At 38.9% G+C, this 68,640-nt stretch overlaps 1 pseudogene; it reads left to right on the forward strand.

The window, feature by feature from the left end:
• Positions 1-36,419: 36,419 nt before the first annotated feature.
• Positions 36,420-38,059, forward strand: LOC102867893 (annotated as a pseudogene).
• Positions 38,060-68,640: the final 30,581 nt, after the last annotated feature.

The following is a 68,640-nucleotide window of genomic DNA, read 5'->3' on the forward strand; positions in this document are numbered from 1 at the left end:
ACAACATTGTGGGTGACGGGATAATATCCATATGCTTACAAGGAAGTCCAGTGAATACCTCTATCATTCAGATATATGCACCAACAACCAGAGCCAAAGAAGAGGAAATAGATGATTTCCACCAACTTTTATAGTTGGAGATCGATCGAACATGAACTCAAGATGCATTGATAATAATGGGTGACTGGAATGCAAAAGTTGGCAACAGAGAAGAAGAATCAGTAGTTGGAAAATAAGGACTTGGTGATGGAAATGAAGCTGGACATAGAATGAATTTTGCACAACCAATGACTTATTCATTGCAAGTATGTTTCATAAGAAACATAAATGCAGGTTATCATGTGGATTTCACCAGATGGTATGCATAGGAATCAGATTGATTACATCTATGGAAAGAACCGCTGGAGCAGCTCAGAATCAGCTGTGAAAAATAGTCCAAGAGCTAATTGTGGAACAGACCACTCATATGCAAGTTCAAGCTAAAGCTGAGGAAAATGAAGCCAAATCCACAGGAAGCAAAATATGACTTAGAGTCTATCCCACCTGAATTTCAGAACGATCTCAGGAACAGGTTTGGGGCCTTGAACACTAATGAACGAAGACCAAATGAGTTGTGGGAGGATCATCATCCAGGTATCATCCAGGAAGAGTGCAAACGGTCATTACAAAGACCGAAGAGAGAAAAAAAGACCAAAATGGATGTCAGAAGGAACTCTGAATATTGCATGGGAGCGCAGAGAAGCCAAAGCACAAGGAAGAATTCAAGATACTAAAGAGCTGAATAGAATAGAATATTCCAAAAGGCAGTGCGGGATGAAAAAGTAAAATATTGCAATGAAATGTGCAAGGAGCTGGAGTTGGACTATCAAAAGGACCAAACTAGCTCAGCATTTCTTAAGCTCAAGTAACTGAAGAACAAATTCAAACCTTGAGTTGCTATAATCAAGGGTGCTTTAGGGAGAATATTAAATGATTCAGGAAGTATTAAAAGAAGATGGAAAGAATATACTGAGTCACTGTATCAAAAGGAATTGGCAGACACAGAAGAATTTAGTGAAACAACATATGAGCAAGAACCTATGGTGATGAAAGAAGTTCAGGCTGCTTTGAAGGAAATGGCAAAAAATAAGTCTCCAGGAATAGATGGTATAACAATTGACATATTTCAGCTAACAGATGTTGCCCTGGATGTGCTCACCAAGTTGTGCCAAGAAATCTGGAGAACAACCACTTGGCCAACTGACTGGAAGAGATCTATATTTGTTCCTATCCCAAAGAAAGGTGACCCAACAGAGTGTGGAAACTATAGAACAATCTTATTGATTTCACATGCAAGCAAGATTCTAGTGAAGATTATCCATCAGCCGAGAACTGCCAGAAGTCCAGGCTGGGTTTAGAATGGGTCATGGTACTAGCAATATTGTAGCTGATGTTAGATGGATCTTTGCTGAAAGCAGGGAATACAAGAGGAATGTCTGTGTTTCATTGACTATGCAAAGACATTTGACTGTGTGGATCATAACAAACTGTGGCTGACTGAGAAGAATGGGAATCCCAGAACACTTGATTGTGTAAAACTTATACTTGGACCAAGAGGCAGTCATCAGAACAGAGCAAGGAAACACTGCATGGTTCAAAATTGGGAAGGGTGTATGCCAGGAATATGTGTTCTATCTCCATACCTTTTCAACCTGTATGCAGAACAGATTATCCAGGAGGCTGGGCTCTTTGAGGAGAAGTGTGGCGTCTGGATTGGTGGAAGATCTATTAACAATCTGCATTATGCAGATGACAGTGAGGATGCTTTCAGATGCTTGCTGAAACTGAGGAGGACCTGAAGTGCTTGCTGCTGAGGGTCAAGGACTGCAGCCTTCAATATGAATTGAGGCTCAATGTCAAGAAGACAAAGATTCTCACCACTGGACCAATTGGCAGCATCAGGATGGTTGGTGAAGAGATTGAGATTGTTAACAACTTTAGTATGCTTGGCTCCAAAGTCATCACTCTTGACACCAACAGCCAAGAAATTAAAAGATGTATTGCGATGGGAAAGTCTGCTGTTAGGGACCTCTCCAAAGTACTGGAGAGTAATGGTGTCACTCTGGAGACTAAGGTGTGTCTGATACAGGCCATGGTCTTTTCAATCATTTGTTATGCACCAGAGAGTTGGACAATGACTAGGAGAATTGAGGTGTGGTGCTGGAGAAGAGTATTGAGTGTACAATGGACTGCTAAGAAAACAAATAGATTCATCCTGGAGAGGGTTAAACCAGGCTGCTCCTTAGTGGCAAGGATTCTGGGGCTTTGTCTGACATACTCTGGACATGTTGTAAGGAGGGACAGATCCTTGAAGAGGGACATCATACTTGGGAGCATGGAGAGACAGTGCAGGAGGGAAGACCCTTTATGAGGTGGATTGATTCAGTGACGGGGGTGATCAGGATAGGTGTGTTGGAGGCAGTGTGATTAACACAGGATAAAGCAGGCTTTAGGGCTGTTGTACATAGAGTTGCTATTACCAGCAAGTGACTCAATGGAACGTAACAACAACAACAGTTGATAACTCATTAATTGAAAAGATTAGCAGTGGCATTGAAGTTATTACTGGGGAAACAAATGACAGAAGCAGCTACTTCTTCTAGGAAAAGGTGAAAGGGAAAATATTGGAGCTGCTAAAACTTAGAAGCATGAAGAGGTCTCATTGAACTGAAATTAAGACCTCTCAAAAGAGCCTTGAACACTTCGGTTTGCACCTTCCAGTAGAACAATAAAGCTGGTTATGAAATGTCATTAAAACTACAAATTGTTCTTGTAGAAAGAACTGCTACTGAGAGGATGAAAAAGCAATACAGAAGATGCTGTCAGAACAATAAGTAATCAGCAACAGGAAACAATCAAGAAGTGTTGCTAGGGTGATGCTCATATGAACAAAAGAAGCAAAGTCCCTTTTTGCTCCTACTTTGCCATCTTATTCAAATATCCCATATAGTCTGAGTTCTAAGAGAGATCCTGGCAATGTAGACACAAGATTTACATACACCACTCCTCGGGTCACAAAACAAAGTCTAAAGCTTGGAACTGAGAGACAATATCTTAATCACAGGTCATCCTATCTGTGTTGTGATTGGAGACTTAGATTTTATGAAACAATAATTGATGTTAAATTAGTGTAAATGTTACAATTTTAAATTAAGGAATTTGAAGGGTTTTTTAACTGGTTTTGTAAATCTTTAATAATTGTTTCCTAGACCTATATGCTAAGATGTTAGTATGCATTTGTATATACTTAAACAACAATTTTGGATTGCAAACAATTAAACACTTTATTGTTAACTAAAGTTTTGTTTGAACCATAGGTGCCTCAGAAAAAGACCTGGAGACCTACTTCTGAGCATACATAGCCTTGAGCACCCCATGGAGTGCTGTTTTATTTTGTAACAAATGAGGTTGCAATAACTCAGAATCAACTCAATGACAACTGGTTTATGTATCGCATTATTAGGTGTTCTCATGTTGGCTATGATGTATAATATATAAATAAGTCAACATTAAAATGTTGCTGCTAATTAGTCTGACATATGCATGTACTGAATGAAAGTACAAAGGTTTTACTAATAGAGAAAAATAACTAGAGACCATCAGAGATCATAGATGATGTAGCATTTGAATTGGTGTTCAAACAATGCAGAACTGCATCTTAGGCCACATAGGCTAGAAGATTGACATAACATTGGTGTGGAACCAGCCAGTTAGGCTATGAAGTGGAGAGCCTGCAAGGTGCCAGGACTGCAAAACTGAGATTCCAGAGAGAGGAGTTGGACTTTGATTTTACAATAAAGTCAGAGACCATCTGGGATTTTTTTTAGAGCGAGCGCAAAATCCAAATATGCTGTCATCAATTCTTATCTTTCCACAGAGGAGGGTGAGCCTTATCTTTCCACAGAGGAGGGGAGACATTGATGTCCTCTCCAACATCACAAAGCAATTCAAATTGTTGAGTCACCACACCTTTCTCCTGATTTGTTGCCTTCAAGGGGACATAATTTCTGTTTCTGTTTTGCATGATACTCAGGGGGAAAATGGTGGAGGGAGGGGGTGAAGAAACTGGGAAAGATACAGTGGGAACCTGAAAAATTTGGGTGATATGGGCATAGATCTTTGGTGACTGGTTTTATAAAATGCAATATATGGGAATGATCATATGAAGCATACTGTGAATGAATTAAATACAATGTATACAAATCTTGTATGCAAACCCACATAAAATTAATACAAACACATTTTATATATATATATATATATAATGCAAAAATTGGTTTTAGCTTGAATATCAGTCAAATAACTCATTTGCATATCCCTCTGGCAGGGAGGACTGAGAGGATGGCCAGGCCATGGGAGGGAATAGTCTACCTCTCCCCAGATTTTGTGCTTGCTAAAATGAGGATTGAAGGGATTCTTGGTCCTACTGAGATCTGGAGTTATGAGCCTTCTCTGAGGTGTCATTAACACTCTATTTGAAAAGGCCACACAGTGCCTGCCCTGTAAATTATCTCTTATTTCTTTTAAAAAAAATGTGTGTGAAAGGGGAATGTGTAGGAGTAGAAGAATAGAAAAAGGAAACAGCAAGGATGAGTAAATAGATAAAATAAATGGGTTTGGTGCATGTCTTTTGACCATTTTGCTTCCGTCTATTGATTTGGTCTTTCCCCTCCCTACCCTGGGAATAATCAATTTTTCAGTAGATGGGCAGAATACAATAATTTCAAGCAAATTCTTCAAAGAGGTTGTCATTAATTTTTCTGTGGCTTGCCTTTGTTCCCTGGAAGTATGCTAGTAACAGTGTTTTGTTTTCTCCAAACATTGCCAGGGGTATACTCTGGGGACTTTCTGGAGCTGAAGAGTGAGGGACAGGGCATGTGAAGCCTGGGAGGGGGTGAGAGAGCTGGTGCAGACTAATGAAGGTACTGTGTTTGCTCATCTTTACAGAGTCACTTATTACTGCTAATTGGGAGGGACAGTTCAAATAAGCACAGAGAAGCAGTTGTCACACGATCGTGACATGATTTTAAAAAACTGCCCTAGTGCCTGAACTCCTGCTTCAGGCTGGCTGAATGCCATGGCCCAAGGTCTGTGCAGAGAACAAGCTTTGTCTGGGGCCCCACAGAAGTCAGCAGTCTTGAGAAACCTGGGCTTGGCAAGTCCTCACAGGGAGCCACAGACAGACATGCAGCTGCCTAGGACACTTAGAAAGTCAACAGCTGACGGAAGGACTCTGAACTGTAAATGGACTTGAAGATGTGTTCAGAATTAATTTGTAGAAAATAGTTGGAGGTTGTGTGTGAGTTTTTAAGGACTTTATGTGTTTTAAAGAACATTCATTTGTGTGTCATAATATTATCATGCATCTCTTAAAGCTTCGTAACTCTATTTTAGGATTATGTTCTTTTTAAAATAGCATATTAATTTATGCACCAGCCTATTACTAGGTATTGAAAAAAATACATTGTGTCTGCTACAAATTATGGCTAACATTTTAAAATTATTTTGTTATACTGATGTCCACCATTGGTCACCAGTATAACAAAGGCTACTAAAATACACCTGGTGACTTTGATATCCATGAGGAAAAAAATCACAACTGTATCAATTAACACATTGTATTATTGGATGAACTGTTGGGCATCACAAGTTATTGTTAGCCTTGGACACAGAGTTTCAAACGAAATTAGATCCCTACTGTAGTTATACCCCTGATCACATAGAAGGTGAAGATATTGAGAGCAAAAAAGCAATAAACAGGAGCATATTAGCAAGAAGTGGGTCGTAGGAACCCCTAAATCCTACCTATAAAGTTTGGGCTGTAATTTACTCATTTCCACTTTGCTGCCTGACCCTACCTTTTTCTGGCCTCAGACAGTAAATCTGCCTGAGAGCCACTAATAAACTTTTTGGTTTCACTTCACCTGGTTCTCTGCACCTTTTTAACTTTACATCCTGGTGCCAAAAGCCTGAGAGAAGTAAGTGCCTCTTAGTGGCTGCTCCTCCACTGAGAACCAGGCCTTGAATCAGGCCCTCTCCAGACCTTGCTGCTGCTCCTCCCAGCACCTGTTTGTGGTAAGTGATCTTCGACCCTTTCCTCACCTGTTTTCCCTATACTGTTCTCCAGGAACCCTGCCTGTGGTGCACCCTAAGGCTTCCTGTACCTGGCTGAACAAGTTTTAGCCCCTGAGCTCTGTGGGTCTGAGGGGACCCCACAGGCCTCCATCAGCTGATCTCCTCCTTGCTCTATGTGGACTAAGTGTTGGGACACCAGACTTCTTCCACACTTTGCCCTGGGATGAGGCAAAAATGGTTTCTCAATTCTCCAAATTTGACCCCAATGCACTGCTTGGGTGCTTACTTTTTCATTGGCCTAAGGCTCAAGACAAGTTAAATGCCTCTAATCTTTTTCTGTACTGTTTCTTGGCCCCAATACCAATTGGATGATGGGCTGCCCTGGCCTTTGGGTGGCACCTTAGACTATACTTATAGCACTAGACAATTTTTGCCACCGTCTCAGTAAAGACTCAGAGATACCTTATGTTCAAGCTTTTTAGTTTCTTCACTCTCGCCTGGAACTGTGTTCAAACTGTTCCACTGTTCAAGTTCTTCTAGCCCCAAAAAAGCCCTCCTTATTCTCTGCCTTCTACTGAACTTCTCTTAGCTCTCTCTTCCTTCTCTTCCTCTTCTAATTTGCCTGAAGATCTAAGTTTTCCACCTTTAGCAGCTCCTGTCCGCCCCTTCTGCTGCCACCTCCCTAACTCCAACCAGGAGTTACATCCTTAGCAGTGCTGGCCCCTCCTTCTCTGATTAGCTCTCATACTCACTCCCATGACCCCTCTCCACTCAGCTCTAATGCTCCCAACCTCCACTTGCCTGATGCAACTACCAACCTCCTTTGCCCTTTCTGTGAATTGGCCGGAGCAGAGGGTGTGGTTCGCGTTCATGTTCTTTTCCCCCTGTCTGATCCCTCTGCTAAAGAAAAACACCTTGGTTCCTTTTCTGTAAATCCTACCCAATATCATAAGGAATTTTGCTACCTCACTCAACCTTATGATCTAACTTAGCATGACCTTCATGTCATTCTCACTTCTAATGAAAAAGACCACATTTTTAAAAAACAAAATTTTATGATTTCCAGTCACTTTTCTCTCTGCCTCCACCAATTCACTCTTCTCCTTGAAAAGAAAAAGAAAAACTCTTTCATTGTTATGCAATCCCAGCCTCTCATGCACATGCAGACTATGTACACCTTACTGACCAAACTATAACAGTAGGTGATGCTGCTGTCCCAGATATTAAACTATCAACAGGGCCAAGATGATAACACACTGGCGTGATCGTATGGTCCAATGTCTCTTAATGGGCATGAAGATTGCCACACAAAAAAGTTATTAATTACAAGAAGCTTCAGGAAACTACTCAAGGCCCTAATGAAAATTCAGCTGTATTTTTAAACCATCTAACTGAAACCCTAACATAATATACTCACTTAGACCCTTTCACCACCCCTGGCTCTACAGTTCTAATTACTCACCTTATCACACAGTCAACTCCAGATATTTGGGGGAAACTAAAGAAGACTAAAAATGGCCCTCAAACCCCAATCACTGATCTGGTAAAAATGGCTTTTAAAGTTTTTAATTCCCGGGAGGACAGGGCTGAAGCAGCTAAACAAACCTGCATGCATCAGCAGGTGACACTCCAAACCCAAGCCATACATAGTGGGAGCCCTTTGGCTGGCACAACAGGGTAAGAAGGGTCCTGGGCACAACACCACTCCACCAGGAGCCTGCTTCAAGTGTGGCCTAGATGGCCACTGGGCCAAGATGTGTCCACAGCTGTGACAACCAATCAAGCCATGCCTAGCCTGCAAAAATCCAAGTCACTGGAGAAGAAATTGCCCAACTGTGGCATGGTCACCTGTTATGCATGGCCACAAAGAGCTACCATCCACCTATGAGGTAGTCCTGCCTTTGGAACTCCTGGGTCTCGTGGAGGAAGATTGAGATGCCCAGCCTCAGGGACCCCTATCACCCTCGCCAAGCCTTGGTAACCATTGTCATAGTGGGTAAGTCTGTATCTTTTTTAATAGACATGGGAGCTACCTTCTCCATCCTCTCCACCTTTTCTGGTGTCACTACTCCTTCCCAAGTAGAGGTAATGGGGATTGACAGCAAACTGGCTTTTCCATATCTAACTCCTTCTTTGCCCTGTATACTTGACAATGCGTCTTTCACACAGTTTTTCCTAGTTATGACTTCCTACACTGTCCCCCTGTTAGGTCAAGATATCTTGCAATCATTCCAAGCAACCATCTCTATACCTCATATTTTGCCTCCCTCTACAAATGTCTCCCTCCTACTTACTCTCATCTCTTACCTGTCTATCACTCAGGCCTATCCAAACTGCTCTCCACTTCTAGCAGTACCCCTTTCTTCAGCCTTCAACTATACCATACAAACCATAATTCATCTTCCAGGAAGTACCTTACACCCTGTTTCCTTGTTCCATCCTAATACAGATGCCAGCCATGCTCATTGCTATACCTCATTCTCCTCTTCCTCAGGTACCTGTAACACTACCATGGCAGTGTCAGGAAATACATATGCTTCCCCTGGAGGATTCTTCTGGTGCAACTTCACTCTCTATAAACAAATTAATACATCATTCTCGTTCCCCTGTGTTCCAACTATATTAGTACCTCAACTCATGATGTATGGACATGAAAAATTATCAGTCCTCCTTGACTAACTCTACAGTTAACACTCTAAATGAGCAGTATACCTTCATGTACTGATAGGGCTATCCCTAGCATACTCTCTTGTTACTGCAGGTGTAGGTGGTGGTGGACTAGGCCATTCCCTAATCACCTCAGCAAATTTAAAACAACTACAAATAGCTGTAGATGCCTCAGCCAATTCTTTGGCCTCTCTGCAGCAATAATCACTTCTCTTGCTCAAGTAGTCTTGTAGAACATAAGAGCTCTGGACTTGCTCACAGCTGATAAGGGTGGCATCTATATATTTCTTAATAAACAATGCTGCTGTTATATCAATGAAAGTGGTGTAGTAGAGGAAAACCTAGATACTTTACACAAATTCAGAGAAGAGCTAAAAAACGGAAGGGGCCTGACAAATACACAACCAGGGTGGTGGCAAACTCCAGTATTTGCCTGGCTAGCCCCAGTTCTTGGTCCTCTTTTGATAGTTTGCTCAGCATTAATGGTTGCTCCATGTTTTTATAAGTTTTTACAGAACTGCATCCAGCAAATCTCCTGAGTCATGGTAACTCAAATGCTGCTCCACCCATATTCCCAGCTCCTGAGTGAACCTCCTTCCAGGCCACCAGCCAACCCCATTCACCAACTCTGTTCAGTAGGAAGTAGCCAGAGAGACTACATCGCCCTTATATAACCAAAAAGGCTGGAATTAAAGTCCACCTGGGAGCTGGGCAACATTCCATGTTGACCACAACTCCTGGGAGACATTCCAATCTGCCTGGTGTAAGACGTCTATGGCCAATCAGAAAAGAGCACAACCACCAACCACATCTTGCATGACTGAGAAGCTCCATATCTGGAAACTAACAAAGAGGACCCAATCAACATCCTCCATGGAGAACTGAGCACTGGGCTGATCGACCCATCCCTAGACCCTACCTATAAAGTCTGGCCTGTAATTTACTCATTTGCAACTTTGCTGCCTAACCCTGCCTTTCTATGGCCTCAGATAGTAAATCTGCCTGAAAGCCATTAATAAACTTCTTTTGTTTCACTTCACCCAGTTCTTCCTACCTTTTTTACCTTACAAAGGCAATGCTAACCACAGGCATGTGGTAGAGGTCTTGCTTTTGAGGTGGTTTAATAAGGCTCAATGCAGTTGCAGTAAACATCAAACTCTTATTTGAATTTTAATTTCACCTTGAAAAAATATGGTGAAGATATTCTGGTGACACAATATTTATTACCTAAGAAAATTTTGTCATTATTTTTGTTACTGTGTACCATTGAGTTGGAACCTACACAAGAGCTGATCCTCCACTGGATTTTCAGAGGCAATAAATCACAGAGGAGATTGCCGATCTTTCTCCCACAAAGAAGCTGGTGGATTTGAACTGCAAACTTTTGTACTGGCAGTCTTCCATCTTACCACTGAGTTACCAAAAATTCTGGTGGCTTGTTGTCGTTAGTCCCTGTTGAATTGAGTATGATCCTATGAACTACAGATCTGAACCCTGTCTCATCTTACCTATGTTGTCCTTATCATCTCTGACACACTTAAGCCCTTTTCTTCTGTCACTGTGTCAATCTATCTAAATAAAAAAATGTCCTATTTAGTGGTAAGGAATTGATGACTTTTATCTGGTGCCTTTTATCATGAGGCATATTTGTTATTCAAAACCACCATACCTCTCCTTTTTTATGATTCAGCTTTGGTTTGTTTTGATAAAATTTTTATTTTATACTGATTTACTTACAAAGTTCATATACAATGTTTTAATGTTTTTCACATTGGATCTTTCCCCTTTATCCACTCTTCCATCCACCCATCAAATTGCGTGCCCTAATGATTAAGTCCTCCCCCCTCCTTGATCCATGATGCATCCTCATCCCTCTGCTCCTCTCCACACCTTGGGTCCTCATACACATTGTACAAAAATGGTCTTATATATAGTATTTGTCCTTATGGGACTAAGTTAGGTCACTAAGCATAATGCTTTCCAGTCTCTTCCAAATTAGGTAGCAATTTACAAAATCATTGCTCCTGTGAGCTCGGTAGTATTCCATTGTGTGAATGTACCATAACTTCTCAATGCATTCCATTGTGGTTGGACATTTGGGTTGTTTCCATATTCCTGTGATGATGAATAATGCTGCTATCAACACGGATACTGGAAAGAATATGATTCCGTGTTTGTTTTTTAAAACCACCATTGCTTATTCAAAAAACAAATGTTTAAATTGTTGTTATGGTTGTTACGTGCTGTTGAGTCACTTGCAACTCATAGCGACCCTATGTACAACAGCCCTGTGTTGCAGGCTGAGGGTAAAGTATTTTAATAATTATTAATAATGAGACAGACAACCATGAATGAGATAAAACAGAGAACATAAAAGACTGGGGACCAGCAGTTCTAGTGACTGAAGGCCTGGATTCCAGCTTCGCTGTATCTTTATTGAAAAGCATCAGGAAATAAATCACAAAGAGAATTCAATGCAAATGAAACCAAACTCTTTCTATTGAAAACTTTCCACTTGACTCAGGAAGGAGGAGTCAGCAAATACAATGCAAGAATCTGGTAAACCCTTAAGTATTACCTTGGTGAGATGAAATCAGTTAAGTGGAGAAATGCCAGTCTTTTTAACAATGGTTCTGGCAAAATTGGAAAAGTATCTACAGAAGATTCAAACAAGATCCACACCTCACTCCATATACAAAAACCAACTCAAGGTAGATCATGGACCTGGGACTAAAACCAAGGACTATAATCTTCCTTAATGAAAAGCTTGAAGAATGCTAGAATTCCTAATCCACAACATAAACAGTCTTCTAGGTATCCTGAAAAACCTACAACCAGGAGAAGATAAAATAGATGAATGGGACCTTCTAAGAATCAAAACCCTATGCACATCCAAAAACTTCTCCAACAGGGTAAAAAGGGAAACCACAGACTGGGGAAAAATATTTGGAAATTACATTTCAGATAAGGGACTTATATCCAGAAATTATAAAACACTTGAGCACCACAACAAGACAAAGGTAAATAATCCAATTGAAAAATGGGCACAGGATATGAACAGACACCTCACCAAAGAAGACATTCAGATGGCTAACAAGCACATGAAGAAATGTTCAAAATCCCTAGCTCTAAGAGAGATGCAAATTAAAACAACCATGAGATATCATCTCACCCAAGTCAGAATAGCAAAATTTAACAAAACAGCAAGCAACAAATGCTGGCGAGGTTGTGGAGAAACTGGAACCCTTATTCGCCGTTGGTGGGAGTGTAAATGGTGCAACCACTGCAGAAGGTGGTTTGGCGCTTTCTCAAAAAGTTACAAATAGAGATACCATTTGACCCAGCAATTCCACTATTGGGAATATATCCCAAAGAGACCACAACTGACATCCAACCTGATATATGCACACCCATGTTTATTGTGGCTTTGTTCACAATAACAAGGAGTTGGAAACAATATAAGTGCCCATCAACAAATGAATGGATAGAGAAGCTGTACTACACTGCATTGAGAAACAAGGAACTCGTGCAATATTATTCAAAATGGGTGACCCTGGAGGACATTATGCTGCGTGAAGTATATCAGTCACAAAAGGACAAATACTGCATGGTCCCACTGTTGTAAAACAGGACTGACCTCGGGGTTGGGGGAAGACTGAGAAAGACAGGGATAAATAATGTATACTGCATTGAAACAGTTAAAGGAGAAAATTGTTTAAAAGGGATATGTGATTAGGTATTTTTGTCATGACGAGAGTCCAGAACAAATGTTGCATAGTGGAGTGGCCCTAGGAGGATGGATTCTAAAACAATGAAAGAATTTTTCTTTTACTTTTCCAAGAGGGTAATGTATTGGGCAGAGGGAAGTTTGTGAGGGGAGAACAGTGCAACAATGAATGAATAAAAATCCAAAAAAAAAAAGAAGAAGAAGAAGATGGAAAGAGTATACAGAGTTATTATACCAAAAGGAATTGGCCGACACAGAAAATTGTAGTGAAATAACATATGAGCAAGAGCCTACGGTCATGAAGGAAGAAGTTCAGACTGCTTTGGAAGAATTGGCTAAGAAAAAGGCCCCAGGAATTGATGGTATACCAATTGACATATTTCAATTAAGAGAGGGTGCACTAGATGTGCTTACCAAGTTGTGCCAAGAAATCTGGAGAACAACCACTTGGCTAACTGACTGGAAGAGATCTATATATTTGTTCCCATTCCAAAAAAGGTGATCCCACAGAGTGTGGAAATTATTGAACAATATCATTAATATCACAGCAAGCAAGATTTTGCTGAAGATTACCCAGAAATGACTGGAATAGCACATCAACAGAGAACTACCAGAAGTGCAGGCTGGATTTAGATGGGGCCATGGTACTAGGGATATTGTAGCTAATGTTAGATGGATCTTGGCTGAAAGCAAGGAGTATCAAAAGGATGTCTATCTTTGTTTCATTGATTATGCAAAGACATTTGACTGTGTGGATCTTAACAAACTGTGGCTAACTCAGAGAAGAATGGGAATCCCAGGACACTTGACTGTGCTAATGCGAAACTTATGCTTGGACCAATAGGCAGTTGTCAGAACAGAGCAGGGAAACACTGCATGGTTCAAAATTGGGAAGGATGTACGCCAGGGCTGTATCCTGTCTCCATACCTTTTCCATCTTTATACAGAACAGGTTATCCAGGAAGCTGCACTCTATGAGGAGAAATGTGGCACCAGGATTGGAGTAAGAATCATCAACAATCTACGTTATGTAGATGACACAACCTTGCTTGCTGAAACTGAAGGGGACCTGAAGCCCTTGCTGTGGAAGGTCGGGGACTGCAGTCTTCAGTATGGATTGAGACTCAATATCAAGAAAACAAAGATTCTCACCACTGGGCTGGTTGGCAGTGTCATAATGGATGGTGAAGAGATTGTTTACAGTTTTGGTTTGCTTGGATCCACAGTCAATACTCTTGGCACCAGCAGTCAGGAAATTAAAAGACGTATTGCAATTGGAAAGTCTGTGGTTAGAGACCTCTCAAAAGTGCTGAAATGCAAAGATGTCAGTCTGGAGACTAAAGTGAACCTGATACATGCCATGGTCTTTGCAGTCACTTGCTATGCATCAGAAAGCTAGACAATGACTAGGTATGATAGAAGGAGAATTGATGCCTTTGAGCTGTGGTGTTGGAGAAGAGTACTGAATATACCACTGACTGCTAGGAAAATGAACAGGTTTGTCCAGGGGAGGGTGAAGCCGGGTTGCTCCTTGGAGGCAAGGATTCTGAAGTTTCGTCTGACATACTTTGGACATGTTGCAAGGAGGGACCAGTCTTTGGAGAGGGATGTCATGCTTGGGAGGGTGGAGGGACAGCACTGGAGACGAAGACCCTCAATGAGATAGATGGATTGATGCAGTGACTGGGGTAATAATGGGGCCAGGTTTGTCAGAGATGATGAGATTGGCACAGGATAGGGCAGAGTTTATGGCTGTTGTATATAGGGTCACTATGAGTCACAGGGGCCTTGACAGCACATAACAACAACAATATCTTCCAAGAGATTCCAACATAAGAAAAATAATGCCTCCTTCACTTTTCCATGAATGTATTCTGTTCTCTTCTTCACATCTGAAGGCCATTCATTTTTGTCTTGGGACATCTGCAGGGGCTGCAGACATATGGTGGAGCAGGGAGCTGGTGAACATAGCAAGACCTGAGACTGTTTCATTCTTTGTGAAGCATGGCATTGTGGCTACAAAGAGGAGGAAAAAAAGCCTTTCTTTGGCATAGTGAATACCATTGGGCCAATTAAGAAGTCAGTTACAAAGCCAGTTGTAAAAGCTTTAAAAGTAATTTTTTTGGGAGGTGGAAAAGAAATTTATGTTGCTGAAGTGAAACTTTAATTTTGGGATCTGAAAGGAAAATTTGTTTGTCAGCTCTGTGGGATTTCTTTCTTAATGGGCCTAAGCAGAAAATGTCTCTTTTAAGACAGAAATATATATGTATGAATATATATGCAACAGTAAAAAAATTGTTTAACAAATAACTCACAGGAGGGTCACTGTGCATTCTCATTTGTCAGAAAGGATCATGAGAATACAATTTGGGAGCAAGTATCAGAAGCAGTGAGCTGGGTATTGCAGGGAGACAACAAGCTTCTTTTGAAAGCAAGGGAGGGTCTTCTTCTGCTTTCATGAGCAATATATGAAATTATCTTTGTGCTATGCCATAAGCTCGAACCTCTGGGCAGTGAAAATGGTTAAGTACTGGGCTATAATTGATAGGCTGGCAGTTCAAATCCACCAGTAATGCCTTGGAAGAAATGCTTGACATGTACTATTGAAGGATCACAGCCAGTGAAAGCCCTGTGGAGTATAGTTTGACATGCAAGAGGTGACTGTAAGAACTAACCTAAAGGCAATTGGTTTATGTCACAGGTTAGAATGTTAAGCTGTACATGCCTAAGATGAACACTATGCTACAACAACCCCAATACAAAAGGAAGTGCCTAGGAAGGTCATTACTATCTTCCCCCAACTTCCAAAAAAACCATTCCAATTCCTAGCTTGAAATGCTATCATTAGAATTTTTTGGCTGCAGCCATAAGCATGCAAACATCTTTGTTTGGAGCAGTTCTTGGAGTTGCTGATCCTCTCTAATAACCAAACCACTTGATGGATAAGGGGAAGGGAAAGCATGGAGATGCTATTTCGAGTTAAAAGTTGAAAAGGAATTCTTAATACTGGCATAACCTGTTACACACTTTTAATAAAAGTCTGTCCTGTTGAAGGATGATGGGACACACTTTGCTAGCAGTGCAACACACTATAAATAGCACCACTAGAGTTCTTTTTTCCTTCTTCTTCAAGGAAGGCATTGGATGGATGAGAAAGAAGAAGATGTGATAGAGGCAGACTGTTGGAATATACAACAATAATACAATAAAGGTTGTGGAGTAGAGAGATAATTATAGTGGGGACAGAAGGAAGCCATGGAAAAGGAAGTATTGTTTTTTTGAGTTAAAGGTTGAAAATTCAAGTTGGGCTTGCAGTAGGGACCATGCTATTGGCTAGAGCAACAGTTCATATTGTTCAAAATTGAAACTTTTTACTTGAAATTGTGAAGTTTCTTCTAGTTCCTAGAAAAAAGAATCATATACTTTTGAACTAAAAACCAGGTCTACAAATACTGGCTACTCAGGACAGAAGATTCAGAGGCATAATTCTCAGTTTTTCGCCTCTGATGATTAAAAGTTACTGTGATGCAATCACAAAAGGAATGGAAGGGAAGGCTACCAAAATAAAAAAGGATGAAAATGAGAGACCAAGAGACAGTTTCAAAGAAGCCTAGGTATGCCCGGGTGTTGTAAGGAATTTTTCCAATTTGCTCATTCATTTCTTCTTTCATGCAGCTCCTGTCCTAGGAACTTAGGAGTCCCTGGGTAGTGGACATGGTTAAATGCTTGGCTATTAACAAAAAAGGTTAGCAATTAGAACTCGCCAAAAGTTTCCTCAGAAAAAGATCCAGGAGATCTACTTGCAAAAGTTCATGGCCTTATTGAGCTCTAGAGGCTTAGTGGTAAGGAATTGTGCTGCCAGTGCAAATGCATATGACTTGAAATGGGCAAATGTTCATAACTTTGAAACCTTTATGAAATGTAGTTTTCCTTGGAAGTGCCTGGTTCTACCAAGTTTATTACGTATCTAAGTCTATAGGATGGGAACTGGTTTACTGTTTTGGTTCTATTCCTAGGTCCTGTAGCCTTTATTCTAGCAGGGAAGATGGACGAGTGATGGTTAAGGCTGTGAGTCAGTTTGACTGCCCATGATTCCCCGATTTAGTAATTATAATGTGGTCTTAATGAGCTTTGATATTATGTTGCAATTTGTGGCCAATTAGTTAAGGGGGCCTTTCTCAAGGGTGTGCCAGGTATCTAATAACTAAAGAAATCTGGTGGAGCTGACTTGCTGAGTATTCACCATACATCTGATTCATCACCTCTTTGGTTCCTTGGACCAGCAGCTTTCCTCTCTTGTAGACCTTGGAATTTTCAGGCATTGCAAAGACATGTGATAGATTTACTGGCATAGATAGATAGATGATAGATAGATAGATAGATAGATAGATAGATAGATAGATAGATAGATAGATGATAGATAGATATATAGATAGATAGATAGCATGTAGATAGACAGATACAGACAAATGCATGTTGGTTATATTTCTTCAGAGAATCCCATCTAAGACAGATGGTAAGTGCATATATATAATGATTAATTGAGTAGAGTAACACAAACCAAGAAAAAAGAAGTGGACAGATTTTAGTGAGTAGCAATAGAGGCTGAAATTCTTGGGAGCACTATTTTAAGTGCCACTCCTGGCTTCTCTCTGTTCATAACAAATTAGAGGGAACAAAAGTAAAGGTTAACAGAAATAATTACTTCAAAGAACTAATGAATCATATGAACTCAACCATCACAACTCCGAAATAGATGGTATACCAATTGACATATTTCAGCTAACAGATGCTGCCCTGGATGTTCTCACCAGGTTGTGCCAAGAAATCTGGAGAACAACCACTTGGCTAACAGACTGGAAGAGATCAATGTTTGTTCCCATCCCAAAGAAGAGTGACCCAACTGAGCGTGGAAACTATAAAACAATATCATTGATTTCACATGCAAGCAAGATTCTACTGAAGATTATCCAAAGACGACTGGAACATCAGCAGAGAACTGCCAGAAGTCCAGGCTGGGTTTAGAAGGGGTCGTGGTACTAGGGATATTGTAGCTGATGTTAGATGGATCTTAGCTGAAAGCAGGGAATACCAGAAGAATGTCTATCTGTGTTTCATTGATTATGCAAAGGCGTTTGACTGTGTGGATCATAACAAACTGTGGCGGACTCTGAGAAGAATGGGAATCCCAGAACATTTAATCGAGCTAACGCGAAACCTGTACTTGGACCAAGAGGCAGTCGTCAGAACAGAACAGGGCAACACTGCATGGTTCAAAACTGGGAAGGGTGTAAGCCAGGGATGTGTCCTATCTCCATACCTTTTCAACCTGTATGCAGAGCAGATTATCCGAGAGGCTGGGCTCTATGAGGAGAAGCATGGCATTAGGATTGGTGGATGATCTATCAACAATCTGACTTATGCAGATGACACAACCCTGCTCGCTGAAACTAAGGAGGACCTCATGCACTTACTGCAGAGGGTCAAGGACTGCAGCCTTCAGTATGGACTGAGGCTCAATGTCAAGAAGACAAAGATTCTCACCACTGGACCAATCGGTAGCATCAGGATGGATGGCAAAGAGATTGAGATTGTTCACAGCTTCAGTTTGCTCGGCTCCACGGTCAACACCCATGGCACCAGCAGCCAGGAAATAAAAAAAAAAAAAAAACTAATTGCAATGGGAAAGTCTGCTGTTAGGGATCTCTCTAAAGTACTCAAGAGCAACGGTTTCTCTCTGGAGACTAAGGTGTGCCTGATACAGGCCATGGTTTTTGCAATCACTTGTTATGCATCAGAGAGTTGGACAATGACTAGGGAGGATAGAAGGAGAATTGACGCCTTTGAGCTGTGGTGCTGGAGAAGAGTATTGAATGTACCATGGACTGCCAAGAAAACAAACAGATTCTTCCTAGAGAGGGTTAAATCAGGCTACTCCTTGGAGGCAAGGATTCTGGGGCTTCGTCTGACACACTTTGGACATGTTGTAAGGAGAGACAGGTCTTTAGAGAGAGACATCATTCTTGGTATGATAGAGGGACAGTGCAGGAGGTGAAGACCCTCTATGAGGTGTATTGATTCAGTGACTGGGGTAATCGGGATGGGTGTGTCAGAGGCAATGCGATTGGCACAGGATAGAGTAGGGTTTAGGGCTGTTGTACAAAGGGTCGCTATGAGTCGCAAACGACTCGATGGCACATAACAACAACAACATCACAACTCCAGAAATAGATGATATCTTAGAAATTGTCATTCTAAAATAGATCACAGTCGTATTTCCTGAACAATGTAGATGAAAAATATGGAATAAAATTCAAAACAAATATGATCAATTTTGCTGATTGATGGAAGACTATGGCCCTTCGTTATCCTCTGAGCCTCACGCAAAATTCAACCGTTGGGCTCAACTTTTACCATGAATGCACTGACTCCTTAGTGCAATCAACCATACAAGATCAAAAGGACATACTTTTCATAGAGATAGAGTGCAGAAGGTAGGAAGAGGTAGGGTAGAAGGATTAATACAAACAGAGAGGTAACAGGTTATAAACAGAGTGTGGTTATATTGTGGGTACTGTAACAATGTCATAAAACAAAATGTGTAATAATGGTTGTACAAAAACCCCATTTTTTTCCTCTAAACTTTCCCTAAAATTGCAATCTTTAAATTATTAATACCCTTAATATATAAAGAACCAAATATATAAGTAAAACCAAAATTTGACCTTGAGTCTATCCCCTCTCATTTAAAAAAACATCTCAAGAACAGGTTTGAGGAATTGAACACTAATGAATGAATACCAGATAAACTGTGGGAGAATATCAAGTATATAATGCATGAAGAATACAGAAAGTCATTACAAAGATAGAGTAGAAAGAAAAGTCTGATATGGATGTCAAAAGAGACTTTGAAAATTGCACTAAAATGGAAAGAAGACAAAGGGAAGAAATCAGGAAGTTAAGGAGCTGAACAGAAGATTTCAAAGGGCAACTTAGAAAACAAAGCAGAATATTAATATGAAATATGCAAGAAGTTGAAGTCAGAAAATCAAACGGAAAAAATTCGCTTGGCATTTCTCTAGCTTAAGGAACTGAAGAACAAATTCAAGATACATGTTGCAAAACCTAAAGATGCTATGGGCAGAATATTCAATGACTCAGGAAGCATCAAAAGAAGATAGAAGAAACATACAGAATCACTGTACCAAGATGAATTGTCTGACACAGAAGAATTTCATAAAACAAAATATGATCAAGAGGCAATGCTGATTAATGAGGAATTTCAACCTACTTTGAAGAAATTAACAAAAAATAAGGCCCCAAGAATTGGTGGAATACCAATTGACATATTTCAACAAAAAGATGCTGTCCTGGATGTGTTCACCAGATTGTGCCAAGAAATCTGGAGGAAACCTACCTGGCCAACTGACTGGAAGAGATTAATATTTATTCCCATTCCAAATAAAGGTGATACAAAGGAGAGTGAAAATTATTGAACAATATCACTAATGTTATACACAAGCAAAATCCTGCTGTAGATTATCTGAAAACAACTGGAAGAGTACATTAACAGAGAACTACCAGAAATGTAAGCTGGTTATAGAAGCGACCATTAGGCTGCAGGCATCATTGCTAATGTCAGATAGATCTTGGCCCGAAGAATGTCTATTTGGGTCCACCATTTCAGTCCATTTGCCTTCCAGGTCAGAAAGTGATATACCTCCCTTCCAACTCCAGCAAATGAGGAGGGATCTCCAGAGACGCCAGCTCGTCCTCCTTAGCCAGAACAACACCCACACCTTCCCTCTATCACACATCCACTATTTGGACCCTATTGCCTTCCAGATTAGGAAGTAAGGGAGTTCACCAGTAAGCAAAATCCTGTCAAGATTTCACCTGCAACTAGTACAAGAATGAAGTCAAGGACCTGCCAATGAACTGTCTCATGGAGTACAGAAAACAAGTACTGTGGCTTTGAACACCACTTACTAGCTTCATCACATGGAATTTCTTAAAGTCAAGTGGAAGAGGTTGGGTGGAGTCATTGTTTCTGGAGGGTAACAATCTCCTGCTTCAGAAAAACAAGAGGAGAGCATCAATATACAAGCCCTTCACAAAATAATACCATACATCGTGACATTATCTAGTTACAAAAAGCTAATATGCACTAAGAAAAGACTCACATGATGTAAAGAAAGAAGTCTGCCTCAGTCATCATGAGAAAACAAATTAGCCTTTCTCCTAAAAATGCAGAGTCAATGGATACACAAAATTAAGAAAACCTTAAGAAATATGCTGATTTGGAGTTAATTGAACGGCTCCAGAAGAAGATATAAGTGATGAAAGAAACAATGGGAGTCATTAAGGGAACAATATCCCAAAGACAGTGATCCATTAGCAATATATTGATGAGGAACAAACTGAACAGATATGGAAGAAAATGCAAAAGATGAAAGGAAGAATTGATAGTATAGATAAAGAGGTACACAAACTTTAAAAAAATCATCACAGGACAGAGAGGATGCTGGAAATAACAGAAAAGCATGAAAATGCAGCCCAGAATATTAAAACCAAATTGGCAGAAGTGTCCAATACTGGTGGGACAAAAAATTAGAACTGAAGAGATGGAACAGAGTCAGTGAGCTGGAAGACAAGAGCGACACTGGAAATCCAGTAGAAAAAGAACCAGAGATGAGACATAAAGAAAATGAAGAAAACATTAGAATCATGTGGGATAACATCGAAAGAAACAACATACATATGGTTGGAATTCCAGAACATAAGAGTGACAGGGAAGTCATGGAGAAAATTGTGGAAGAAGTACTAGAAGAAAGGTATTGTAAAGAATGGGGAAATCCACATTCAGGAAGCACAGCAAACACCAAATAGACTAGACCCCAAAAGAAAAACATCAAGACATATCATAGTCAAATTCTCCAAATTAAAAGGTAATTATAGAATACTGAAAGAAACACATGAAATACAAGAGTCACCTACAAAGGGGTACAATTAGATTGAGCTCTGATTTCTCAGCTGAAACCATATGAGCTAGAAGAGAATGGGATAGCATACACAGAAAATTGAAAGAAAACAACTGCCAGCCAAGGATCCTACACCCAGCAAAGCTTTAAATAAAAATATGAAGGAGAAAGTAGATTTTTTTTTTCAGGAAAAAAAATTCAGGACTATGTGAAAACAAGACAAAAAATACAAGAAATTTTAAATGCAGTGCATCACATAGAGACACCAAAGGAAAGTGGATAGATCATGGTAACCAGAAACAACAGAAAAAGAAACAAAAAAGACCAAAAAAGAAACAGCAAAATGGCAGTGGTAAAATCTGGCCTGATCATATTGAATGTGAATGTTCTAAATGTACCAATGAAGAGAAAAAGAGTAGCAGAAGGGGGGGGGTGTATAAAAACCAAACTCAACAAAGTGCATCAATATGCTGTCTACAAGAGACACATCTAAAACCTGAAGAGAAAGAGAAACTCAAAATCAAAGACTGGATAAAAGATTTACCAAGAAAATGGCAGCCACAAAAAAGCACAAGTGGCTATACTAATTTTTCATAAAATAGACTTCAGAGCTAAAACCCCTATGAAAGATAAGGAAGGGCATTGCATATTGATCAAAGGTAGAGTAGACCTAGAAGATATAACCTTGGTAAAAATTTAGGCACCAAATGATAGACCTGCAAAATACGTAAAACAATGGTTAACAGAATTGAAGAAAGAAATACAGAGCGCCACAATAGTGGTAGGAGACATCAACGCACCAACACCACCAAAGGATAGGTCAACTAAAAAGAAGCTTAGCAAAGTTGCTGAAGATCTAAACTATATAATCAGCCAACAAGAACTTGTGGATATACTGAGGGTACTGCACTGAACTAAAATTCAGTTGACTTTCTTCTCAAGTGCACATGGAACATTTCCCAGAATGGATCACATATTAGGACACAAAGCAAGCCTCAACAAATTAAACAAACAAACAGACATTAAAATAATACAAAATATCTTTTTAGACCATAATGCCATAAGACTATAAATTAAGCACAGGAGAGTAAAGCTTATAAAACCACCCATGTGGAAGCTAAATCACTCTCTGCCAGAATACTATTAGATTATGAAAGAAATGTTGTTGTTGTTGATTGCCTTCAATTCGAGCACTACTCATAGCAACCCTAAAGAATCAAATAAAAAAATTCCTTGAAACAAATGATTATACAACATACCAAAACCTCTGGGATACAGCTAACACAGTCCCCCAGGGGGCAGTTCATAGCAATAGGTACACACATAAAAAAGAAAAAAAAAGATATAACTCAACATCTTCATGAAATAGAAAAAGAGCAACAATCCAATCCTACAGCAATTAGATGAAAGGGAATTATAAGGATGAGAGCTGAAATCAACGAGATGGAGAACAGATAAACAATTGAAACCTTAAGACGAGGAGCTGATTTTTCGAAAGGGTCAATAAAATTGACAAACCACCAACAAATTTAATAAAAGAAAAAAAGAGAAGACACAGATAACTCAATTAAGCAATTATAGAGGTGATATCACAAGAGAACCAAGTAAAATTAAATAGATAATATTGAGATACTATGACAGGCTATATTTTTTTAGATGCCATCGAGTGTAGATGACTCATAGCAACCTTATGAACAAAAGACCTGAACAATTGTATAACTTTTATCATTTCTCCATGTTCATAGAGTTTACAGAGGCAAGCTATTTTGGAAGTAGATGACACTTTTATTTCAAGATTGTTGTAATCGGGGAACTCCACCAAACACTGTCCACCATGGATAACCATTATTACATTTGACACATCAGTGTCACAGTGTTTAACATCACAGAAACCTAGAGTTAGCTCTGTATAGCAAATGAATAGACCAGTTCTATACCACTAAGAAGAATGTTTGACCAAAACCAATTTAAAGCAGGCCTGAGTGCCACAGATTAAAATCACTCATCTTCAGCTTGATAGCATAACTTTCTGTCCACTTGGCCAACAGAGCTCTCTCATTGTTGTTGTTGTTGTCAGATATAATCGAGTTGTAGGAGACTCACATCAACCCTATGAGCGAAAAACCTGAACACTTGTATAACTTTCATCATTTCTCCATGCTCATAGAGTTTCTGGAGGCAAGCTATTTCTCAGATAAATGAAAAAAAATATAGAAAAAATGAAAAATTTCTTGATGTTCATGACCTACCCAGATTGACCTAGACAGATGTAGAACACTTGAACTGACCTATCACAAAAGAAGAAATTGAACAGGTCATAAAATTACTTCTTCATAAGAAAAGTCCAGGACCAGATGGCTTTACAGATGATTTCTACCACACATTCAGAGTAAATCACCAATTCTACTTAAAGTATTAAAAAAAAAGAAAAAGAAGGAACACTCCCAGAGAAAATCAATGAAGAAAGCATAACTCTAATACCAAAACCAGACAAAGTCATTATCAAGAAAGAAAACTACAGATTAATATCTCTCATGAATATAAAGGCAGAAATCCTTAATAAAATCCTAGCCAATAGAATCCATTTAAAAAAAATCATCATGACCAACTGGGATTGATAACAGGTATGCAAGGATGGTTCAACATAAGGAAAGCAATCAATGTAATGCACCACATTAACAAAGCAAATAACAAGAACCATATGATCTTAGAAATTGATGCAGAAGAGGCATTTGATAAAATCCAACACCAGTTCCTGATAATGACACTAAACAAATTGGAGTAGAAGGGAATTTCATCAAAATTGTGAAAAGTATACATACAAAACTAAGAGCCAATATCATTCTCAATGGAGAAGGACTAAAAGCATTTTCCTTGTGAATAAAGACTAGGCAAGGATGTCACTGTTTCCACTTCTATTCAATATTGTACTGAAAGTACTTGCTGGGACAATACCACAAAAGAAGGAAATAAAAGGCATCCTGATAGGCAAAGAGATGGTTATACTGTCACTATATGAAGATGTTATGATAGTGTACACAGAAAACTCAAGAACCCAACAGCAACAATAACAAAGCCTATTATAGCTACTCAACCAATTTAATAGAGTGGCAGGCTATAAGATCAATATCCAAAAATCAATGGTATTCCTCTACAGTAAAAAGAGAACTCAGAGAAGGAAACCAATAAAGCAATATCAATTACAACAGGCAACCACAAATTGAGATACTTGGACGTCAACCTAACTAAAGACACAAAATACCTGGACAAACAAAAACTACATAACATTTCAGCAAGATACAATAAAAGACCTAAAAAACAGGGAAAATGTGCCCTGTTTTTGTATAGGAAGATTCAATATTGTGAAAATGACAATATTACCAAAATCAATCTATGTGTTCAATGCAATCCCAATGCAGATACCAAATTCATTTTTCAAGGAGATTGAAAGGGAAATGGTTACATTTATTTGAAGAGGGAAGGGACCTCAAATAAGCAAAGCACTACTGAAAAACAAAACTGAAGTGGGAGGTATGGCATTCCCTAACCTCAAAACCTACTATATAGCAGTAGTAACCAAAACAACATGGTACTGGTACAATGACAGACACTTAGAGCAATGCAACAAAATTAAGAACCCAGAAATGGACCCAGGTATCTATGGTCAACTAATATTCAACAAAGAAATAGCATCTATCAAATGGAGAAATAACAACATCTTCAACAAAGGTGCAGGCAAAACCAGACTGCTAATTGAAAAAAAACAGAAATAGGATCCACATCTCACATCATACACTAAAATCAACTCAAGATGAATCAGGGACCTGGGAGTAAAGGCCCAAAACATAAATATCATTAGGGACAAACTGGGATCAAGCTTAGATGGCCTAGTCTATGGGATAAAAAACCTGCCAAATAAAGCCAGAAGTTCCCAGTCCGGAGAGAAATGAAAGGGACCTTATAAAGATTAAATACCTGGGCACACCTAAGTCTTTTCCACAGAATGAAAAGGAAACGTATTGATTGGGAAAAAAGCAGTTGGCAATACCATTTCAGACAAGGGTTTTGTAACAACAGTTTACAGAAACCCAGATGAATTTGCACATAGGAAGATACTCGGATGCCCAACAAACACATGATGAATGCTCAAAATCATTGGCAATAAGAGAGATGCAACAAACCACGATGAGATATCGCTCCCCTGTAGCTGTGTCAAAGTTTAAGAGGACAAGCAAAGAAATGCTCAAAATCCCTAGCCCTAAGAGAGATGCAAACTAAAACAACTATGAGATATCATTTCACCCCAGTCAAAATAGCAAAATTTAACAGAACATCAAGCAACAAATGCTGGCGAGGTTGTGGAGAAACTGGAACCCTGATTCACCGTTGGTGGGAGTGTAAAATGGTACAACCCCTGTGGAAAGCAGTATGGGGCTTTCTCAAAAAGTTGCAAATAGAGATATCATTTGACCCAGCAATTCCACTACTGGGAATATACCCTGAAGAGACCATAGCTGACATCCAAGCAGATATATGCACACCCATGTTTATTGCAGCTTTGTTCACAATAGCAAGGAGTTGGAAACAACCTAAGTGCCCATCAACAAACGAATGGCTAGAGAAGCTGTGGTATATTCGCACAATGGAATACTATGCTGCATTAAAAAATAAGGAACTCATGCAATATTATTCAAAATGGTTGACTCTGGAGAACATTATGCTGAGTGAAATATCCCGGTCACAAAAGGACAAATATTACATGATGCCACTGTTGTAGAATGGGACTGTCCTTGTGGTTGGGGAGAGACTGAGTAAGATGGGTTCAATAATGTATACTGCACTTAAACAGAGGAGGGAGAAAAATGTTTAAAAGAGATATATGATTAGGTACTTCTGTCATCACAGGAGTCTAGAGCGAGGGCTACATGGTGGAGGGGACCTGGGGGAGGGTTTGTAAAACAATGAAAGAATCTTTTTTTTTTACTTTTCCATAATTTTTGGACTCATGTACTTATAACTTGTTAGTCAAATTTGTGTCTTCTAGGTTGCAATACCCCATGATACATCTTCAAGGATATGAACATGTACGGCCAAGCACAATCAATAACAGTGCATCTAAATTCCAAAATCAATCTCCATAATAGTCTATGTGTTTCCTACTGCCAAAGGGGCCCTTTAGAGTAGTGAGAGAAGATCTTCACCCTAAAACCCACAGCGTCCCTTTTCAGCAGGAAGTAGCTAAGAGAATATGCCATCCCCTTTTCCTTATGAATCAGGGTGAAGTCTCTCTCAGGGAGGAGTGATAGGGAATGGCAAAGGACACACCGACAAAGGAGATTAATCAGAACTGACTTTGACAAGCACTGTGGCAATTGGACAATTAAAACAGACATTCGGATGGTGGGGAAGAAGAACAAACTGGGGAGGAGGGTGGAGAGAATGGTGTGGCAATGAAGGAGTGAAAGCCCAGAATCCCTGTGAATGTTCATTGAAACTAATAAAATTTAATAATAATTAAAAAAAAGTTTAAGAGGACAGCAAGTAATAAATGTTGGAGAGGATGTGGTGAGAGAGGAACTCTTATACACTGTTAGTGGCATTGTAGAACAGTACAACCACTCTGGAAAGCAGTTTGACATTTTCTCAGAAAGTTAAATGTAGAAATTCCACATGACTCAGCTATTCCACTGCTTGGAATATACCCCAAGAGAATATGAACAGAGACACAAATGGGGACTTGTGTGCCAGTGTTCACCATTGCAAGAACATGGAAATGGCCCAAATGTACAACCACAAATGAATGTATTGAGAAATTATCATACATCCACACAATGGACTATTATGCAGCATGCAACAATTTTGTAAATTACTACTTAACAGGGAGAGACTGGAGAGAATTATACTGAGTGAACTCAGTCCCACAAAGACAGATACTGTATAAAACCATTACTGTAGAATGAATATGCTTATCCAAGTGGGGGGAGCTGAGGGATAAGGATGGCTGGGGGGTGGAGGGTGTTTAATCACAGGGTTGCACAATTTGGTAGATGGGGTGAAGGAAATAGGAAAGATCCACTGCAGAAAAACAATGTGTGTTGGCTGAGGGAGAAGACAGAGATGAGGACACTCAGGAATGGAGGTCAGGCCAGAAAGCAGGAGACTAACAGCTGGGAGGACTGCAGCCCCTATGCTGTGCCTTTCTGGATTTTTATTGAGTCATCAGGAAGTAAATAAAATAGAGTCAAGAGGGAATACACAAAAACAAAGGATCACGGGGAAGTAACTCTCAAAGAGAAATATTTTTGTAAATAAGGCCAATCTTCTCTACTGTTTACCTTATGCTTATCTCAGGAGGGAGGTATTTAGTAAGTACAAATTAAAAATTATGGAAATGTCCAGCCCAAGGTCTGCCTTGGCATTTAACCTCTGTGAAACCCAAGGTCTGCCTTGGTGGGGGAATTCTAGCTTTTATTATGCCTCCCTCATTTTCTGATGCAGCGTTTGGTTAAATATTATTCCCACAACAATAGATAAGAACCTTTTAAATAAGCCAGTATTAAAACAACAAGAATGTCTCTTTGTGGGTTTACTTTTTTTAGTCTGTAAAGGCATTTGACTATTTGTATCATAACAAACTGTGGCTAACATTGAGAAGAATGAGATTCCATTGTGTGCATGCAAAACCTATAGGAAGACCAAGAAGCAGTTGTCAGAATAGAGTAAGGAAACACTGCACAGTTTAAAAGAATGTAGTGTCAGGGAAGTAATGTGTCAGGCATGTGTACTTTCTCCATACATTTCAATCTACTCGCAGAACAGATCATTCAGGAAGCTGAAGTTTATAAGGAGGAATGTGGCATCAGGGATTGTAGGAAGAGTCCTCAACAGCCTACATTATGCAGATGACAAAACTTTGCTTACCAAAACTGAAAAGGACCAAGGCATTTGGTTACAGTGGATTGAAGCTCAACATCAAGAAAACAAAGATTGTCACCACTAGATAAATTGGTAGCATCATGGTAGACAGAAGATAGATTTAGATAGTTAAACATTTTAGATTGCTTGTATCCATAATCAAGACTCTTGGCATTGGCAGTCAGGAAATCAAAAGATTAATTACATTGAGGAATGTCTGCTCTCAGGGATTTCTCCAGAGTGCTAAAGAGTCTAGAGATCAAGATGTGCCTGATCCTGGCCTGGGAAGTACCAGTCTTAGAAAGGTGGAGAGTCAGAGCAAGGGAGGAAGAGCCTGGATGAGACAGATTGACACAGTGACTGGGGTAATGAGGTAGGTATGTCGGAGTCAGTGAGACTAGCTCAGGATAGGTCAGGGTTCAGGGCTTTTGTTCATAGGGTTGTTATGAATTGCAGGTGACTTGATGGCACACAACAACAGCAAATTTGTATAGAAATAACTAACAAAGGCAAGTGGAGAGAATAAGGGGTTCATCAACATCAATAATATACAAAAAAACTGAAACATTGTAAAGAAAACTAACAAGGACAAGTGGAGAGGCTGAGGGTTGAGAGAGTTCAGCAGGTTTGAGGGAGTTATAATTAAAGCATTGACAGTGAACCTCACAGAAGTGAGATTGGAGCCAGGGCATGAAGCAGAAGGGAGACAGCCAGGCTGGCTGTGTACCCAGGGGTCATTACACATGTCCAGTAACTCTCCAGATTCTAACCAACACTCTATTTATTGCCTAATGTCAAAAGATGTTTGTTTGAGTCTTTAAAATCCCATTAAACCTGAATGATAAATTCTGTGAAAACCACCACCTTCTAACAGGCACCCAGAATGGAGAGAACCTGGGCTTTTTGAAAAAGTTTAGGTTGCTGTATTGGTCAATAAAATTAGAAAAATAAATACCCTTATAAAACTGCACATGAACTAGGTTGAGCTAACAACTCAAATTAATTATCTTTTATTTTATAATAACACTCAAAATGCAATCCCCAAATAAGGTTTTGTAGATTTGATTTCTAATTTTTTTACAGCGGCAGCAGACTTATTTCATCTGACCACTCTTCATACTAGTACTTTTACATGGCATAAGTTTTATCAACTGCTCCATTTGAAAAGCTAGCTACAGATTGAGAGGAAAAAAAAAAGTTATAAGGTCGATGAAATCCTTTTATATACCATTTGCCTTGATAAAATGTCTTGCTCTCAAGAACATTGCCAGATACTAAAAAATAAAATTTGATCTTCAAATCTGTCATTCACACTCAGAAATCAATTCTCATTGAGTCAACTCTGACTATAGTTTTCAATGACTGAATTTTCAGAAGTTGATCAAAAGCAACCTGAAAGTCAATTGGGGACCAGGTTGGATCAGGTCTCCTAATTATCACTGTAGAATATGCAATCCAGGGAGGGGAGAGAGAGATTATTCTGGCTACTCTTCTTCCAAGACAGATTTGGTTATTCTTCTGGAAGTCTGTCATGTATTCAAATTATTTTCCAATACCATAATTTTAATACACCAACTCTATTTAGAGAGTTCTTGTGGCTTAGTGGTCAGGAGTTGTGGTGCCAAACCAAAAGCTTGTGGTTCAAATCCACCAGCTTCTCTGTAGAAGAAAAATGGGAAATCTCTTCCCATCTGATTCACTGCCTCTGGAACCCAAGTGAAAGGTCAACTATGAGTCAGTTCTGACTAAAAAATACACAACAACAAAGACAACAACTCTACTTTGATCTTCCTTATTCATCATCAAGCTTTCACATGAATATGTTGCTGCTAGTTTCAAGTTGGCTTTGGTTCATAGCAACCCTATGTACAACAGAACAAAACCTCGTCTGATCCTGCACAATATTCATAATCATTACTGTACTTAAGCCAATTGTTGTAGTCACTATGTCAATGCATATTGTTGAGGGTCTTCCTCTCTTTTGGGGACCTATAATTCCAAGCATGACATCCTTTTCTAGAGACAGGCCTGTTCTGAAAATATTCTCAAAATATGTGAAACAAAGTCTCACTATTTTTGCTTCTAGGGAGCAACCTGGCTGTACTTCTCCTGAGAAAAATTTAGTTTTTTTTCTTCTTATTTGGATGGTGAAGTAACAAGGAGGAATAGAATATTTCAATAGGAAGCTCAAGATGACAAAGTACTTTACAGAAATGGCAAAGACTTGGAGTTAGAAAACCAAAAGAGAAGAACACATTCAACATTTCCCAAGCTGAAAGAACTGAAGAAAAATTTCAAGCCTTTAATTGACTCAATATTGTGAAAATGACAACCCTACGAAAAGTAATCTACATGTTCAGTTCAATCCCAATACAGATAACAAATTCACATTTCAAGGAGATTGAAAGAGAAATTGTCAAGTTTATTTGGAGAGGAAGAAACCCCAAATAAACAAAGCACTTCTGAAAATAAAAAAAAAATGAAGTGGGAAACATATCCTGACCTCAAAACCTACTATACAGCAGTAGTAACCAAAACAACAGTTTCAGCAAGCATCTGAAAGCATCCTCAGTGTCATCTGCATAGCGCAGATTGTTAATAGATCTTCCACCAATCCTGACGCCACACTTCTCATAGAGCCCAGCCTCCCAGATAATCTGTTCTGCATACAGATTGAAAAGATATGGAGATAGAACACATCCCTGGCATACACCCTTCCCAATTTTGAACCATGCAGTGTTTCCTTGCTCTGTTCTGATGACTGCCTTTTGGTCCAAGTATAAGTTTTGCACGATCAAGTGGAACAGATTTGAGAACACAGAAGTGGACCCAGCTATTGATGGTCAACAGATATTCGACAAGGAAATAAAACCTACCAAATGGGGAAATGACAAACTCTTCAACAAATGGTGCTGGCAAAATTGGACTGCTAAATGCAGAAAGAAGATACAGGATCTACATTTCACACCATACACAAAAATCAACGCAAGATGTATCAGAGCCCTGGGAGTAAAGCCTAGAAGCATGAAGTTCATCAGAGACAAACCGGGATCAAGTTTAGGTGGTCTAGTCTATGGTATGGGATGGAGACAGGACACATCCCTGGCATACGCCCTTCCCACTTTTGAACCATGCAGTGTTTTCTTGCTCTCTTCTGACGACTGCCTCTTGGTTCAAGTATAAGGTTCACATTAGCACGATCAAGTGTTCTGGGATTCCCATTCTTCTCAGAGTCAGCCACAGTTTGTTATGGTACACACAGTCAAAAGCTTTTGCATAGTCAATGAAGCACAGATAGACATTCCTCTGGTATTCCCTGCTTTCAGCCAAGATCCACCTAACATTAGCTACAATATCCCTAGTACCACGATCCCTTCTAAAACCAGCCTGGACTTCTGGCAGTTCTCTGCTGATTTGCTGTTCCAGTTGTTTTGTTTTGTTTTGTTTTGTTTGTTTTTTATAATCTTCAGCAGAATCTTGCTTGCATATGAAATCAATGATATTGTTCTATAATTTCCACACTCTGTTGGGTAACCTTTCTTTGGAATGGGACCAAATATAGATCTCTTCCAGTCAGTTGGCCAAGGGGTTGTCCTCCAGATTTCTTGACACAACTTGGTGAGCACGTCCAGAGCAGCATCTGTTAGCTGAAATATGTCAATTGGTATACCATCTATTCCTGAGGTATTATTTTTTTTCTATTTCCTTCAAAGCAGCTTGAACTTCTTCCTTCATCACCATAGGCTCTTGCTCCTATGCTGTTTCATTAAATTCTTCTGTGTCTCCTAATTCTTTTCGATACAATGACTCAGTATATTCTTTTCATCTTCTTTTGATACCTCCTGGATCGTTTAATCCTCTGCCTAAAGCATGTCCTGTTTCTATACCTTTTCAACCTTTATGCAGAACAGATCATCCAGGAGGCTGGGCTCTATGAGGAGAAATGCTGCATCAGGATTGGTGGAAGATCTATCAACAATCTGTGTTATGCAGATGACACAACCCTGCTTGCTGAAACTGAGGAGGACCTGAAGTGCTTGCTGCTGAGGGTCAAGGACTGCAGACTTCAATATGGATTAAGTGTCAGTGTCAAGAAGACAATGATTCTCACCACTGGACCAACTGGCAGCATCAGGATGGATGGTGAAGAGATTGAGATTGTTCACAGCTTTAGTCTGCTTGGCTCCACAATCAACACTCTTGGCACCAGCAGCCAGGAAATTAAAAGATGTGTTGTCATGGGAAAGTCTACTGTTAGGGACCTCTCTAAAGTACTGAAGAGCAACGGTGTGTCTCTGGAGACTAAGGTACATCTGGTACAGGCCATGGTCTTTGCAATCACTTGTTATGCATCAGAGAGCTGGACAATGACCAGGGTGAATAGAAGGAGAATTGATGCTTTTGAGCTTTGGTGTTGGACAAGAGTGTTGAGGGTACCATGGACTGCTAAGAAAACAAACAGATTCAGCCTGGAAAGGGTTAAACCGGGCTGCTCATTGGAGGCAAGGATTCTGAGGCTTCGTCTGACATACTTTGGTCATGTTGTAAGGAGAGAATGATCCTTGGAGAAGGACATCATGCTTGGGAGGGTGGAGGGCAGGCACAGGAGGGGAAGGCCCTCTGGGAGGTGGATTGATTCGGTGACTGGGACAATCGGGATGAGTGTTTCGGAGACAATGAGACTGGCACAGGACAGAGCAGAGTTTAGAGCTGTTGTACATAGGGTCGCTATGAGTCGCAAGCGACTCGACGGCACATAACAACAACAACAGTCTATGGTATAAAGAGACTGACAAATACAGCCATAAATAGCATTTCTGAAGAGTTCAAAATAAATGAATGGGCTCTTCTAAAGTAAATATCTGTGTGTATCAAAAAATTTTTTCCCAAGATGTGAAAAGAAAACTTACTGATTGGGAAAGAAAACATTTGGCAATGTAATTTTAGACAAGGGTCTCATATCAACAGTTTATAGAATCCTACAGGACCTTCAGAAGAAAAAGACTGATAAACCCAACAACAAAATGAGAAAAAGACATGAAAAGAATTTTCACACAGGAAGCTAATTGGATGCCCAACAGACATATGAAGAATGCTCAAAATCATTGGCAATAAGACAGATGAAAATCAAAACCACAATGAGATACCATCTCCCTCCTGTAGCAGTGTCAAAGTTTAAGAGGGCAGCAAATAATAAATGTTGGAGAGGATGTGGTGAGATAGGAACACTTACACACTGTTAATGGGATTGTAAAACAGTACAATCACTCTGGAAGGCAGTTTGACATTTCCTCAGAAAGCTGAACCTAGAAATTCCACATGACCCAGCTATTCCAATGCTTGGATTATACCCTGAGAGAATGAGAACTGAGACACAAATGAGGACTTGTGCACCAATGTTCACAGCAGCATTATTCACCATTGCAAAAACATGGAAACAGCCCAAATATCCAATCACAATTGAATGTTTAGAGTAATTATATCACATTCAGTCAGACCAGGACCAAGGTCAAAGGGAGGACAAAGGATTCAAGGAATATCAACATGTCAACAAAGGTAGTGAACCACCTCACCTACCATGGAGTGCCTCTCCCTTCCCTCCCTAGAAGACCACCCACCTGGCTAAAAACCCTCCCCTCCCTAAAGACCCTTACTATAAAACCTGCCCTAATTCACTTTATAGTGCTGTATTTCTCTGGTCTGTCCTTCTGCCTGTTTCTCTCTCTGCAGACCAAGGTATCCCACCCAGGAGCCCCCTTAATAAAGCGTCCTTAACTTCCTTGCTTTCTCTGGTCCCTTTCTTGAGTCTTTGGCCTTACGTCCAGTGCAAAAACCTAACACATTCACATAATGGAATACTAAACAGCATGCAGGAACAATCATTTTGTAAATCACTACCTAACCTGGGAGGGACTAAAAATCATTATGCTGAGTGAACTAACTCGGTCTCATAAGGATGAACACTGTATAAAACTATTATTGTAGAATGAGAATGAAGAGGAGGGGGAGTGGGAGAGTTGACGGGTGAGGATGGGCAGGAGTGGAGGGTTGTTAATTATAGGGTCACACAATTAATTTTGTGGAGGTGTGTGAGTGAAGGAAATAGGAACGAAAAACAATGTATACAAACTTTGTAAATAAACCAATATTTAAAAAAATTCTATGAGAAAATACTGGATGATATTATATTAATCTATGTAACAGGAAAGGAATGCAGTCACTGTACCAAAAATAATTGACACCATGAACCATGTGAACAAGTAGCTTATGACCAAGAAGCAATGGTACTAAAGAGTAAGTAAAGCTGCACTGAGGGCACTGACAGAAATAAGGCTCCAGAAATTGATGAAATACAATTGAAGTGTTTGAACAAACAGATGAAGCCCTGGTGTACTCATCATCAATGCCAAGAAGTTTGGAAATAGCTATTTGGCCAATAGACTGATAGAGATTCATATTTGTGCCCATACTAAAGTGAGATAATCTAAGAGAATGAGGAATTTATAACAGGATCATTTATATCACACAAAAGTTAAATCTTGCTATATCTAAAAATCAGTGGGATTCCTCTACAGTAACAAAGAGAATTCATAGAAGGAAACTAAGAAAGTAATACCACTTAAAATAGCCAACCACAAATTTACGTACTTGGGAGTGAATCTAACTAGAGACACAAAAGATCTATACAAATGAAAGGGCAGGATGTTCCTGCTAGGCACAATAAAAAATATAAATAAATGGGAAAATGTGCCCTGTTCAGGAAGCCTCAAAATTGTGAAAATGACAGTCTAACACACACACACACAATCACAGATTCAACACAATTCAGATACGAAATTAATGTTTCAAGGAGATTGAAAGGGAAATTGTCAGGTTAATTTGAGAGGAAAAAAAACCCAAATAAGGAAAGCACTTCTGAAAAACAAAATTAAAGTAGGAGGCATAGCATTTTGTGATCTCACAACCTGCTACACAGCAGTAGTAACCAAAACAATATGGTATTGGTACAATGACAGGCACACAGACCAATGGAACAGAATTAAAAACCCAGAAATGGACCTAGCAATACATGGTCAATTGATATTCAGCAAGGAAATAAAACCTATCAAATGTGGAAATGAAAAACTCTTCCACAAATGGTACTGACAAAACTGAACTGCAGAAAGGAGAAACAGGATCCACATCTAAGACTATACACAAAAATTATCTCAAGATAGATCAGAGGCCTGGGAGTAAAGCCCCAAGCCATAAAGATCATTAGAGACAAACTGGGATTAAGTTTAGATGGCTTAGTCTATGGTATAAAGGGACTGCCAAATACAGCCAGAAAACGTACAATCTGGAGAGGGTAAAACTGATGAATGGGACCTTCTAAAGATTAAATCTCTATCCTCATCAAAAACTTTTTCCAAGTATACTGCATTGAAGCCGATAAGGGAGAGGACAGTTTAAAAACAATATATGATTGGCTGTTAGAGTTATGAGAAGAGTCCAGAATGAATGTTATATAGTCAAGTGTGTACTTGGGGGGTGGGATGGGGAATTGTATATCAATGAAGAAATTTTTCTTTTACTTTTCAAGGAGAAGAGTGAACTGGGGCAGGGGGGAGGGTGCGAGGAATGGGCAGGGAGAAAAATGCAACAATAAATGAAATGGAAGGAAATCCAGAATCTCTGTAAATGTTCATTAAAAACAAAACCAACCAAACAAAAATATCACCAAACTTTTTCCAACAGAGTGAAAAGAAAACCTGTTGACTGGGAGAAAAAACACTTAGCAATATTATTTCAGACAAGGGTCTCATAAAAAAAGTTTCCAAGGTGCCTGCTCCCTCCTCCCTGCTCCCTACAGCACAGTGCTTTGCTCAGCCCTGAGCCTGCAGAGGGGTTAGCCCCAGGGCCTCCCTGCCCCAGAGACCCTGCGCGAAGACATTCCAAAACCTTGCCTATTTGTAGCGGAGAGGAGCTTGCTGCCAGCATTCCACAGGTGAACCAGTGAAAAAACCTCCTGGGGAATGGGTGAGATCTTGTCTCAAGTAGCATGCCAGGACGACAAGAGCAAGCCAATCCTGTCCCAGGATGCAGCCATTAGCAGCAGAGTCACCAGCTATTCCAGCACTGCTATCAGCAAGTCCTTTAGTTTCTATGTGACTTCTGACAGGGCGTATGGTGGTGGCTATGTGCCTTGTCCCACTTGCCAGGGCAGTGGGCAGATCCCCAAGAGTTGGAGAAGCATTTGGTGGCCCTCATCCCCTATGGAGACCACAGACTGAAACCAAGAGACACGAAGCTCTTCGTGTTCCTAGCAGTGATTATCTGCCTGGTGACCTCTGCCCTAACCATCTTCTTCCTGTTTCCCCGGTCCGTTTCAGTGCCTCCTGTGGGTCTCAACTCCTCCACTGTAGCCTTTGACAAGGCTGATGTCCTCAACATAACAAATGTCTTGAAGATTTCCAATCCCAGCTACTACCCCATCACTGTGACACATCTGGCTGTCAAAGTTCTGCACCTGGTCTGAAAGCCTCTTCCTGCCCATTGGCCCCTTGACCAGTGAACATGTATTTTATGCAGTGGTAAACAGGACAGGGGATGAAAATACATACAAAATCTGTACCTGGCTAAATATCAAAGTCCAACATGTGCTTTTACATATCCAGGGCACGCTGACCTGTTCCTACCTGAGCCATTCAGAGCAGCTAGTTTTCCAGAGCAATACACAGATGACACAACCCTGCCTGCTGAAACTGAGGAGGACCTGAAACGTTTGCTGCAGAGGGTCAAGGACTGCAGCTTCCAATATGGATTGAGGCTCAATGTCAAGAAGACAAAGATCCTCACCACTGGGCCAATTGGCAGCATCAGGATGGATGGTGTGAAGAGATTGAGATTGTTAACAACTTTCGTTTGCTTGGCTCCACAATCAACACTCTCAGCACCAGTAGCCAGGAAATTGAAAGATGTATTGCCATAGGAAAGTCTGCTGTTAGGGACCTCTCCAAAGTACTGAAGAGCAATGATGTCTCTCTGGAGACTAAGGTGCATCTGACACAGGCCGTGGTCATTGGTATCACTTGTTATGCATCAGAGAGTTGGACAATGACTAAGGAGGATGGAAGGAGAATTGATGCCTCTGAGCTGTGGTACTGGAGAAGAAAGAGTATTGAGGGTACTATGGACTGCCAAGAAAACAAACAGATTCACCCTTGAAAGGGTTAAACTGGAAGGCTCCTTGGAGGCAAGGATTCTGAGGCTCTGTCTAACATTCTCTGGACATGTTGTAAGGAGGGACCGGACCTTGAAGAGGGACATCATGCTTGGTAGGGTGGAGGGACAGCGCAGGAGGGGAAGGCCCTCTATGAGGTAGACTGACTCAGTGACTGTGGTAATCGGGATGGGTGTATCGGAGAAAGAGCGATTGGCACAAGACAGAGCAGAGTTTAGGGCTGTTGTACATAGGGTTGCCATGAGTCGCAAGCGACTCGACAGCACATAACAACAACAACATGAGTATGTGGACTGCCGCGAAAACTTGTCACTTCCCTACCTGCTGACCCCCTCACCCACTGTGACCTGTCTACTGTCTGTACTCCGGGCACCTGCAATAATAGTCTGTATCTCCCACAGCTCTATGGTCTCTGAGGATGGACTGAAATGACTTTGTCAAAGGAAGAGCTCTGCTTTGTCCTCACCTCTCCCCCAGCTCCTGTTCACACACCCTCAGATCGTCTGCCTTTTGAAAAAAAAAAAAAGTTTCCAGAACCCTACAGGGCCTCCACAGAAAAAAGACTGATCACACAATTACAAAATGGACAAAAAAGATAGAAAGAATTTTGGCATAGGAAGATAATCTGATGACCAACAGATACATGAAAAAATGCTCAAAAACACGGACAGTAAATGACAGTAAAAGAGATGCAAATCAAAACCACGGAGAGAAACCAGCTCACTTCAGTAGCAGTACCAAAGTTTAGGAGGACAGCAAGTTAAAAAAAAAAGGACAGCAAGTAATAAATGTTGGAGAGGATGTGGCAAGATAAGAACTCTTATAGGTTGTTGGTGGGATTGCAAAATGATAGAACCATTCTGGGAGGCAGTTTGACATTTCTTCAAAAAGCTGAACATAGAAATTCCATAAGACCCATCTATTCCATTGCTTGGAATAGACTCTAAGAAAATGAGAACTGAAGCTCAAATGGAGATTTTTATGCAAATGTTGATAGCAGCATTATTCACCATTGCAAGAAAATGGAAATAGCCCAAATGTCCAACCACAATCGAATGGATTGAAAAATTATTGTACATTCATATGATGGAATACTACACAGGACGCAGGAGCAATGATTTTGTAAATCATTTCTTAACTTGAAAAGGATTGGAAAGCATTATGCTAAGTGAACTAACTCAGTCCTATACAAACAATACTGTATAAGATCATTTTAATAGAAGGTGTATGATGATCCAGTGGGATAAAGGAGGAACAGAGGAGTGAGGATGGGTGGGGTGTTTGTGATTAATCATGGCTTCGCAGTCTTTGAGGGATGGTAGGACAGGTGGATAAAGTAAATCGGAAAAATCAGCGTGAAAACAATGTATACAAACTTTGTAAGTAAACCAGTATATAATTTAAAAAAAATTTTTTTTAAAAGTAAATCTTGCTGAAGATAATTTAGAAATTACTGGATCAGTACATCAATAAATAAATAATAGAAATTCAAGCTGAATTCTGAAGAGGATATCAGATGAATATTGTGTTGAAAACAGTTGAATACCAGAAAGATGTTTATTTGTGATTTATTGACTATTCAAGGGCATTTGACTGTGTGAGACATAATAAATTATAAAAGAATTTTGTAATTTTTTCATTGGCATTCCACTTATCTAAGGATGATTTCTCTTTACAAGAAATAGACCTTCCTAACGTGCCCAAACTAAGTGAAATGAACTTTCACCATCTCCACTTCCAAAGAATACCCTGATTCTCCTTTCTCCAAGACACATCTGCTCTTTTGGTGGTCCAATCCTGATACCACATTTTTCCTCATGAAGTCCAGACTCCCAAATGATTTTTTCTGAATATGGATTGAAAAGTTATGGGGATAGGATGTATCCCCTTATAATTGGAACATGAACTATACAAAGTCTGAATATAGCAAAATTGTCAAAAATTAAATGGAATATATAAAGGTTGCTATAGTAGACATTATCAAGTTGAAATGACTGACTTTGAATCAGTTAACCACAAAATTTACTTTTCTGGAAATGAAAAAAATGAGGAAGAATAGAGTTGCATTCATAGTTAAAAAGGTCATTTCAAGAACTAACCTATTCATAGTACAATGGTGTGAGGGGCAGAATATTAGCTATATGCATGCAAGGAAGACTTGTTAATTACAGTTACTATTAAAATAAATGCATGAACAACTAAAGCCAAAAAGGAAGGAATTGAGTTCTACTAACTTTTGCAGCCTGAAATTGACCAAACATACAATCAAGATGCAGTTGATTTGTCTAATATATAGACAAAGTGATTCAAAATATCATGACTTAGGCCCAGCACATTCTATTCCTTAAGGTGACATATTTGCTTTTTAATACTATCATAAGACGTTTTGCGGCAGATTTGCCTGATTTAACACATCTTTGAGTTTTTTTACTGTACATTACATTGAGCATTGATTGTGAACCCAACTCAACATTGCTTGCTACACACGTTGCCGTAAATGACGGCCAAAAAAAAAAAGATGTGTTTCTAAGTAAGGTCTCAATTTAAAAGTGTGAGGCAACATGTTAATCCAAGTAAAATGTAATCATTGACAACTTCAGTGTTTCTTCTGTTATCATGATATTGCTTATTAGTCCATTTGTGATACTTTTGTTTCCTTTGTATTGAGGTGTAGCATTTGATCTTCATCTGTAAGTGCTTCAAGTGGTAGTCACTTTCACAAGTAGGATTACATCATCTGCATAAGTAGTTCGTCTGTGAGTTGTAATGTTCATGTAGGTTGTAATGTTCACTCCTAATAGTGCATTCTTCTTCATAGTCCAACTACCTAGATTACTTGCTCAGTCTTATGGATGGAAGATTTCAATGGGCAGCTTGAGAAGAAAAAGTAAAGTATTATAATGGAATGTGCAGAGAGCTGCAATTGGAGAAAAACTCTGCATTTCTCAAGCTGAGAGCACTGAAAAGCAAATTTAAGCCTTGAGTCCTATATTGGAAAATACTATGGGCAACATATTGAATGACCCAGAAAGCATCAAAAGAAGAGGGAGGCAATACGCAGTCATAGTACCAAAAAGAACTGACTGACTGAAAAAATTCAGAAAGTACCAAATGAGCAGGAGCCAATGATAATGAAGGAAGAAGTTGAAGCTGTTTTAAGGCATTGATAAAAAAATAAGGCCAAAGGAATTGATGGGATACCAGTTGACTTGATTCAGTTAGCAGGTGCAACCTTGGATGTGCTCACCAGTCTATGCCAGATAATTTGGAGAACAACTGTCTGGCCAATGGATTGGAAGATGTCCATAATTGTTTCCATTTCCAAGAAAGGAGATCCAACTGAATGTGGAAACTACCGAACAATATAATTAATACCACATGCAAACAAAATATTGCTAAGGATAAATTAAAAAATGACTAGAACTGTACATAAAGTAGGTTTTAGAAGAGACTGTGGCATCATTGTTAATGTCAGATGGACCCTGGATAAAAGTAAAGAATACCAGAATAATGTCTATTTATGCTTTATTGACTATGCAAAGGCATTTGACTGAGTGAAGTTGTGGCTGACATTGAAAAGAATGGGAATCCCAGAGCACTTAATTGTGCTTATGCAAAACTTATACCAAGACCAGGAGGCTGCTGTGCTAACAGAGCAAAAGAGCATTGTTGTTGTTGTTATGTGCCATTGAGTCGCTTGTGACTCATAGCGACCAACCCCATGTAAAACAGATATAAACCCTGCTCTATCCTGTGCCAATCACAATGCCTCTGAAACACCCATCCTGATTACCCCAGTCACTGAATCAATCCACCTCATAGAGGGTCTTCCCCTCCTGTGCTGTCCCTCCACCCTACCAAGCATGTCCTTCTCCAAGGACCGGTCCCTCCTTAGAACATGCCCAAAGTATGTCAGACAAAGCCCCAGAATCCTTGTATCCAAAGAGCAGCTCAGTTTAATCCTCTCAAAGCCAAATCTGTTTGTTTTCTTGACAGTCCGTGGTACATTCAATATTCTTCTCCAGCACCACAACTCAAAGGCATCAATTCTCCTTCTATCCTTACTAGTCATTGTCCAACTCTCCGACGCATAACAAGTGATTACAAAGACCATGACCTGTATCAGATGCTCCTGATTCTCCACAGTGACACCATTGTTCTTCAGTACTTTGGAGAGGCCCCTAACAGCAGACTTTCCCATCATAATATGTCTTTTAATTTCCTGGCTACTGGTGCCAAGAGTGTTAACTATGGAGCCAAGTAAACTAAAGCTGTGAACAATCTCAATCTCTTCACCATCCATCCTGATGCTGCCAATTGGTCCAGCGGTGAGGAGCCTCAATCCACACTGAAGGCTACAATCCTTAACCCTCTGCAGCAAGCGTTTCAGGTCCTCCTCAGTTTCAGCAAGCAGGGTTCTGTCATCTGCATGACGCAGATTGTTGATAGATCTTCCACTAATCATGATGCCACACTTCTCCCCATAGAGCCCAGCCTCCTGGGTAATCTGCTCTGCATACAGGTTGAAAAGGTATGGAGACAGGACACATCCCTGGTGTATACCCTTCCCAATTTTGAACCATGCAGTGTTCCCTTGCTCTGTTCTGACGATTGCCTCTTGGTCCAAGTATAGGTTTAGCATTAGCACGATTAAATGTTCTGGGATTCCCATTATTCTCAGAGTCAGCCACAGTTTGTTATGATCCAGACAGTCAAATGCCTTTGCAAAATCAATGAAACACAGACAGACATTCTTCTGATATTCTCTGCTTTCAGCTAAGATCTATATAACATCAGCTACAATATTCCTAGTAGCACGGCCCCTTCTAAACCAGCCTGGACTTCTGGCAGTTCTCTGCTGATGTGCTGTTCCAGTCATTTTTGGATAATCTTCAGTAGAATCTTGCTTGTATGTGAAATCAATTATATTGTTTCATAATTTCCACACTCTGTTGGGTCACCCTTCTTTGGAACAGAAACAAATATAGATCTCTTCCAGTTAAGTGGTTGTTCTCCAGATTTCTTGGCACAGCTTGGTGAGCACATCCAGGGCAGCATCTGTTAGCTAAAATACGTTAATTGGTATACCATCAATTCCTGGAGCCTTATTTTTTGCTATTTCCTTCAAAGCAGCTTGAACTTCTTCCCTCATCACCATAGGCTCTTGCTCATATATTATTTAATGAAATTCTTCTGTGTCTGCCAATTCCTTTCGATACAGTGACTCAGTATATTCTTTCCATCTTTCTTTAATACTTCCTGCATCATTTAATATTCTGCCTAAAGCTTCCTTGATTATAGCAACTCGAGGTTTGAATTTGTTCTTCAGTTACTTGAGCTTAAGAAATTCTGAGCAAGTTTGGCCTTTTTTATTTTCCGACTCCAGCTCCTCGCACATTTCATTGTAATATTTTACTTTTTCATCCCGCACTGCCTTTTGGAATATTCTATTCAACTCTTTAGTATCTTGAATTCTTCCTTCTTCTTTGGCTTCTCTGTGCTCCAGTGCAATATTTAGAGTTTCTTCTGACATCCATTTTGGTCTTTTTCCCCCTCCTCTGTCTCTGTAATGATCGTTTGCACTCTTCCTGGATGATACCTTTGACATCCTCCCACAACTCATTTGGTCTTCGCTCATTAGTGTTCAAGGCCTCAAACCTGTTCCTGAGATGATTCTGAAATTCAGGTGGGATGAACTCAAAGTCATATTTTGCTGTCTGTGGATTCTGTTTGATTTTCCTCAGCTTCAACTTGAACTTTCATATGAGTAGTTGGTGGTCTGTTCCACACTCAGCTCCTGGCCTAGTTTTCACAGCTGATAATGAGTTTCTCCAGTGGTTCTTTTCAGAGATGTAATCGATCTGATTCCTATGCATACCATCCGGTGAAATCCATGTGTATACCCTGCATTTATGTTTTTTATAAAATGTATTTGCAATGCATAAGTCATTGGTCATGCAAAATTCAATCATCCTATCTCCAGCTTCATTTCTATCACTGAGTCCATGTTTTCCAACTACTCATTCTTCTTCTCTGTTCCCAACCTCTGCATTCCAGTACCCATTATTATCAATTCATCTTGATTGCATGTTTGATCGATCTCCGATTGTAAAAGTTCTTCTTTGGCTCTGGTTGTTGGTGCATATATCGGAATGATAGTGGTATTCACTGAACTTCCTTGTAAGCGTATGGATATTATCTTGTCACTCACAATGTTGTACTTCAATATGGATCTAGAAATTACTTTTTTAACTATGAAAGGAACCCCGTTTTTTTCTCACCTTTTCATCTCCAGAGTAATCTATCATATGATCATCTCACTCAAAAAGCCCCATGCCAGTACATCTCATCTCACCAATGCCTAGTATGTCAATATTTATGAGTTCCATTTCTTTCTTAACAATATCTAGTTTTCCTACATTCATGGTTCTCACATTCCATGTTCCAATCACTAGTGTCTGCTTACAACTGTTCCTCTTCCTTTGTATTTCCATACCTGAAAGCTCTACCTAAGGTCCCCTCTCTATTAGTCTACATGTGTTCTGTTGGTTTAAAATGAAGAAGGGAGTGCATCAGGGTTGTATTCTCTTTCCAAACCTATTAAATTTGTGTGCTGAGAAAGCTATTCAAGAAGCTGGACTTTATGAAGAAGAATATAGCATCAAGATTGGAGAAAACTTCATCAATAGCCTGTGTTATGCAGATGACACAACCCTGCTTGCTGAAAGTGAGGAGGACTTGAAGCACTTGTTGAAGAAGATCAAAGAATATAGCCTTCAATATGGATTGCATCTCAAGATCAAGAAATAAAAAATTCTAAGTAGTGGACCTATAGGCAACATCATGATAAGTAGAAAAAAGATGAAAATTGTCAACAACTTCATGCTATTTGAATCCACAACACCACTGATACCAGCAATCAGGAAATTAGGAGATGTATTACACTATGAAAGTCTGCCATTAGGGGCTTTCCCAAATTATTGAGGAGTAATGACATCAGTTTGAGGACTAAGGTTTGTCTTATTCAGGCCATAGTCTTTCTGATCACTTGGTATGCATCTGAGAGCTTATGAATAAGGATGACAGAAGAAGAATTGATGCCTTTGAGCAATGATGTGAGAGAAGAGTACTGAACATTCCATGGACTGCCAAAACAACAAATACGTCTTGGAGAAAATGCATTCAGAGTGTTCCTTTGAGACACATATGATAAAGCTTCACCTCACATAATTTGTTCATGTTGCTGTTGTGTACTGTCGAGTTGGAACCAACTCATAGCTGACCCACCAGTCGATTTTCAGAGGCAGTTAATTGCAAAGGAGGATATTACATGTCCTTCTACCATTGTGGTCTCAAACCACATGTCTTTGGAATTGTAGCACAGCTTCTTGCTGCTAAGCCGTGTTTCGAGGAGGGTCTATTCCTTGGAGCGGTACATGGTTCTCAGAAAGGCAGAATGTTGGCAAAGGAAAGGAAGATCCTCAACCAGGTGGACTGACACAATGATTGCTGTGATGGATTCTAGTGTGTCAGGAAGTTTGAGGATGGCAAAAAATAGTCTAGGGTTCAGATCTATTGTTCACAGAGTCACTATGAGTCGTACTCCACTTGAGAACACCTAACAACAATAATGTCATTGACTGAAGTGAGAGAAAGATGGGTAATCTCATTCTGTGCAATTTACTGCCTTGGAAAATGCACTGGAGGATCAACTATGGGTTGGTGCTGACTCAACCATACACGACAGTAACAACATATATTGAATAAGTAGGTTGTAAAAAGCTACTAACATGATATATATGTGACATGTGGCTAAGGTCTATTATCTTGACTTTCACAGGACCAGACAGTGAAGGTTCAGAAGGAAGAAAAGAACTATCATTGCCTTCTTGAATGTTATGTTTTAGTGGGATGGATTGGGAACAGACAATAAACATGATCAATAAGGTGTTGCCTAAAATAAGCTATAGAGTCCTGATAACATTTTTAAATGCTTCTATCAATCAGGTACTGTTTTCATCCTTCTTAAAATGTACCTCTCTTCATCCTGTGCTCAAACTGCACCATTTCTCACTTGGTAAAATAATCAAGAATAATATGAATCTTAATGAAACTTCTCCATTAAAAGATTTTGGAAATAATATATAAAATGAATGGTTTACAAGAACAGTTTTAAACACTTGAAAACATAGCTAACCTAAAGACCTCCAATGCACCATGAATATATTCACTCCCTGACTAAAATTGAATCCCAAAATTGTCTTTGATTTTTATTTAAAATTCAAATGTATGATGTCCTTAAACTTAATAAATGATATTTAAAAATATCTATATCATCCTCCAACATCTGCAGATTGTGATTTGCATTTTGAAATTGGCTGCTTGATATGAACGGAAATGAGCATCCTCTCTCCTACCTCCAGCTATTTAATGAAATGCAAGGGGTCAACTCTTTGTCCTTAAATTAGTTCCCGTAAAAATATTTTTGTATTTTTTCAGCTTATTATGATGTCTTAAGGCTGCAGAAAGTGTTGCCATTAATTATGTCTTTGTTGAATATGGATATCTGTTCAGAGTTAGTTGAACAGTCTCAAATAAAATTAGCATTGAACGACATTTGGGCCAGCTTTGGTTTGGTTATCAAGAATATTTCTTTTTCTCTTTTCTCTTTAATTTTTTTAAAGCTAAGAGAATGCTTTGACAAGTGTATATTATCTAATATATTCAGCTTTCCATTGCTACTTTTTCCAGATGAAGACACACTTAATTGTCCTTTTAAGTTTGTAGAGCCCTTCAGTATCTCACACAAAAGAACCTAGAGGCTTTTCATTTGTCTTAAGTATGTTTCAGATGTACAAATATTATTTACTTTAAACACCAAATCAAAAAGTGTGCTGTAAGTTGTTTATATAAAAAAATAAAAAAATTAGTAAAGGTGGAATGTATATATATTCAAAGGAAGGATTTTCCTCCCTTCATTATCAAATAATTTATGTGATAGGAGCTCAGCTGCTAAATCTTAGGGCATATATTGTTGGAATAGTTTAACATTTCACTGCAAGCAAACAATAATTTATTCTCCATCCTCCGAAAGAAAGCTAACAGAGTGAGTTTCCTGTGCATTCTTTCCTAAATGTTTGCATGAGTAAGATGGGGTCAAACTTGGTTTGGAAGAAGTGAAATTCATCAGTGATATGTTTTCAGTGTGTTCAACCACATGGGCATTCTGAAGAAATAGAGAAAAATATCTGGTTCTACTCTATACCAGCTAGTTCATAGCATGAGGGTCATGAAGACTGATGAATGGTGCTCTAGCCCAGGTAGGGAAGCTCCATAGTGTATCTAAATCAATACATTAAAAACCACAGATATATCCTCAGGAACAGTGAAGGAACTGTGAAAAACAGCATACAATCTCTTTTTGTTTTTAATAAATGGGAGGGAGAGAAAGCCCGAGTACTACACTAAAAAAGTAGATTAATTGGTTTAGGAATAAAATTTTTTCAAATAACCCAGAGAAAGTTAATTATACTCTATTATAAGAAAGACAAAGGGTATGGGTTTTCTTTCCTTCATGAAGGGCTATTTAATATCTTACAAAGATTTTCTTGTGTGTAGTTTTTCTTTCATTTCCAGCTTCTCTCCTAACTATGGACCTGGAGCATCCCTTGTTGTTAAGTATGCCAAGGAAGAGGTGCTAACCTTGTATTGCTTTTAAGTGCAATATACATTTTTCATTTTAAATGGGAGCTCATAATGAGATTGTATAGAAGGGATTCCAACCCTCTGATTATCACCATGTCTCCTTGAGCTGCGTCTCTGGGAAGGAAAAAAAAACCTCCAACGTGAAGGAGCTCTCTGGAATGAATAAATTCTGTGTAGCTGACTGTAATTATTTATTAAAACAGATTAAAGAAATGGACTAAAAAGGAACCTGCCATCCATATTAAAGATAACACAATAAGAGTACATAGAAAAAGAAAATTAACACTAGGGAGGAAAGAATGTCAGATATGCACCTTCAAGAATAGGCATCTCTCTGTTGGCTCACCAGCAGACATACTCACGTTTTTCATTGGCAGGACAGGCTGTGCTAAAGAAGACAAGGTTTACTGATATGAATGTGTGTGTGTATTGTATCTCTAATTAACATTATAATTGAGTGGTAAACACAACCAGGAGAAAATCCAAGGAAGAAATGGGCTAAAAAAAAGCTACTATATTGGTTGGTGTAGGGCAGGGGGTGGGGAGTAGACGATTTGGAGAGAAGAATCATCAACCTTTGTTCAGTTGAGTTTCATTTTGTCACTTGAGTTAAAATTAGAAACTCATTTTCCAGTGCAATTGCTTCTGTGTTTAGTGGGCACAGTACTTACAAGCTTCTTTTATTATGGTAGAATTTTATTAACTTAGCACACCATCATCTAACCATCTTGATAGTCAACTTTCCACTTATGCCTTCAGATCTTTTATAAGAATCTTTATAGTGTTTTCTCATATATAGGATTTCTCTTCATGTCTGAGAAGAGCTTTTAAATTTAGTCCCTCATTGGAGTACTAATTTGTTTCTTCATCCTTAAAAAAGCACTTTCAATTAACTCTCATAAAATACAGTAGATATCTATGGTATAGCCCCTCTAATTATGTAGGTTTTTGTTTATTTTTTGTTTGTTATAATTTCTATTACTAACAACAGGTTGGGGGGATGTATGTTTTGAGTGAGGAAAATATTTTTATTAGAGGTGCTGACATTAATAGTGTACTTTTTAAGTCCAAGAAAATTATAACTAAAAATTATATTTGCAGACAGTTGCCTTAAAATATTTTTAGTTATATTTGACCAGAAGGGAGGAAAATTCCCAATAAGAAAGAGGAAGCTTTTAAAAATGCATTTTAATATACAAGAATTTATGCCTGCTTTATTTTATTTTATTTACTGGCTTTCCCCATGATATTTGAGTGAAATAATTTGCTCTGATGTTTATGTATGACAAACAGAGATCACACTTGCATCTGCCAACAAGAAGGCGGTTTTCCCAAGAAAGTAAGCATTTGCCTTTTCTTATGATCTTGGCAATGGATATAAAAATAATGAAATGATTCCTTGAGAAAAGCTGTGCTTTCTCTAAAAATAATAAATGTTTTATCACTTTTCGTATTTCTAAGGCTAACATAGCCAGAAAATTACAGAGACAAAATGCATTAGAATCCTTTTACCTGTATGAATGTGTAAGAATTTAGTAAAGATCATATGCAACCACTTTACGTCACCAAGTAAAATGTGTGATTTTTCTTTTTTAAATGCTTAACCCCCAAAATTGTGTCCAAGGAAAATTGGCTTGTTGGGGGAAAATATGGATATGCCCACATGGGTGTTTTATATTTGTTCTTTTAAAAACAACACAAAAATGTGCATAGAGCAAAACCTGTATCATAGTGAACAGAAAGCAGTGCCCTCCAGATTTGTGACTCACACAATGAAAAGGGCTTACAAAATGTACAGCTGGAAATGTCATTGCTGTATATCTTTCTCATTGAAAAGTTATACCATGTGAGCAATTTTCATTAGCTTCACTAGTATTTCACTTGTTTATCTGCCCATTATCATCTTAACAAAGTCAATCATTTCAGTTGTCCCCACATCACATGCTTTCCCCATTCTCTGAAAAGCAGCATTTGTTCTCCATAAACGGAGGAGGCTAAGAAAGAGACTCAGTGATAATAGTTTAAATTTAATTTTACCCTGAATGATTTAGCAAAAATCAGAACACATTTTTATTTTGTTGTTTAGACTCAAGAAGGCATAAAATCTCCACCATCTTTTTATCATGTAGTTATTTTAATGTAAACATGTGCCCATTTAGATGAAGTGTTTTCATTATTAAGCCAATTCTGACGAGTCTCAGATAGACCATGAGAAGAGGGCAGAACGCTTTGCTGATGGGGACTGAAACCTGCCTCTGCTCAGCCAGTTGTCAGATATGTCTTCATTAGGGGTGTTTTTGTCATCACCGATGGCAAATGCTGTATAAATGGAATGAAGATCAGGCCTGCCTTGATAACTTGTCTTATCTCATTAGTTTTCACATCAAAGTTAATCAGCAATGTGAATTGTAATTGCTAGAGGAAACAATGCATAGATCACTGGTTGCTCCCCCCCCCCACCCCCGCCTCCCCTGTGTGGCATCTTGAAACATCGGTGGGCTGGTTTGAGCAGATAGGCTTGGAAGGAAAATGATGTGTAAGGCATAATAAGCAAGCTGCTCAGAATTAATGAGCCAACCCAATAAAAAAAGAATAGCCAATCAATGTGAGTTGGGCAAATATAATTTAGAAATAATTGCTTGATTGGTTGCCTATAGTAGGCTGATTTGCCCACACACAAAGATTAAGAATTAAGATGTCAGACAAAAAATAATTTGACAATTTAGGGCATAAGAATTTTGTTTCCTTCCCTTTATGATTGAAAGAGATGGTGTCTGGTATGTTATTCTCCAGAATGACATTAGACACTCCCTCGCTCTCTTTCTGTTCCCCTTGAATGCAAGCCTATTCAGAACACAATTGCGATACTTCTGGACAAGATATGAAAAAGGTGTGGAAGAAGAGATTGTGTGTGTGTTTCCATTTATGACAGTTACACCCAAAGGTCAGTACACAAGGAGTTCGCATTCATTCTGAGCTGCAGTGTCATTTGGAGCCATAGCATATTGATAAACGTGAATATTTGCAAAATACTCCAATTGTCTGTCCCAGGGCAGAATTCTGGTAGCAGCCTGCATGTTCCTAATGGAATCTTCCCGACAGCTATCACCAATTAGTAAAGGGCCCTTGATATATTCTGCTGCCTAAACTATTGGGAAGGTTCAGCCAGAAGGTAAATTTGCTTTGATCTACATTACACCTAATTGAGTCACCAGCAATGTCTCTATCCCAACATCAAGAAATGTGAAAATGTTAGATTATTTCACTGGGGATTAAACCTAATTTTCGCGTGTTCTGCATTAACCTATTAGGCTGGCTAATCTGCATTGCTAATGTACGGAGGCAGCTGTCACTGCTAGAGAAAAACATGATCATGCAATCCTTGAATGAATGATTCCCAGCCTGATTAGTCTTAGTGAAGTTAGCTGAGCCCTGGTGATAAGGAAGGAAAATTCCCAGGTTGCCAATAGCTTTGAAAATTATCAGACTGTAGGCAAAAAAATATACCTCATGATTCACTGGCTTCAGTCCAAATTCCCAGTTGAGTGACATTATTTAAGACTGACTAAGGCTAACTCGAATTGTCACTTGCATAAATGTTTGTGTTTATTTTAAGAGACTAATGTAATGGATGCAGATTTAAATGCTAATAGAAGCCAGCCAGACACATAAAATCACAAGTGTTGTTATCTGTTGGTCTTTTTACTTCCCTGTTGTTCTTTTATTAACATAGATTAAATTGTAATATTTTCAAGATAAATTGGCAAAATCAGAATCATGCATTGCAACCCAGAAAGCTTTGCAAGACTTGGCTTTTCTCAAAGATGCACAAACTATGTCTGCACTTCCACTACTCTCCTTTGTTACCAGTTTTAAAAAGGAGAATATTAGAGAAAAATATACATATATACTTATCTGGATGAAAATCACTTTGTGTAGCTCATTGTCCAGGCCTGCTTTCTCTGCCTGTTGTAAATGTTCAGCTTGCACTTTTCTTCATATCTATGCTTTACTCGCTTGGAGACAGACTGAGCTGTGATTTCAAGCTTTTGCTTGCTTCTCTCTATTTCATTTGAACACCATGATGGGCATCCTTCAAATGAAAAAAAAAGAAAATGTTCACGGGAGTTTGGTGGCTGCAAATAGAGCAAGAAATTCACTTAATCCGATTAGCAGTTCCAAACAATAGGCCTGTCCAACCCTATTGTGGGCAGAAGCTTTTACTCTATTTGTTTCTATTAGCTGAGAATTTGTTATCAGAAAAGTGGAATTTTGTCCCATCAGATTGTCCAGACAATCAACAGAAAATAAATGAGGAAATAGTCTAATGTGTCAATATTTATCCTCGAGCCCTAATTGTCTGCAAAGAGGACTTGTTGAGTGTTCAGTCACCATATTGTTTATCTGTGTGCTTTGGTTGTCTTTCCCATTGTTTGGATGCTGTGGTAGCTCTTGCACTCACTGGCATCCCAAAGGCCAAGAACACTGGCCGAAGAACAAATGCATTTCAAAGCGCTGAATGGTAGCCATAGAGAATCTTTGATTGGGGGGTCGGGAAGGATTTTCAAAAAGCCCAGCAAATTATAAGACATCCATGGCTGGGTTTCAAATGCTGAGGAAATGTAAGACAAAGAAAAGTTCCCAGTGTGTCTTCCTTGTCCTAGCATTCATGGAAGAGCTGGCTGTGAACCTTCTTCATTTGATGGTTGCAAAATTTTAATAGCTAAATTCCCTCTAATCATTGGGTAAAGATAAAAAACAGAGCTTTACCTAATAAGAAGCAAGCATTCCCTGTATACCAAAGGCGTTCCATTTTCTCCGGGGTACCCATGCAGTGACTAATATCATGAGGTCCAAGTAACAGACAAGGAATTGAGGTGCAAAGAATAACTTGATAAGGTCACTCAGCTAGGGGCTATGGAGCCAATTAATCCTGAACTCTTCACAGCTAATGGACCCCAGAGTTCTGAGTAGGACTAGAGAACAATTGTCTCAGTTTTTGTATTCTAAGTATCTCACTTGCCTCTGCACCCACCAGAGTCCCTGGAAAGATCCTTTTATACAAACTCTCTCACACCTATCCTGAAAAACTCAAGTTCACAGTAGGAGTGTGGCCTCTCCTCCATATTTCCTTTCAAGAAAGGAGATCTATCACTTTGAGATGTAGCTTTCTAATGAATGTATCTTTACTTTTTACCTTAAAATAAAAATGTACATACCCATAATATGTATGCCTTCTTGCATGGTCCCAGTGACCAAGTGCTTTTAGTAATACAAACCAACTCAATCCATAGACTTTTTCCATGGAAATCAGTAAAAAAAGTGTGATTATTAAAACTCCCACTAGGCCTCTCAGGCCATAGTGACACTCGCATTCTGAGTCACTCATAGATCATACTTCTGAACCTTATCTGAGATATGGACAGTGACTGTGAAAATTACCCCTTTCCTTCACTCAGCTGAAAGACAACAATTTTCTTGGTTCCTAACTAAGATGAGCTGTGGCTCCCTATTTGTTCCATTAAAAAAAGCAATAGATCCAGCCAATGGTCATAGCACATGCTGGACCTCTGCACAGCAAAAGATTTCCTCCAGAACTCCTGCAAATAATACAGAGGTAGCAGGTTCCTTTCGTTTTTCTTTTTTTTAATTGAGATTTTAATGAAAGATTATAGAGTACTTGGATTTCTGTTGATTCATTGTTGCACATTTTCCTCCCTGGCCACCCCCCACGCCCCCAGTTCGCGTTTTATCTTTGAAAAGAAAAAATTCTTTCACTGTTATACAATCCCGCCCCTCCCCCCAGTCCACTTTACTATGCAGCTCTTATTCTGGACTATTGTCATGCAAATAATAGCTAATCATATATCCCTTTTAAACAGTTCTTTCCCTCATCTGTTTCAATTCAGAGTTCATTGTTTATCCCCTTTTTTCTTAGTTTTTGCCCAAACTCTATGTCAGTTCTGTTTTATAACAATGGCATTATGCAGTATTTGCCCTTTTGTGACTGAGATATTTCACTCAGGATACTGTCCTCCAGAGTCACCCATTTTGTATTTTCAGTGCTTCGTAGTAGTCCATTGTGTGAATATACCACAGCTTCTCTATCGATTTGTTTGTTGAAGGGCACTTGAGTTGTTTCCAACTCTTTGCTTTTGTGAATAAAGCAGTAATAAACATGGTGTGCATATATCTGTTTGGATGGCAGTTCTGTTTCTTTAGGGTATATTCCCAGTAGTGGAATTGCTAGGTCATATGGGCGGTTCCTTGGAGGCAAGGATTCTGAGGCTCTGTCTAACATACTTTGGACATGTTGCAATGAGGGACCGGTCCTTGGAGAGGGACATCATGCTTGGTAGGGTGGAGGGCAGGCGCAGGAGGGGAAGGCCCTCTATGAGGTGGATTGATTCAGTGACTGGGGTAATTGGGATGGGTGTATCAGAGACGGTGCGATTGGCACAGGACAGAGCAGAGTTTAGGGCTGTTGTACATAGGGTCGCTATGAGTCACAAGTGACTCGATGGCACATAACAACAACAACAACAACATGGTATTTCTATTTCCAACTTTTTAAGAAAGCACCATACTGCATTCCAGAATGGTTGCACCATGTTACACTCCAGCCAACAGTGAATAAGTGTTCCAGTTTCTCCACAACTTCGCCAGCATTTGTTGTTTGTAGCTCTATTGAATTATGCTATTGTTATTGGGGTAAGATGATAACTCACAGTTGTTTTGATTTGCATCTCTTTTAGAGCTAGGGATTTTGAACATTTCTTCATGTGTTTGTTTGCCATCTGAATGTCTTCTATGGTGAAGTGTCTGTTCATATCCTGTGCCCATTTTGCAATTGGATTGTTTATCTTTATCTTGTTCTGGTGCTAGAGTATTCTATAAAATCTAGATAGAAGTTCCTTATCAGACATGTCATTACCAAATGTTTTTTTCCCAGTCTGAGGTTTTCCTGTTTACCCTGTGGGAGAAGGTTTTGGATGTTCATAAGGATTTGATTCTTAGAAGGTCGCATTCATCTATTTTATACTGTCCTGGTTGTAGGTTTTTCAGGATGCTTGGAAGACTGTTCATGTTGTGGATTAGGGCTTCTTGAGTTCTTCCAAGCTTTTCCCTAATGAAGTTTATAGTCCTGGTTTTAGTCCTAGATCCTTGATCCACTTTGAGTTGGTTTTTGTTTATGGTGGAGGTGTGTGTCTTGTTTGAGTTTTTTTGGAAATGGTTTTCTAATTTTGCCAACACCATTTTTTTAAAAAGGCTGTCATTTCTCCACTTAACTGATTCCATCTTCTTGCCAAAAATCAGTTGACAAAAAAAAAAAAAAGTCAGTTGACCATCAGTAGATGGGCTGATTTCTGGGTTCTTAATTCTATTCCATTGATCTATGTGCGTGTCATTCATTATACTAGTACCACACTGTCTTGACCACCACGGCAGTGTAGTAGGATGTGAAATCAGGAAGTGAGATGCCTCAAACCTTGTTTCTATTTTTAAGGAGTGCTTTGCATATTTGGGGTCTCTTTCCATTCCAAATGAAATTGGATATTGCCACTTTCATGTTGTTAAAGAATGGAATTGGTCTCAATAATTAGGAGACATTCTCTACTGCAGAATTTCCCAATGTAATATGTCTCTTGATCTTATGACTGCTGATACCAAGGATGTTGATTGTGGGTTCATGTAAGATGAGATAGTTGAAAATTTCAGTTTTTTTCTCAAGCTATCATGATGTTATCTCTGATCCAGTGAAGAGAATTTTGTTTACTTGATGTTGAGTTTTAATCTATATTGAAGGTTGTGTTCTTTGATCTTCTGAGGGAAGCATTTCAGTTCTTCCTCATTTTCACCAAACAAGATTGTGTCACCTGCATAATGTAGGTTGTTGATAAGTCTTCCTCTAATACTGATGCCACCTTCTTCTTCATAGAGTCCAGCTTCCCAAATTATTTTCCAGCATACATATGGAATAGGTGTGGAAAGGATATAACGTTGTAGTACCCCCTTTTTATTTTTAAACCGTGTAGTGCTTCCTTGCTCTGTTTGCTCAACAGCCTCTTGGTCTAGATTTAGGTTTCACATGACCACAATTAGGTGTTCTGGGATTCTCTTTCTCCTCAATGTAGCCATAATTTGTTATGATCCACACAGTAAAATGTCTTTACATAGTCAATAAAAAACAAATAGACATTCTCTTGATATTCTTTGCTTTCAGCCAGGATCTATCTAATATCAACAATGATATATTTGATGCTACAGTCTTTACTAAATCCTGCTTGAACTTCTAGCAAATTTCTGCCTGCTGTTTTTGAATAATCTTCAGCAATTTTTTTTGCTTGCATTAATGATATTGTTCAATAGCCCACACTTTGTTGGATCACCTTTCTTAAAAATTAGAACAAATATAAGTAACTTCCAGCTATTTGTCCAGGCAACTCTCTTCTAAATTTCCTGGCAGACATGAGAGCATGCCCAGAGATACCACTGTCATTTGGTTAATTGGTATTCCATAGATTCCTGGGGCCTTACTTTTTGCCGTTACCTGCATTGCATCTTGAGCGTCTTCCTTCATTACTATGGGCTCTTGATCATATGGTTGCTGTTGTTGTTGTTATGGGCTGTTGAATCGCTTGTGACTCATACCAACCCTAAGTACAACAGCCCTAAACTCTGCTCTGTCCTGTGCCAATCTCACTGTCTCCGACACACCCATCCCAATTACCCCAGTCACCAAATCAATCCACCTCCTAGAGGGCTTTCCCCTCCTGCGCCTGCCCTCCACCCTCCCAAGCATGATCATATGGAATTTTCTGAAATGTGTCAGTGCTGATCCAGATTAATGACGTTAACTTGAATCTTAAGGTGTGTTCAATTCAGGCCATGGTCTTTGCAATACTTGTTATGCCTTTGAGCTTTGGTGCTGGAGAAAATTACTGAATATCCCATTGTCTGCCAAAAGAGTGAATAACTGTGTCTTGAAGAAGGTACAGCAGGAGTGCATATTGGAGGCAAATATGATAAAGCTTTCTCTTACATACTTTAGGCATGTTGCTAGAAGAGAGTAATTCTGGGAGAGGGACACAATGCTTCGATGACAGAGTGATGGTGAAAGGATGACCCTCAACCAAATGGACTGATGAATTTACCGCAAGAGTAGCCTCATGTATGTTAGAAATTATGAGGATGGCATAGGAATAGGACAAAGATTAGATAATAGTTACTATTGTTCATAGGGTTTCTATGAGTCATACCCCACTCAGTGAAGCATAAAAAAATCCAACAATCTTACAGGAAGGTAGTGTCCAATTTTCTCCATGGTAATTTTGAAGCAAAAAGGCATTCCCTTTGGATTAGCAGTTCAGCTCTCTACAGATTATTCCAACAAGCAATACATATACAGAATATGATAGACATGTGTAAATCTTAGGGGGAAATATTATAAGGAATGGATTTAAACTATTTTCTAGTGAGTCTGGGTAAGAGAATCTCAGAGAGCAATGATAATCAGAAAAATAAACAGTAAGAATATGGGGGGAATGAAGACTATATCAACTTCTATTATTGTCTTTCTCTGTATGTACATATGTGTTGATTTGGATATCTTCCTTTTCAAGTAGAAACATTGTCAAGAGTTAATACATTATGAAGGGAAGTCTTAAAAAGTATAAAACCATTGTCATCAAATCAGAACTGAATGTTAAGCAGACCCTTCAGGTTTTAAGAGGAAGGAATGTACTTAAGGGGAGAAAAATAAAAGAAGTATTGGGGGAAAAGCTACATTCACAAATCAATAAATTTATTAAAAATAAAAAAAAGAATGGAATTGGTGTTTGTATCAGGTAGTACTGTCATTTTCACAATATGGAGTCTTCCTATCCAAGAGCAAGGTCTAGTCTTCCATTTCTCCTGGTCTCTTTTTGTTTCTTGTAGAATGTTTTGTAATTTTATTTTAATAGATCCATTAAATTTCTAGTTAGATTTACTCTCAAGTATTTAATCTTGTGGTTAGCTATTGTGATAGGTATTGTTTTTCTTAGATCTAGTTCTGTATTCTCTGTGTCACTGTAGAGAAATGCAATTGAATTTTGTACATTGATCTTGAATCCTAACACTTTGCTGAATTGGTTAACTATGTCCAGTAGTTTTCTCTCTGAATTATTAGGGTTTTCTAAGTGTACTATCATACCATCTGCATAAAGAGATAATTTTACCTCCTCTTTGCCAATTTGGATACCTCTTATTTCCTTCTCTTGCCTTACTGCTATCGCTAAGACTTCCAATACAATATTGAATAAAAGAGGTGATAGTGGGCATCCTTGATTAGTTCCTGTTCTCAAAGGGAATGCCTTTAATCTCTCCCCATTGAGAACAATGTAGGCTCTTGGACTTGTGCATTTACTTTTTACTATGTTCAGGAAATTCCCCTCTATTCCTATTCTGTTGAATGTTTTAATCAGGAAAGGATGTTGGATTTTGTCGAAGGACTTTTCTGCATCAATTGGTAGGATCATGTGGTTCTTGTTTTTGCTTTTGCTTTTTTTTTGGTTTGTTTTTGCTTTCTTAAAGTGATGAATTACACTTATTATTTTTCTTATATTGAACCATACTTACATGTTATAAATCCCACTTGTCATGGTGAATTTTTTTTTAATGTATCATTGTATTCTATTGGCCAGGATTTTATTCAGGATTTTTGCATCTATGTTCATGACAGACATTGGCCTATAGTTTTCTATTTTGTTGGTGTCTTTACCTGGCTTTGTAATCAAGGATATGTTTACTTCATAGAATTACTCTGGGGAATTCCATATTTTTCTATTTTCTGAAATAGTTTATGTAGAATTGGTGACAACTCTTCTCTGAATGTTCAATTATGTTTACCTGTAAAACCATCTGGCCCAATGCACATCCAAAAACTTCTCCAACAGGGTAAAAAGGGAAGCCACAGACGGGGAAAAAGTGTTTGGTAATGACATGACAGACAAGGGACTTATATCTAAAATTTATAAAATACTTGAGCACCACAACAAGATAAAGGTAAATAATCCAATTGGAAAATGAGCACAGGATATGAATAGACACTTCACCAAAGAAGACATTCAGATGGCCAACAAGCACATGAAGAAATGTTCAAAATCCCTAGCTCTAAGAGCGATGCAAATCAAAACAAATATGAGATATCATCTCACCCAAGTCAGAATAGCAAAATTTAACAGAACACCAAGCAACAAATGCTGGCGAGGTTGTGGAGAAACTGGAACCCTTATTCACTGTTGGTGGGAACGTAAAATGGTGCAACCACTGTGGAAGGCAGCTTTCTCAAAAAGTTTCAAATAGAGATACCATTTGACCCAGCAATTCCACTATGGGAATATATCCCAAGGAGACTATAACTGACATCCAAGCAGATATATGCACACCCATGTTTATCGCAGCTCTGTTCACAATAGCAAGGAGTTGGAAACAACCCAGGTGCCCATCAACAAACGAATGGATAGAGAAGCTGTGGTATATTCACACAATGGAATACTATGCTGCATTGAAAAACATGGAACTCATTCAATATTATTCAAAATGGGTGAGCCTGGAGGACATTATGCTGAGTGAAATATCTCAGTCACAAAAGGACAAATACTGCATGGTGCCACTGCTGTAAAATGGGACTGATATCAGGGTAGGGGTAAGACTGAGAAAAACTGGATAAATTGTGTATACTGCACTGAAACAGTTGAGGGACTGAATAATTTAAAAGCGATGTATGATAGGGTATTATGGTTATCACAAGAGTCCACAATTAAGCTTGCATAGTGGAATGTACTTGGGGCAGTGGGAGGGGTGCGGGGGGATTGTGTACCAGGGAGGGCGTCTTTCTTTTACTTTTGAAAGAGAGGAGCGAACTGGGGGGCGGGGGGAGAGGGCTAGGTAGGTAGAGAAGTGCAGCAATGAATGAATGGAAATCCAAATTCTTTGTAAATGTTCATTAAAATTATTTAAAAAAACCAACAAAAACCAAAACCCATCTGGCCCAGGACTTTTTTTGGTTGGAAGTTGTTTTATTACATTTTCTATTGTTTCTTCTGTAATGGGTCTGTTCAGGTGTTCCATTTCAGTTTGTGTCAGTTTAGGTAGTTTGTAAATTTCTAGTATTTGTCCATTTCCTCTAGGTTTTCATATTTGTTTGAGTTCGTTTTTCATAATATTCTATTGTTAGCCTTTTTCATTCTAGTTGGTTTTGTTGTGATGTTGCCCATTTCATCTCTTATTTGGATTATTTGTGTCTTTTCTTTCTTTAGTTTCCTTTGTTAGTTTTGCTAGTGGTTTGTTAATTTTATTCACCTTTTCTAAGAATCAACTCCTAGTTTTGTTGACAGTTTCAATTGTTTTTCTGTTTTCTATTTATTTCTGCCCTAATTTTAAAATTTCAATACTTTTTAGCAGGTGTTGGGGTTTTTTTCAGGGTTGCTGTTCTTTTTCAATTTGTTAGAGATGTTGGGTTAGAGAGTCAATGGTAATTTCCCCCCCTGCCTTTTGATGTTCTTTTTTATTGCTATAAATTGATCTCTAATTACTGCTTTAGCTGTTTCCCAAAGGTTTTAGTAAGGTGTGTTTTCATTGTCTTTTTTTTCCCCAAAAATCTTTTTAATTTTATTTTTTATTTCTTCTAGTACCCACTCATGTTCACACATGATGTTCAGCTTCCAAATATATGGTCTTTTATCTTTCATCCTTTTATTATTAATTTCTAATTTTGTGATGAATTGTAGACTGAGAAGATTCTTTGTATTATTTCTGTTTTTCAATTTGTTGATACTTTTAAAATTTATTGATGCTTGCCTTGTGACCTAAAAGATGATCTATTCTAGAGAACATTTCATGCACTTGGAAAAGAAGATATACTGTGCTTTTTTGACGGTGCATTAGCCTATAAATATCTATGAGATCAAGTTGGTTTTATGTGTGGTTTAATTTTTTGGCATCTTTGTTGAGTTTCTTTCTGGTAGTTCTATCTTTTCTTGAAAGTGGTGTATTGAAGTCTCCAACTACTATAGTGGTGCTATTTCCTTTTTCAACTTTGTTAATGTTTGTTTTATACATTTTGCAGCTCTATCATTTGATGCATAGATATTTATTATTGCTATATCTTCTTTTTCTATTGACCCTTTAATCATTATATAGTGACCTTCCTTGTCCTTTACGATGGTTTTTGCATTAAAATCTGTTTTTATCAGATATTAATATCACTACTTCTGCTTTTTTCTGGTTGCCATTTGCTTGGTATATTTTTCCCCATCCTTTTATTTTTAATCTTTCTTTATCTTCACTTTTCACGTGTGTCTCTTGTAGACAGCATATTGATGGATTTGGGTTTGTTTCGATTTTTTGGTTTTCTTATCCAATCTTCTACTCTTTTTCTCTTCAGTAGTGCATTTAAACCATTTACGTTCAGTGTGATTATTGATAGGCAAGGTTTTATTGTTACCATTTTGTTGAGTTCTTTTTGGTATTGTTTCTGGTTACTTTGGTCCATTCTACTTTCTGTGACACCTCTGCAAGAAGGACGTCTCTCAGCATTTCCTATAATGCAGTCTTGTTTTTACAAACTTCCTTAGGTTCTATTTTTCTGGGAATATCTTGATCTCTCTTTCATATGTGATGGACAATTTTTCTGGATACAATATTCTTCATTGACAGCAATGTTCTTTGAGTGTTCAATATATGTCATTCCACTGTCTTCTTGCTTTTGATGGCTTCTGCTGAGTAATTGTCACTTAATCTTATTTGTTACCCTTATAGGTAACTCTTTGTTTCTCCCTGGCTACTTTCATAATTCTCTCCTTATCTATGGTTCTGGTAAATTTGACTATGGTATGCCTTGTTGTTTTTCTTTTGGGGTTTATTTTATATGGTGTTCACTCAGCTTCTTGAATATATATTCTCTCATTCTTCATTATACCTGCTAAGTTTTCTTCTAGTAATTCTTCTGCAACTTTTTTGGTGCCTTTCCTTGCTTTTTCCCATTCTGGGATTCTTATTATGTGCATGTTATTTCTTTTGATGATGTCCCACATTAATTATTCTTAGATTTTCTTCTTTGCCTTCCTTTTTGATTCTGCTTTTTGTTTTAGCAGATCAGAGGTGCCAATTCTATCTTCTATTTCACTGGTTCTGTGTTCCGTCTCTTTAATTCTGCTCATGTGTTCTTGCATTGTGTTAACAGCATCTGAAATGTTGGACCTCATATTTTGGATAGTGATTTCTTGTTTTTCCAGAGCCTCTAATGCCTTGTTTGTTATATCTGCATTGATTTGGATTGTTTTTCTTAAGCTTTTTCTGAGTTCACTGACAGTTTCCTGTAGTTCTTCAAGTTTGTCTTTCACCCACTGAAAATATTCACTGGAGCATGGAGATGTACACAAGGCAGGCACATTTGCAGACACATGTCATGGTAGGTGAGTGCACGAGCACACACAGTGTGTGTGCATGCACAGGGATCTAAATGGAACACCTGGAAGCCTTGGTTTCCTCCTCAAGAACTGTCTGCCACTTCACTCTAGCTCCCACTGTCTCACTCCTTCCTGCTTGAGCTTTATGAGGTCCCACCTTGTCTAGCAAACAGCAGTGATCCCACAGAGTACCTCACTCAAATTTTAGCTGTCCTGCTAGCTCCTAGTTGGTCACTGCATCATAGCAAGTCACAGCAGGTTATGGAGTGTCACTGCAGGTCCTGGTAGGTTGTGGCTCTCAGTGGGTCACAGCTCTCGTGCCTCTTTCAACTCAGTTCACTCTTTTTTGAAGGTGGTGTAAAATTCGCTTTTTTCCTAGTTAATAGTCATCTGCAGCTTGTGCCGACATGGCAGCTTATGCTCCTTTTTTTACAGAAGTTTCAGAGAGCACTTCTGGGAGTTTTTAAAACTACTTTGATATTGCTACTCCTGTGAGAATATTAATACACCCATGGTTCCAAATGTCTTATACTATCTTTTAGTAATTGAAATTTGCGAGGAGCTAGAGTCAGAAAATCAAAAGGGCCGGACTCGCTCAGCATTTCTTAAGCTCAAGGAACTGAAGAACAGATTCAAACCTAGAGTTGCTGTAATCAAGGATGCTATGGGCAGAATATTAAATGATCCAGGAAGTATTAAAAGAAGATGGAAGGAATATACTGAGTCATTATATAGAAAGGAATTGGCAGATACAGAGGAATTTAAAGAAATAACATACGAGCAAGAGCCTATGGTGATGAAGGAAGAAGTTCAAGCTGCTTTGAAGGAAATAGCAAAAAATAAGGCCCCAGGAATAGATGGTATACCAATTAAAGTATTTCAGATAACAGATATTGCCCTGGATGTGCTCATCAAGTTGTGCCAAGAAATTTGGAGAACAACCACTTGGCCAACTGACTGGAAGAGATCTATATTTGTTCCCATTCCAAAGAAAGGTGACCCAACTGAGTGTGGAAACTACAGAACAGTGTCATTGATTTCACATGCAAGCAACATTCTACTGAAGATCATCCAAAAACGATTAGAACAGCACATCAGCAGAGAACTGCCAGAAGTCCAGGCTGGGTTTAGAAGGGGTCGTGGTACTAGGGATATTGTTGCTGATGTTAGATGGATCTTGGCTGAAAGCAGAGAATACCAGAAGAATGTCTATCTGTGTTTCATTGATTATGCAAAGGCATTTGACTGTGTGGATCATAACAAACTGTGGCTGACTCTGAGAAGAATGGGAATCCCAGAACATTTAATTGTGCTAATGCGAAACCTATACTTGGACCAAGAGGCAGTAGTCAGAACAGAGCAGGGTAACACTGCATGGTCCAAAATTGGGAAGGGTGTACTCCAGGGATGCATCCTGTCTCCATACCTTTTCAACATGTATGCAGAGTAGATTATCCGAGAGGCTGGGCTCTATGAGGAGAATTGTGGCATCAGGATTGGTGGAAGGTCTATTAACAATCTCCGTTATGCAGATGACACAACCCTGCTTGCTAAAACTGAGGAGGACCTCATGCACTTGCTGCGAAGGGTCAAGGACTGCATCCTTCAGTATGGACTGAGGCTCAATGTCAAGAAGACAAAGATTCTCACCACTGGACCAATTAGCAGCATCAGGATGGATGAGGAAGAGATTGAGATTGTTCACAGCTTCAGTTTGCTCGGCTCCACAGTCAACACTGTTGGCACCAGCAGTCAGGAAATCAAAAAGCGTATCGCGATGGGAAAGTCTGCTGTTAGGGACCTCTCTAAAGTACTCAGGAGCAGCAGTGTCTCTCTGGACACCAAGGTGCGCCCGATACAGGCCATGGTCTTTGCAATCGCTTGGTATGCATCAGAGAGTTGGACAATGACTAGGGAGGACAGAAGGAGAGTGGATGCTTTTGAGCTGTGGTGCTGGAGAAGGGTACTGAATGTACCCTGGACTGCCAGGAAAACAAACGGATTTATCTTGGAGAGGATTAAACCAAGCTACTCCTTGGAGGCAAGGATTCTGGGGCTTCGTCTGACATACTTTGGACATGTTGCTGGGAGGGACGGGTCCTTGGAGAGGGACATCATGCTTGGGAGGGTGGAGGGACAGTGCAGGAGGGGAAGACCCTCTATGAGATGGATTGATTCGGTGACTGGGGTAATCGGGATGGGTGTGTCAGAGGCGGTGCGGTTGGCGCAGGATAGAGCAGGGTTTAGGGCTGTTGTGCATAGGGTCGCTATGAGTTGGAAACGACTCGACAGCACATAACAACAACAAATCTTTTAGTAAATGAAATCTTCCTTTCCTATCAATAGAAGAGTTTAGAAAACTAAGACAATTTTTAAAATTAGTTTGCATACAGTAATTTATATACATTATGTTTCATTCATTTACATTGTGTTTTGTGCAATCATTCATATACACTATATGTTATATAATTACTATTGGTCTATATCTATTATCTATCACTCTATCTTCTCAAGTCTCCATTGAACCTTTCCTATTCCATTGAACCTTTTCTATTCCTCCTCATCAAATTGTTTCTAAGAAAAATATTTCTTTGAAGGTTGTATTACTCACAAAGTGTTTTTCTGTCTTTCAAGAAATTCTACTGGGAGCTCTGTTGGTGTCGAGTAGACTGTTAAAGGCTGTGTGTCTCTGGTGGTTGGAGTTCACCATGGTTCAACGGGAGAAAGTGAGGCAATCTTTTCCCATGCTATTTGCAACTTTGGAAAACTACTGGAAGGTCAACTATGAGTCTGTCAGTTTCTACTACAAGACAATGAGTTATTTTGGGTAATTCTACTGAACTCTTTTCTTCTCCAGTCATATGAGATACCATACCATTGTCAACTTTTTTTTTACCTTGAATAATACCTCCTCAGAAGGACAAGTGAAGATCTTTAACATTCGCGTCAATTTCAATCTTACTTGAATTTCTATGAATTGTGATAGTGAAATCAAGTGATGTTTGATTTGTGTATTGGTTTCCTGTGGTGGCTGTAACTATCACAAACTTAATGACTAAAAATAGTACAGACTTACTGTTTTACAGTTCTGGAGGTTAGAAATTCTAATGGGTTGTGTTGTTTGTTAGTCAGTTACTGCCAAGCCAGCTCTGAGACATGGCAAGCTTACAGAACAGAATAAAATGTTGTTCACTCTTGCATCATCTGTGGGATGATTGTTCTTTTTGAGTGCATTGTTATGTATTTATCTTTTTTTTGTTGTTCATTCTTTACTGATGTTATCCTTTATTTTATCAATTGACCATTGTTGAGTATATGCAACGTATACCAATCCTTGCCTCCAAGGAACATTCTGTTTGTTCATTCTACACTATTTTCAATATTCTTCACAAACATCACATTATGAGAACATAAATTCTTCTGCTTTCCTATTTTGTTATTCAACTATTGCATGCACATGAAGCAATTAAAAGAAACCAAAAAAAACAACCAACAACAAACAACCAAAACCAACTAAAATACCCCCCCCACACACACACACACAAAACAAAGACAGAAAAACAACATTCCAGTCAACCAACAAAAACAAACCACCATAGTTTGGTTTGGATACATCTTAGTCATCAAAAGAACATGCTTACTTTTTAAATTTTGAAGAAGCCTCTTGCAAAAGATTTACTAATACAAGAAATCCAGTACAGCATATAGAATTAATAGCCTTACAAAAGGAATTGGAGGAGGAAAACAGAGAAAAGTATGCATAAATGAACAAATAAAAATAATAACAAATCCACAGGAGCAATATATTACAAAATACTAAAAAAGAAAAAAATAAAGTTCTAAAGAACAAGGGGAGGAATAGGTAAGGCTGTTGTTTCTAGGGTTGCAATGAGTTGTAGTTGATGTGATGACACTGGAAAACAGCAGCCATATAAGAATGTTTGTGACACAACTCTCATAGCTACCTACTACTGAGGGAAGTAGCCCTACTCTTAATTTTTTTTTAAAAATTAAAAAAAACTTTAAAAGATACTATGGAATATAATGCTAGAAATTGCTTTATTTTTCTGCTTTATAAGAGTTTGTTGTTGATCCAAGTAGAATGAAATAATTGACAACTTCATTTTCAACTCCATTTCTCAAGATGTTGTTTATCAGTCCAGTTGTAAGGATTTCCATGCTCTTCATCTTCATAATTCATACTGAAGAATATAGTCTCTGACCTTCATCAGTGTTTTGTCTTTTTTTTTTTGAAAAGCAACATTTTGTCATCATGTTGTGATATAACATATTATGGCATATCATCATTATGTTAATGATTCTTCCTCCATTTCTGATGCCATATTCTTCTTCATACAGTCTGGTGCCAGATTATTTGTTCAACATACAGATTAAGATGAAAGCATACAATCTTGCTGCATGCACTTTCCAGTTTTATGTCATGATCCTTCACCTTTTTCTGTTCAAATTACTGGTTTTTGATCTGTGTGCTATTTCTACACAACCATGATGAAATATTCTAAAATTCACATTTTTTTTACAATTTTATCCATAATTTATTAGACTCTCCATTGCCAAATACTTTCATATAGTAAATAAAGCACATCTTTCTGTATTTTCTGTTTTAAATAAAATAAATCTGACAACAGTAATATTTCTAGCTTCATATTCTCTTCTGAATCTATTCTGAACTCTTGGAAGTTTCCTGTCTATGTATGGGGCTAATAGCTAGGGAATCACAGAATTGGTTCATTCTAGAGACTCTAAAGGAGATTCCTTTCCTAGGTTCTTCGAACTTCTAGGTGCTATCTGCATTCCTGAACTGTTGGTCACCTAACTGTAATTTCTGCATCCATCCACACATTACCCTTTCCCCCGTGATCTGCTGGGTCTTGCTCATAAAGGGCACACACAAATTACTCAAGATAATCTCTCTATTTTGAGATCCTTAACTTGATCCACTTGTAATTGGATCAATTAGCTTTGTAAACTAACTTTCACAATTGTTGTTATCTGTTGTTACATGCTATCCAGGTGACAGCTCTGTGAACAACAGACCTAAAACTTGTTGTATACTGCACCATCTTCATAATCCCCTCCATGCTAATGCGTGTTGTGACATTCATTGTGTGAATCCCTTTTGTTGAAGGTCTTCCTTGCTTTTTCTGAGCCTATACTTTTCCCAGTATGGTGTCTTTTTCCAAAGACTGGCCTTTCCTGATGTTGTTGTTATGTGCCGTTGAGTTACCGGCGACGTATAGTGACTCTATGTACAAGAGCCCAAAACTCTGCTCTATCCCATACCAATCAAATTGTCTCTGACATACCTACTCCCCCCCCCCCATTACCCAAGTCACTGAATCAATACATCTCATCAAGGGTCTTACTCTATTGCACCATCTCTCCACCCTCCCAAGCATGATGACCCTCTTCAAGGACTGGTTCCACCTTGCAACATGTCTAAAATATGTCAGATGAAGCTTCAGAATCCTTGCTTCCAAGGAGCGGCTTGGTCTCACCCTCTCTAGGATGAACCTGTTTGTTCTCCTACCAGTCCATGGTATATTCAACACTCTTCTCCAGCACCACAGCGTAAAGGTATCGATCCTCCTTCTATCATCCTTAGTCATTGTCCAGCTTTATGACACATAGCAAATAATTTTAAAGACCATGGCCTGTATAAGGCACACCTTAGTGTCCAGACTGACATCGTTGCTCTTCAGTACTTTGGAGAGATCTCTGACAGCAAGATATGCCAATTCATCTTTTAATTTCCTGGCTGCTGGTACCAAAAGTGTTGATTGTGGAGCCAAGCAAACCAAAGCTGTTAACAATCTCAATCTCTTCACCATCTATCATGATGCTGCCAATTTGCCCTGAGATGAGAATCTTTGTTTCTTTTTGTTGAGCCATATTTAAAGCTGTAGTTTTTTACCTTCTCCAGCAAGAGCTTCAGGTCCTGCTCAGTTTCAGCAAGCAGGGTTGTGTCATCTGTATAATGTTGACTACTGATGAGTCTTCCTCCAATTCTGATGCCACATTTTTCTCATAGAGCCCAGCCTCACAGATAATCTGTTCCACATACAGAATGAAAAAAGTATAGAGATAGGACACATCCCCAGCCTTCACTCTTTTAAATCTTGAACCATGTAGTGTTTCCTTGCTCTGTTCTGATGACTGTCTCCTGGTTCGGGGATAGGTTTTGTTTAAGTACAATCAAGTGTTTTGGGATTCCTATTCTTCTCATATTTAGCCACAGTTTGTTATTATACACATAGTCAAATACCTTTACACAGTCAATAAATCACAGATAGACATTCCTCTGGTACTCTGCTTTCAGCCAAGATCCATCTGACATTAACTATAATATCCCTAGTACCATGTGGCCTGCAATGATGAAGAAAGAAATTCAAGCTGAAAAAAAAAACACAAGGCCCCAGGAATTGATGGCATACTGATTGGCATATTTTAACAAACAGAAACTGCCCTGGATGTGCTAACAAAGTTGTACCAAGAAATCTGGAAGGCAACCACTTGGCCAACTGACTGGTAGAGATCTATATTTGTTCCTATTCCAAAGAAAGATGACCCTACAGAGTGTGAAAATTACAGAACAATATCATTAATATAATATGGAAACAAGAGTCTGCTGAAAATTACCCAAAAACTAATGGAACAGCACATGAACAGAGAACTGTCACAAGTCCATGCTGGATTTAGAAGGTAAAATCTTCTACCATGTACCATGGCATTTCCTGATAACATACCCTAAAGTATGTGAAATGAACTTTCACTATCTTTTTACTCCTCTAAAGAGCACCCTGGTTGAAATTCCTCCAAAAAGGAACAAATATA

This window comes from Elephantulus edwardii, unplaced genomic scaffold (assembly GCF_000299155.1).
Source record: "Elephantulus edwardii isolate Elephantulus edwardi_28Jun2011 unplaced genomic scaffold, EleEdw1.0 scaffold00172, whole genome shotgun sequence".
Lineage (NCBI taxonomy): Eukaryota > Metazoa > Chordata > Mammalia > Macroscelidea > Macroscelididae > Elephantulus > Elephantulus edwardii.